General features: G+C 35.6%; 1 protein-coding gene across 1 annotated transcript; it reads left to right on the top strand.

Annotated features, from left to right (window-relative positions):
- The first annotated feature begins 25,636 nt into the window (after positions 1-25,636).
- On the top strand, positions 25,637-60,720 carry LOC145243978 (uncharacterized). The gene is made up of 4 exons (XM_080107113.1): positions 25,637-26,659; positions 44,689-44,782; positions 53,056-53,724; positions 60,098-60,720. The coding sequence occupies exons 1-4, from the start codon at positions 26,543-26,545 to the stop codon at positions 60,151-60,153; spliced, it is 936 nt and encodes a 311-aa protein (XP_079963239.1). The 5' UTR covers positions 25,637-26,542; the 3' UTR covers positions 60,154-60,720.
- Positions 60,721-72,089: the final 11,369 nt, after the last annotated feature.

The raw sequence follows: 72,089 nt of genomic DNA, 5'->3' as shown, positions 1-72,089 counted from the left end.
TACCTGCTTCCTTGACTGTATTGATATGCAGAAGTTTAAATGTAATGTAAACCAACATCTTATTAATCTTTCCTAGGCATGGTCCCAAATAGTAGCCCTTTACATCCCAGTGGTGATATACCTTATTTAGGGTGAACATGAGTAAAAAAATAAAAATGTGTTCTACAGACGAGAAGCCTCTGAAAAGAAGCTCTGTCCGTGAAAATTCCACCTGATGCTGGGCACATGATAGAAGAAAGGAAAGCTTTTTTCGATGTGGTAGAAAAACGAGTTATTGCTGTGAATGTCTTACAGGAAGGAGTCAAATACTGGACCTCTGCCAGCACTTTCCATGGAAATAACTACAGAGCACTACTAGCAACGAGAATTGTAGGGAAAAGGAAAGATCACTTCTCACCAGATTTCAAAGTTGATTTTCTACTCTTTCAATGCAAGCAAAAGTGATCAGTAGAGCTCCATCTCAGATGTGAGAGCAATATTGATGGCAACCTTCTGTCTAACAAGACAATGGCCTTCTGCATCTAGTCTGGTGCACTGTAGCATCTGTTGTGGCTATATCGTTCAAAGATGAGGTTGCCTCTCCAGATTTAGGCCTGGCCGAGTGATAAGGAGACCTAGGTTTGCCCAGTTACCAGGTCCCCCACTCAGTGTTAAAGACAAAGTCTGACAGAAAGGCAAGATAATATGGTCGGAGCCAGTGCAGATGTAGTTGCAGTGCTTCACTATCCACCTATCATGACTCCAAACTGGATTTTTTGCTGAAGTTTACTTCCTTAGCCTAGAAAATATAATTGCAAAAAGTATTTCATGTGATTTTAATAACATTTTCCGGGAAAATTTTAAATGTGATATTATAATATTTCCCTTGTACACATGAACGTGAAAACATTATCTCCTATATAATATTTTGATTGCAGAAATTCCACTTTGGACCAAAATACCGTAGGTTTTCAACAATATATGCCACATACAAATTTATTATGTCTAGATTATTAGCCACTATCTTATGTAACTTTAGAACGAAATTTTAGATACATTTAGTCGTTATAATAAAATCCTACATTTCATCATAGGAGCACCATCATCACAATCGCACCATCTTTAGATGAAGTAGTTCCTATTTTTTCCTCTAAATCTTAAGTCCTCCTACTTGTAACCCCTACAGGGCCAGAACATATGCACAGGATTGGAAGAAAGGTGCAGCCAGTTCCAATCCCTGTGGCATCACCTTTTGTCTCTGTCTAGTGGTGGGATTTGTCCCCGTCGCCGTGATTTGCTTATTTGTCTCCAATCTTGGTCTGGCTTCCACACTGTCAACAGAGCCGATTTGATAATCGATAATAAAAACCGTTATTTTAATTTATCTATTATCGGTAAAGCCATTTTTTTCATGTCATCGCTTAGCAACAATGATAGAATAACGGGCCATGAAAATTCTACTGTGGATAAGTCGATAGTGCTTTTTTCTTTTTTTTTTTTGTTTGTTTTGTTTTTTTTGTTTTTTTTTTGCATGACGTGGTCTGAAAGTTCAAACTCCGCATGTAAATTTCTTAATTTTTTTCATTAACTGCAAAGAATTTTATAAGACTTGAAAATTTACGTGTTATTTATTTATTTATTTTTGCATAACCTCACCTGTAGGTTCAAACCCCGCACGTAAATTTCTTAATGTTTTTTTTTTTCGTTAACTAGAAAGAAGTTTATATAAAATAATTTTATAAAAGGAATAGTATGTTCTGTAGAGTAGCATATATTTTGGACTAAGTTACTGCATGGAGGCATGTGAAGCTTCCTCCCGGGCGATTACACAGATTTTGATGACAATAAAAATACAGGAGTGTGAAATATTCATTGATCATCATTCAATCCCGGGCAACGTTGGGTCTCCCACTAGTCATTAATAAAGAATTGTTTTAGCTTATTTTTTAATGAATGTAATTGCTATTTCATGGAGTATGCAGTTCGTATCGAAAAAATATAGTTTTGGATAACGTCATTTTACAAAAGTTTTATTTCAAATTCTAAGGAAAAACGTTTGTAAAAAAGATGTCATCAATAATTTCTTAGTATCATTGAATAAAAAAAATGATTTGTTTTACAATCCACAGAAACACAAAAAAGTGGTAAAAAATCCAAATGTATAACAAATAAATGTTATCAAAAACAAGATAAATTACTTTTCTAACCATCTGAAAAAGATTTAATGGTTTTACTCACTTTAAAACGCTTATCCGGTTCGAAAAACATATAGTGTTGATCGTTGGGTGAGAACAAGAAAAATGGCCGCAAATAGACATCTTAAAAAAATATATAAAATACTATTAGAAACCCACCCAATATATGTCACAGTAACATATATTGAGTGGATTTCTTACGGTATTGTGTATAATTTTCTTTTTTTACGTCATTATCAAAATTTTAAATATTTAAATATCGATTCGCGGCCATTTTTATTGTTCTCACCTAACGTTCGACACTACATGTTTTTTGAAACGAATAAACGTTTTGCGAGTAAAACCACTAAAAACGTTTCCGGATAGTTAGAAGAGTAACTTATTTTGCCTTTGGTAACATTTATTTATTATATTTTTGTTTTTTGACCACTTTCTCGTACCTCTGTGGATTGTAAAACAAACTCAAAAACACTTATACTATGTTAAATATGAGACTATTTTAGAGAAAAATACATAAATTCTTACTTTTCTACTTTCAAAAATAGTTTAATTAAATAAACATTTCCTTTTTTACTACGACAAAATTAGATTAAGCGAAATTATTATAGCTTGTATGATTCGTATATTTCTGAAAGTTAACAGGCATCTACTGTTTACAAATGATTGCAGACTTTTTTTTTAAACTAACCAAATTTTGTTGGGTAATCATGCAATTTTAGTAAAAAAATATATATATATATGTAAAAAAATTTGTTTTTATTTTGATATCTTAAGATTTTAATTTACTAATTATCATTGAAATAGTTTAAGAAAACTGATAATTATTGTTCCAAAGATTTTTAAAATTTGATTTATTCAGACTTGAAATTTGAATGTATTCTTTTTTTTCCAACAGTTGTCGTTTTTTTTAACACGTAAATATGCATTTTTCCTTTTTAGAGATTAACTTTGGTCTTTTATCGTTCAAACGCAATCAAAATTTAAACGTAACCTAAAAAAATAATGTTACACTTTTTTTAAGAGGAAGAGTCTTCTGTTTTTTCGGCCATTTTTGCATGTGCCTTAGTCATGTCTAAATCTGATATCCGTTGTTTCAATAAAGTTTATGGTGCTTCAAAAGCAGCCGTAAAATTCTCACTCAAATGACGTTATACACATTTGAGTCACAAATTATTTTGGTTAAAGAATAAAAAGACTACGCAACAGACGAGAATAATTTGATTGACAATCTAATTAGCAACAACTTGTTGAAATGTCAGAGTGCAACAACGTGGTCTTAATTCAGCACAACAAGTGTCTCGGTTGGTTTCTTTGCTTGAAGGACTCTCTTGATCTTGTAAAAACCACACAGAAATGTGATTGCTAATCAAATTGTCAATCAAATTTTTTTCGTCTGTTTTGTAAGACTTTTTAAAACATCATCCTTTTGCTAGGCTTCTGTTTTTTTTTTAATAGAACCAAGAACGTGTTTTATTTTGTTGTTGTTCTTTTTGTTGTTATATCGTGACACCAGTGTTATATCGTTATCACAAGGTATTGTATCTCAATACTCGATAACGACGGTCACAATAACAAATTTAGCTTATGGTAGCAAGAAAGACAGAGTATTAAGTTAAATATTTATTGAAAGAAACGAAATGAATGAAAATGTCTCTTGTTGATAAGAAGTTTCCGAGAAGAAGAAAATAACAAAGTCCTTGTTATTAAGGTTTGTTTAAGTGATAATAATTAGAAATGTCTCTTGCTTACAGGATGTTCCGAGCTGAAGAGAATATTAAGGTCCTTGTTATTAAAGTTATTAAAGGTGTGAATAATTTGAAATGTCTCTTATTATAAAGATTTATTGTTGCCATCAGTGGGCGAATGGCTTCTGCTACTATGAGAAAGAAAGGGCGAAGACGTTCAAGTTAGCTGCTGCTGCTGTTAGAGAGAAAGAGTAATCCATACGAGTCGTTGCATCTGCCTCTGCTATCACTGCTGCTTAGCTTACGCGGAGAACTCTTTATATATTGCGCACGGACCTAGTTGTAGACACATTTTCCATGTATGAACAATAGGAAACCTTTGCTGCTAGATATGTCGTAAGGGTACGGTCAGCCTTCCGGTAAGGAATATTTCCCAGATTCCGCGTTTGTTTTATTTCTATTTAAACCTGGTGTGTTTGTGAGTGAATTTAGACTAAGTTTGTCGCTCGTAGTCCTTTTATAAATATTTTATCACATGTATTCGTATCTCATCTGTCGAAATATCCTGACTTTCTCTCTCTTAGTGTAGCTATTTCCTTCAGCAATGTGTTTGGCCCGATAATTCTTTGCTATAATGAACTGTGTATCATAGGGGAAGGATGAGTTACTAAGGCATAGCTTCTGACAACTTAATGCGTCCTTAACAGTTGTTCGAATATCGTAGTAAAGCAAAGGTCGGCGCCATTATGTATCGCCGCTGTCGTATCATTTGCTGCTCCTGATGTTTGGGTGTCTTCGCTTCTGCTGATGCAATCTGTGTTTTGCTTACATATCGTTATAGGCTCGATGGATATCTTATACTTCACAATATAAAATTGTGAAGATGACAAAAATAATAGAACAGTCTTTGGGGGTTCGTGGGGACGAGTGGGGTGATAGGCTCTGCCACGCACAACTTACTCAACAATCTTGGTCAGCTAATTACTCACTAGATCGGGAGACTATCGTGAATTGACTTCGCTTTACTTACTATATATGAAAGATACCCGCCCTTTGCGCGGGAATTTGCTAAATGCTTAGGTATCCACTTCGAGGGAATTCTAGCAGTAAGTGGATATTGTAAGACTCACACAAAATATGACCTTAACCTTTGATCTTGACTTTGAAAAATATTTTACAAATATTTTAATGGAATGTTCTCTGATGGACTCGTTGCGCTTGTGACCCTCGATGTACATATGTCTGACAACCCCGCTTAACAAGAAAATCACACCCCTTCACTGTTGAGGTCCCTAAATGTCAGAAATCTTTGTTTTCTACCGTAATAGCTTCTTCTTTCGTGCAGCTAGACTTTGAAATTCCCTTCCTGCTGCCTACTTCCTTAACTGTACTGATATGTAAAAATTTAAATGTAATGTAAATCAACATTTTGTTCATCTTTAATATGAATGGCCCCAAATAGTAGCCCCTTACGTTCAAGTAGTGATATGCCTTGTTAGGGGGGTGAGCGTGAGTAAAGAAAAAAAAAGAAAAAAAAAAAGAAAAATATCTACATCATACAGGAATCATTTCTTTTTTTCTAATATACGAATCTTTGCGTCAAGCCACTATCTTTCACTTCCTTCTGTATGTGTTATGGTGTTGGGATCAACGAAATTTTTCTGATGATTTACGAAAAAGACGAACATTAAGTTGATTTAAATAAGCGAAAGCTCTCTATTTGTCTGAATAGAGACTTCAGCGACTTCTCGTTGAATTGAAGTGTCGCACGGTCTCTTTTTTGGATGTTTGGGTTAGGGATAAGGGGTAGAGGTTAGAGTTAGAGTTAAAATGTCTAGAAGAAGAAAGTGTTTTTTTTTAATATGTGTTATCAAGTCCGTATGTACATAAAATGGTAACTGACTTTGTAAGACTAACAACCTGTCACTATATTTATAAGTTTATGACTGAGTTGTGTTGTTTGCTCAGATGCCAGTAGCTCGTTTGCCCGCCAAGAATATGTTATGAGTGACAGAAGTTCCTGTTGTTGAAAGTAAGTACGATACCTCTTATCATGGGCCCTTTTATGATTCCCTCCCTTTTACGTTGTAATCCCATAATCCCTTTTTACTCCCAACTTCCTCTTCCTGTCCCAAAGTAAAATATACTTCTCTTTATACCCGTCAGACGCGTGCTCGTGTGCTCTTTCAAATATTTGTTCCAGTTCCTTTTCGCTTTTCACTGAAATGCAGCTCGCAACAGGTTATGTGCCCTGGACAGATAATGGAAGCCGATGAAATAGACTTTTATTTGACGGAAATGAAACCAAATACGAAATTTGGGAGACAAATTTTTTATGCCATTTACGCACGCTCGGCCTAAAGGACGCCATTTTAAGTATCCACCTTAATAGAGATGGAAGCGACACTGAGAGAAATGAAGATGCTTACGCCGAACTTGTACAGTTTCTGGACGACAAAAGTTTATCCTTAATAATGAGAGAAGCTACAGATAATTGGAGAAAAGCTCTCAAAATATTACGCGAATCTACGGAAGCAAAGGAAAACCAAGGGTAATCTCCTTGTACACCCAACTCACGTCTCTCAAAAAGAAACGAGACGAAGGCGTCACAGAATACGGGATAAGAACTGAGACAATTTTAACAGCTCTGAGAAATGCCGGTCAGACAGTTGACGATGCTCTAATTATCGCCATGATATTAAAAGGACTACGAAGCTGCTACGATCCTTTTTCGATTTATGTGACACATAACAACAAAATAACATTCCTGGAATTTAAAACAGAACTCCATGGTTTCCATGAAACATTGAAACATAAAATCCAGTCGACCAGTGACGAAATGATGAAATTGACATCGTCTTTTTCAGAGAATACGATGGAGAGCCATCACCACCATGACGAACGTGAAATATCGTGCTTCACATGCGGCGGAAAAGGACATTTATCGAAAGAATGTCCCAACAACAAACACAAACAGCGAAAACAACGGTGTAGTTACTGTAAAAGTAACGCCCATAAAAGGGAATTCTGCCGTTATAAGCGAAAAGATACAATGAAAAAGGCAGCTGACACCGAAGAAAACTCCTTCGCATTCAAAACGGAGGACTACTACTATATAACCCCTAGAGGGCAGCTCAGATGCACAGGCTTGGAAGTTGAGATGCAGCTGTAGCCGATACCTGTGGCGTCACCCGTGTTTTCGTCTAGTGGTTGAATTTGTCTCCGTCGCCGTCGTCCGTTCTCCGGTTCCGCTTTTGAATCAGCTTCCAAACGGTCACCTGGGCTATCTGAGAAATATATTGTATTCAACGACGGTGTTTTCAAATAAAGAAAAAAAGTCAAAGCTTAATTGGCTTTTCTTAACATAGAATTGATTATTGCCTTCGACCTTACAAATGATAGTTACACGCTAGTCTAATCGTGCAAGCACTGGGGGCTGACAGTTTTCTTTTCTTTTTTTTTTTTTTTTTTTTTTCAAGCACTTAGTTTTCTCTATCGTCAGTATGCGGGAACGGATCAGCGACACGCGTATCGTAGACGTGTCGTCCAAGCGCGTGGCAACAAAAAATCCATCACATCCCTTCCTCACCTCGTTTTATCAATATCGGCTAGCTGTAACCCCCCCCCCCCCCATCTCTGCAAATATGCCCACAAGTGGCGGCCAACCAATCAGCGGCCGCGCCTTTGTTCGGAGGGGGGGGGGACAGTAAGGGCTTGCCGAACCCTGACCGCTTTGTCGCAGAAGAGGAAGAAAAGAAAATAATAAAAAGCGACCTTTACATTTATTGAAGCAAAAGGAAAAGGAAGGAAGAGTATTCCTCTCTCGTCTTCTCTCCACCCACCCCTCTCTCAACATGTCGGTAAGGAGATAACATCCCCTCACCAGGAATACAAGCCGTCACATCTAATTAACACAAGGTCTTTTGCCACGCATGGTCTCCTTCTATCGCTCGGCAAACGACCTCCATCGGCAGTCTATCAACACACGAGTCCATCTGTTAAATTTCGGAATTATTTTTATGACTTCATTCTGGCGTAGACACGCGTTGTAGTATCCATTCTCGGGAGGGGGGATCATTTTGATTATCCGTCAAGAAACAGACGTATTCTGTTTAAAACAGCATCAAACAATCATCATCATCATTAGAGTCCAGCCGTGCGAATTCCCCTGAATATGTGTCATTGGGTCACCCAGACTACAAGCTGTTCTTTAATCGATTAGCAAGGTCTGCCGGCATCGCCCCGTCCCTATCGGGTCACACTATACCCGGAACTTAATACCGCATACGAATCTACTAGTCGACGCAGGGGTCACTTCGCACATTATAAGAGACGCGAAGAAATGTAAGAATTTCGACCCAACATTCCGTTCTGAGAACCACTACATGGAGTTGGCAGACGGAACTAAAATCAGTGGTTTAACCTTAAAAAGAGGAAACGTTGAAGTCTGCCTTTTAGACACGAACAGAAACTCCATTACGATTACCTTAAAAAGGGCACTACTTATACTTTCATATCCACAGGATATATTTTCTGTGAAAACTGCGACCCAAAACGGAGCAACAGTTATTTTAGAATAAGATGGGAATATACTAAAACATAAAAACGGAACGAAATTCAAAATACACGCACACAACATACTATACTACCTAAAAACTATGGAGGAAGGAAATGCAGAAGACAGTTGTCATCAATACCACGATATCCACATGTGACACAAAATACTCAGCCATTGCAATTATGGTGACATAAAAAAAAACTACCCGATGTGGTCGAAGGGATGAAAATAAAAAATAAGAATTCAAACAACAAAAACTGCAACGTCTGCATCCAAGGAAAATTTCCACAGAAAAGAAATAAATCTCCCGACAAAAGAGCGACAAATATTCTGCATTTAGTACACTCAAACCTAGTCGGCCCCATAGAACCAGTAGATTTAATTGGGAACAAATACGCCATCTCATTTACTGACGACTTTTCTGACGCCGTATTTGTATATTTTATTAAAAACAAAAGTGACGTCACACTTGCCACCGTAAAATTCCTTGCAGATATTTCCTCATAAGGCAAAATAAAAATACTGAGGTCGGATAATGGTTCGGAGTAAAACGACTTCAGAAAACTACTCTGCCGTAACAACATAAAACACGAGCCCTCAGCGCCATATTCACCTCATCAAAATGGAACGATCGAAAGAAACTGGCGAACTCTATTCGAAATGGCTAGATGCCTTATCATAGAAAGCGACTTACTGAAAACACTGTGAAGCTATGCAGTTATGGCATCTGCAGTTATATGGAACAGATGCTTCAATAACTGTCTAAACCAGACGCCCTACTACTAGATGACCTGGAGAAAACCGGACTTATCAAGGATGCACATTTTCGGTTTGCCTACTCCAACATAAAAAGAAAGCTAGGCCCAAGGTGCCAGAGGGGAATCTTCGTCGGATACAACAGAAACAGCCCGGCATATCTTATCTACCACCCAGAAAATGGGAAAGTCTTTAAACACAGACTGGTAAAATTCACTAACAACACCAACGACCAACACACTCAAACACAAACCCACTCATCAAGCGATGATGACACAAATTTTCCCCTAAGAAACTTAATAAAAAATTTAAAGTCAAGGGAAAACCCTGAACGGTCCAATACCGACAAACAAACCGAGTCTATAGTAGAAGTTAGCTGTACGCGAAGATACCCGACGCATGAGCACAAAATGCCCAGCTATCTAGAAGTCCAGGATGGGAGCGTCCACGCATTAATCGATATTGACTATTGCTACAAGGCCGCACACGGCATTCCCCGCACTTACAGAGAGGCTGTGACTTCCCCAGCGACACACCACTGGATCCAAGCGAAGCGAGAAGAAATTGACTCCCTAAAGGAAAATAATGTATACCATCTAACACCCTTAGCCAAAGGCAGAACGACACTAAGCGGTAGATGGGTGTATAAAATCAAAGAAAACGCCGACGAGTCTCCTAAATACAAAGCCAGGTCTGTCGCAAAAGGTTACAACCAAACTAAGATCTGTTCTTCAGATGCTGCACTTCAGTTTCTTGTTCTCTGTCAGTGGGGGAGAAATCCTTCACGACTGAGACAATTTTTATTTTTGTTCCTTTTCTCCACGTTAAAAAACGACCCTGGTGTCTAACTCTGTCCCGTGGGGAGGCATTGTAAATAGGAAACTAAGGCAGTAGACTACACCGAGACTTTTTCTCCGACGGCCGATATCTCATCGATCCGCATGTTAATGCAAATAGCTGTCCAATACAATCTAACAGTCCACCAAATGAACGTAAAAACGGCATATCTCCATGCTCCAATTGACCATAAAATTTACATGGAACAACCGAAAGGATTCGAGACAAAAGGGGAACGGACGAGAAACTAATCTGTTTACTGAACAAATTCCAGTATGGCCTAAAACAATCAGGCCAAAAACTGGAATCAAACCCTGCACAGCTAGTTCAGCAGACACGGCTTTACCCAAAATCAGGTGAACCATTGCGTCTATATGCGACACATCGGCAAAGAAAAAATTATCATCATCTTGTGGGTCGATGATTTAATCATTGCTGCCGATAACATCAACTCACTAAACGACACCAAACAATCATTAACATCGGAATTTAAAATGAAAGACCTCGGAAAGCTGCACAATTTCCTCGGAATAGACTTCAATATAACCGAAGGTTATATCCAGATGAACCAAGAAAAATACACGACAAAAATACTGGAAAGGTTTGACATGTTCAAATGCAAACCTAGGACGACACCATGCGTGAAAAACTGGATCTAGCTGGCGAAGGATGACATGGTTGACCCTAGGAAATACCGTGAGGTCGTCGGGAGTCTAATTTACCTGATGATCTGCACCCGACCAGATCTATGCTATATTGTCGGGAAATTGTCGCAATATTTGTCCAAGCCACGAGAAAAGCATTGAATGGCAGCTAAACACGTATAAAGACACGTAAAGAGTACGACGCGACACCAACTGCACTACGCGAAAACAAATCACTCAATCCATCTAATCGCATACAGACACCGATTGGGCATCTGATCAACGAGACAGACGCAGTACCTACGGATATTGCTTTAGCCTAACCCAGGATGAGCCACCTATTTCCTGGAAGTCGAAAAGGCAATCTACGGTCGCTCTATCCACGTGCGAGGCTGAGTACTTAGCGCTGGTAAAAGCCACCCATGAGGGGCTATACCTTGTGCAACTATTCAAGGAAATGGATCCACACCGAGAACATGTCCCCATCAAAATATTCGAAGACAGTCAAAGCGCTATAACTCTTTCTAAGGACCCCATTCATCGGCAGAGATGTAAACACATCGACATTAAGTACTATTTTATCAGAGAAGCTCTGAATAATAATAAAATACAAATAATTTACAGCAGACATGATCGCCGACATCATGACAAAACCTCCAACCCGGATGAAGCTGGACAAGTTTAAAAAGTTTTTATTCGAACCCTAAACTGACATTAATCTGTTCTCACATATCTTTGTTTTTGTAAAGAGAAAAATAAATAAATAAAATAATAATATGCTGAGAGTAAGTGGGGGCGTTGAAAGTAAGTACGATAACTCTTATCATAGACCCTTTTATGATTACCCCCCCCCTTTTACGTTGTAATCCCATAATCCCTTTTACTCCCCGCTTCCTCTTCCTGTCCCAAAATAAAATATACTTCTCTTCGTACCCGTCACACGCGTGTCCGTGTCCTCCTCCAACTCTTTGTTCCAGTTTCTTTTCTCTTTTCATTGAAGTGCAACTCGCAACACCTGTGGCGAGTTGGAGGTTTTCACTGCACCTCTTTGACGACAATACTCGCTTTTATAGATAATGCGAACAGGTGCCCGACTCCCACAGCAGACTCTTTTTGATTGGTTTAAGTCCGATATAGGCAACCAATCAAGATTGAGTAATTTAACTCAATCAGTATTAAGTATTTAAACCGAGTAAACGTTGATTATCTTACAGATCGTTTCTCTGCTGCTGCTGCTGCTGCTGCTGCTGCTGCTGCTGCTGCTGCTGGAACAGTTCCACACTTTTATCATTTTCACTAGTGAGTAGGCGGAAAGGAAATTTTGTTTTCTTTCCACATCAATGATTTCTATGCAACTGCGCAAAACAAATGAAATAAAACTTAACAACCGGAGCCTGATTTGCTACCAAGAATACTGAATAATGGGGTTCAGTCATCGTACCGGGATCGATCAACAACCTCGTATCGATCTGCTCAGTGAAATTAAATGAATAGAAACTTTGGCTAACTAGCAACGACGCACACACGGCATCTAATAATACGAGGTTAATGAATGATAGTAAGAATTTATTAAAGGGGCGAACTTGCGTTAGTCGAGTGCGGTGGGGAAGAGTGAAAACGCATGAATTTAGAACATGAAAATACATAGAGGACGAGAAACGAAGGGGGGGGGGTAATTATTTGTGTTAAATTCCAAAAAGAAAAAAGTAAAAATAATACATGGATTTATTTTAGATGAGGATTGATAATTTGGATTATTTGGATAATTCGTACTACTGTTCTCATTTTTTTATATATCATTTTCACAACGTTTCAGTCGGTGTAACCTCTCAGATCAGTTAAAAATTCCGTACAGATTCGCAAGTCGGTAGTTATCTCCTTCGCACAGCAGGAATATGTGACACAAGGTCAGAAAGTGGTGTATGAAAAGTCAGTGTCCAAAAAGAAGAACACTTTGGTCCTCAAAATGCCCGGGCAGCTACACCGGCATTCCCCGGTTGGTGTATCTCAGGCGATTAGTCATAAACTAACTTCTTTACAAAGAATGTGATGGCAAAGTCTATAGGAATGTACCGCTTGGTTAACAGAGTAAAATCCACATAAAAAAATGTCATAAACTCTGGTTGGCTGTAAGGCCAAGAGAATTTCGCCATGAAGTTTTCCGAATTCGTCAAAACACGCCTGAAAAAAGGTCGCAGAATATCATCCAAGATGAGAGCATTAGTCAGAATAATCCCAATGATATATATAAATGGAATGTTATTTCAAACATGCATCATCGACCGATCAACAGACGGGCAGGACGTGTATATATATATATATATATATTTAAAAAACCGTATTTCTGTTTGTTTGTTTGTCCATGTACGTAATATGTAGAACTACCATAGAACTGCCGACTATCAACGCGATGGTCTTGGGTTCAATCCTCAGCTTGGGAAAGGTGCTAGTCTAGCCGCATTGATAAGTTGTGATACAACGAAACAGTACTGTATGTGGATGACTATATATACATATATATATATATATATATATGTGTATTTTTTTAACAATCAACTTTAATACCTTTTAAATGGTATTATATTGATTATTGTACCAATATTAACCTCGGTTTAGCTCGATGAGAATTCAGAGCAATATAATTTATACAATCAGAAAAAACAACACCTTTTTTTTAGTAGTACACAATTTTTGTTTTTATTATTTTTTTATGACATGTTATTATATATTTTTTCTTAGTCTGACAGCTGTTTCGAAGGGTAAAAGGACAAACGGTTGTTTTAATTATAACATACCGAATTTTCATTATTTACCGTTCTCTTCGGAGACAATTAAAATCAATTAATTACATCCCCATGTGAGTTTTAAAAACAATTTTTTGACTGTAATTAATTGATTTTAATTGTCTCCGAAGAGAACGGTAAATAATGAAGATTCGGTATGTTATAATTAAAACAACCGTTTGTTCTTTTACCCTTCGAAACAGCTGTCAGACTAAGAAAAAATATATAATAACGTCATAAAAAAATAATAAAAACAAAAATTGTGTACTACTAAAAAAAGGTGTTTTTTTCTGATTGTATAAATTATATATATATATATATATATATATATATATATATATATATATATATATATATGCATATATATATGTCAAATATGACGGTTAAATGATCAGACACGTGCAATATTTTTTTTTTTTAATATAAACATTTATTCATATCATTTAATTGGAATTCATTATTGAGATGAGTATAATTTATTAATTTTATTCATTGCGGACTATTATCCTCATCTTTTTAGCTTTTTTTTCACGACGTTTCGGGCAACTATTCCTCTGGCATTCGTCAGGTGGTAACTGTGACGGATAGGAACTCCGAACCGCCTGACTGCATCCACAGCAATTATTGCCTTCCGTAGTTGTCATATTGCGTGTCGCTAAGAAGGTTATTTCTGCTGAGGTGATTGACTACTTCTCTATTTATTGTGGATTCCAGCAACTTACTCATGACACACAGGAGACTTATTGGTCTGTACTGAGAGGGAGATGACTTATCACCTGAATTCTTAAATACAGGGCAAACTGATGACGTTTTCCAGGGTGTTGGAAAGCACTTCTTAAGGCAACGCTTAAACAGTTGTGAAAGTATGGGGGCAAGTTCTGGTTGTAATTTTTTTAACACTATAATTGGAATATGTCAGGACCAGTTGCCTTACTGGAGTCAAGGTTCTTGATTAGCTTGGCGTCCTCACGCACAGATATTTGTATGTTGCATAGTGTGTTGTCTGTTATAGGAGGGAATATGGGGAGTTGATGGCCTTCATCACACAGGGTAGAATTTGCCGCAAAGTTTTTGGCAAATAGTTTGGCCTTGTCGGATGCTGTCGAGATGACCTCTGGTCCATTGATAATGGTTGGGATAGAGCGCACGTTTCTGTTCAAGATCCTATTTGCTATTTGCCAGAACTGGTGGGAACCAAGCCGCTGCTCAGCTACTTTGGACTTAACGGATTGCGCCTATAGTTCTCTTGCATTTTTTATTACTCTTTTACAGTGGTTGCTGGCGGTTCTGAAAGCAGCTTTAGTCTCAGTGCATCTATTACGTTGTTAGCTATGGAAAAAGTGATTTCTGTGTGCGATGGCAGCAGCACATTTGGGGGAGAACCATGGCTGGCTGTTAGGTTTTTGTTGGAATTTTTTGGATGGTATGAATTGGCCTATGCCTACAATTAACCATTCGGTCAGATCTGATACTATAGAGGACACATCCTTTTTAAACATGATCAGATATGAATGTACGGAAGCTATGCCAGTCCGCCATAGAGTATACAGTACGGTGGAGAGGTACGTCTGTAGATTTATTATATTTCATTTTTATCTTAACTGATACGATGCAGTGGTCGGAGGATCCCAGAGGAGATAGAACAGAACATGAGCATAGCTCAGGGGAAGTGGATAGAAAAAAGTCTAGGAGGCTTGCGAACTGACTGGTACTATTGGGCACACGGATGGGCTCACAGACAATCTGAGTGAGGTCATAGCCAATGGCAAAATCATGACAGAACCTCCCCCTCCTCATCAGTCTTATTTGAGTGGATCAGCCATTCCACATTATGGACATTGAAGTCACTGCAAATGTGAATGTTAGCCGAGGGATGAGCAGACAAGATGTGGTCAATTTTTTCTGATATACTCTTAAAGACAGTAACTCCACTGTTGTGGGGGCGATAGAGGGCAAATATAAATGCGGTGGTGTCAGCAAGTGCAACCCGGAAGCACATATAAGGTAGATTAGGGTCTTCTCTGGAGATATCCCTGCCACATGGGAAGCCATCTTTAATGTAGGCACATATTCCATGCCCATGGCGATCTTGGGGGTCAGATTTAGATGTTATGTTAGAGTATCCTTTAATCATGAACTCATCTAGGGAGGTGGTCGGCCCTATTCCAGTTTCGCTTAGAAAGAATATGTCAGGTTTCGTCTCCTGTAATTGGGTTTCAACCTCTGGAAGGTTAGAATGTAGACCCCTGATGTTGGAGAAGGAGATATGGTAGTAGGGGTCTACGTAGGAGGATGGGGTTCTAGGTTTATTCGTGTTTTCTTTTTTGAGATATTTCATGTTGAGGATTTTGGGGTTTGTGGAACAGGTCAGCATACTTGGTTAGAGCAGAACAAAGAGGGAAAGTAAGAGAGGAAAAACAGGAAATTTTTTTTTTTTGTAGCACATGATAAGGTAAAGCCGTAACAATTACCCACTAGTATGGCATTGAGAGGCCCCACCAGAGACTACTGCATGGTTTAGAATCCATTCACCAAATGGCAATACAGCAGCCCCAATACTTTGCACCTGCTGATAGGACAGCCTCCTTAGTGGTTATTCCAAGGTTCGGGTCTCTGACTATCAGGCAGTTAACGTCAGCCCAGATGAAAACGCTTACCTCCAGCACCCTTACTAGTGACATGGCCGCAAGGATAGACATAGAGACAGAAAATTTCCGACATCTCAGACTACTGTTCACAAAGTACTACCAACCTGGGAAGCAGCTGTTTCTTCACCCTTTGTCAGAAACATCACTCATTAGAAATGAGGACTGAGGGACAAAAAAGGAGAAGCGAGAGTTACGGGAGCTGCCGATAACACACCCACTGCATTATCTACGGGAATGGGGACAAAAATGGATGGTCACATTCAATGCTGCAAAGACTAAACTGGTTTCCTTCAATAATTACAAGAAACCTTCTCTGCCACCAATAGCAATGGCCAGTGACTCCCTGTCTGAGAGTACATCTTTCAAACTGCTTGGCCTAATGTTCACGGGGAACATGAGTTGGAACAATTACATTGAAAACATTGCCAGGGCCGCTGCGAAGAAGGTAGGCTCTCTCTACCATGCTAGAAAACTACTGACACCTGAAAGTATCCTGTACCTCTATAAGGCCACCATTCGCCCATGTATGGAGTATTACTGTCACATTTGGGCTGGTGCATCTGCTGCTAGTCTCTCGCTCCTAGACAAGGTTCAAAAGAGAGTCGCCAATCTGATAGGCCCTGAACTGTCATCTAAGCTTCAGCCTCTGTCCCATCGACGAAACGTTGCATCTCTCTGCTGTTCTATCTACAAGTATTTTAATGGTGAATGCTCTGACGAACTGCAAACACTTGTGCCCCCACGACGTAGACACCCTCGACAAACCCGACAGGCAGCTAAATCCCCCTTCCCCACGCAGTAGAGATCTCTAGATGTAAAAGATTTTTCTACTCCAGTAGTTTCTTCCCCAGAACCGCTAGACTCTGGAATTCCATTCCAGGTCCCTGCTTCCCTAACTGTACTGACGTGCAGAAGTTCAAGTGTAACGTGAACCGACATCTTGCTGCCCAAATCCCAGCATAGTGCCGCAGTAGTTGCTGCTCCTGATAGTAGCCCCCTACACCAAAGTGGCAATGTGCCTTGTTTGGGGTGAAAATGTAATTAAAAAAAAAAAAAAGTTAGATATCCCTCTTTTGCATATGTTATTAATGTTATCATTTTTATTATTTTTCATAAGTATTACCCAAGGTTAATTTAAATCCTGCTTTGGAAAGAAAAAGCCATGTTTTTTATCCTTTCAGTAAAATTTGGACAAAATTATTTTACTTTCCAGGTTAAATTTTTAATTTGCTTCATTTTTATTTACTTTACTTTTATTGTTTTTGATCGTGCTACCAGATCAGGCTGTCTTAAGATATTGGTTTCCTGGGATAAAATACACTTAACATTGATTTTTTTTATTCCCTTTTGCGAAACTTAATTATGCCAAAACCAAAAAACCAACAGCCCACCTTTCCCCCCTTTTTCTTTTCCCTTTCTCCCCACCCCCACTTCCCCACTGGTTTCTTTACTTAAAATGTATCAAACATTTATATTACAACTCTGTTCCCTCTCTCGTTGCAAAACTTATGCAGGACACGGAACAAAAACAACAAAATACACTACAAGACAACCAAGCCAAACACAACAAACTAGTGATTGAAACTAAAAAGAGTGATGAATAAAAACCCTCTACAAAATAACCAAACCAAACTCCATGAATAAATATTTGATTATATAAAGAACTTGAAGCATAAAAACCTTGTTTTCCAAAATTACTAATCAACCAAACAACCAAATTTACTGTTTTTGTTCCCCTTTATTTCTTCCATATATTATTACTAAGAAGACAGATTTTTATGAAAAAAAATCAAATCCTGTTCAAAATATTCGTATCGGAGCCAATTGCCACATAAACTGCAAGACTATCCCCCATATAATATATTAGCGGGGGTACCCGGCGTTTCTCGGGTGTTTAGGGGATTGGGACAAAGTAAAGAATAAGCGAAGTAATAACCCTGTTTAAATATAAAAAAACGATGTTAAACTTCTTTAAAAAATCGGACCCCCCCACCAAAAAAAACAACAACGAACAAACATAACACTTCTTTAAAAAAGAAATCGGAAAAACAAAAAGCAAAGATAAGGGAAGAAAATGATGAACGTGTTCGGAATAACAAAAGAAAAAAAAAAAAACACAGCGAAAAGCTAAAAAAAAAAATAGCATAAATAACCCTTCGATTCGGTTAGGTCCATGGTGCGTTTCACCCAGTAGAAAGCATAGAACGGAAAGACATGGTAAAATTCCATTCCAGTTTTTTAAGTAACTATGAAGTAAGGAAAACTCAAACCGGTGTTCCTTCGTAACTGTCCCTTGTGAACAATCCCGGAAACGGTGTAAGTGGTGGCGGGGGAAGGAGGAATTAATTAGAGAGAACAGATTTTACTACTTCCATTGATTTTAACCGATTGTGGCAGTTAACTCTCAGCAGAAAAAATATAGGAATCTACGATTATGGAGGAAGTGGAGAGGTAATATGCCTATAACACACCTTAGATATTGTGCTGCAGTTTGTGCATATTATATTCGCATGGAATGTCTTGATATTAATCCTATTAAGGTCAAAATCATAGGGGGGAAAATGAGTTCATTTTATATATATATATATATATATATATATATATATATATATATATATATATATATATATATAGGGAGGAAGGGAGGATCATAAGGAAAGAGAAAGAAACAAGGCCCTTCTATAAACAACAAATAATATGTACTTATTTATGTTACCTACAATTCTTATTTTTGGAGTAGTATACCTTCTGGCGAAGTTATTTTTGTTCGTTATTTAGCTGACAGAGATAGGAGACAGGAGACATCTTTCTTCATGAGTGCATGGAAGCTCTCTGACTGCACTGCAATTCTCCAAAGGACTGGCTGTAATCTTTCAAAGGTCGAGTCGAAATTATTATGCACTAAACCTTGGCGTCTGATTGGTCATCGCATTGTAACAAAGCCACGAACATGAATGCAGCAACAGCGGCATCTCATATATGCAAATGACCAAGCCGTTGTGCGAGGTGACGTACAGGGAAGGAAGAGAAGGGAAAGTAAAGGCGGAGAGTTTTGAAATCACGTGGCGGCGATAACAACTTGGAAGCACGTGTCGATGCGAGAGAAACGTTTTAAACAAGACGCAATCCGAACTTGTGCCAAAAAAAAAAAAATGGTTGGACGACCATGTGTCGTGATGAGAGCTACAGACACAACAGCTGGTTGTAACTGCGAACTGGAAGACGTGTTATTGACCCGATAAAAATTCAGGGATGTGCTTATATTGTCGCTGGCTTAGAAAATTACCTGTCCGAGGTTTGGTGATAAAACGACCGTTAATAAATGCCTTTTGTTTCAACTGAAAAAAAAAAAACTCCAGTCGAATTTCTGTCCTTTGTTTCTTTGCAAGACTTTCGTACATAACGTCGGGTTAAGATGTAACTACTACGTTACAGTGTGGCCAAACCGAATATGATGTTTGAAACGCCGCTTTTTAGGTTGCTTGCGTAGGTAATAAATTTATGTTCTTGAATAAACGCTGGGAAGATGAGAAATTCAAAAAGCGAAAAATGAGATTGGCACGTGTGCTTGTGGGTGAGTGGGCTTAATATTATCATATAAACAGTTAATCATCATACGGGGTCGAGAGTATGAACGCACACACAAAAAGTTCAGATCTGTACGCTTTAACCAACTCGACCAACGGGGTTAATGGTTGAACAAAAGATATTTGTACTTGTAGCAGAAAAGAAAGGTGGCTAGAAGGGATTTGTATAAATCGAGAGAATGAAAATCAGAACGAAGAAAATGGTGTCTCTTAATTGATAAAATAAGTTCCCAGTCTGTTATTACACATTCTTTATAATGATAGAGAGAGAGAGAGAGAGAGAGAGAGAGAGAGAGAGAGAGAGAGAGAGAGAGAAAGAGAGAAACAGTTAAAACGTAAAAAATGAAAAGAACAGAAACGTAATATATATATATATATATATATATATATATATATATATATATATATATATATATATATATACTAGAGGAAGTACTAGTCGTTGACTGGGTTCAAAAACAGTATGATAGGTTATGAAAAGGAGGGGGTTGTAAAGAGATAGATTTTGATACTCCAAAATTTTACCCTAAGCAAAATATGATGAAAGTAAAGATAATTTTCGTGAAAATATATTTTTTATATCAACTTTGTTTCCATTCGTAGCCAAGAGTGACAAACAAAATGATGTTTCCTTACAAAGAGAAAATGTTATATATATAATAATATAAATATACAAGAAATAAATGTTACCATAGTCAATAAAAGTTACTTTTATGGCAGAAAAGTTAATTGGTTTGTATTTTTAAGTAGTTTGTAAAAAAAAATTTTTTTTTAATTCACGAACAGGTTTAAAAAAAAATCAAAATGGCAGCGACTTTGAAATGGAGAGCCCCGTTTTCAATTTGAAGGAGGGGTACCTGAGCATTCTGTGTTAACAATTTAAGAGAGTTCTGTCAACGTAAGGAATATTTATAAACATATTTTAATGTTTTCCGTTATTTTGTGCTTGAGGAATATTCAATTATGGCATGTGTAGTTTATATAAAAATTCATTTAAGTTGTTATCGCTTCAAATTTCGTTTTAATTTCGGTTCGCTGAAATTATTTTAAGTAAAGAGCATTAAAAGCTATTTGAAAACAAAACAAAACATGAATTGAACTTTTATTGGCTGTGGTAACATTTATTTCTTGTATATTTATTTTTTCGGGTAGTCGTTTGTTGGCTTTTCTGCTAAACACTCTTACTAAATAATATCAACGAAATATCGAAAAACAAAGAAAAAAAACAGTTTTGAAAAATAATGAAGCTTTACTTACTTTAGTAACAAAATCGGAAATAGCAAAATGGGATATTAAAAAAGTAAACACGTAATTACTTTAGTTTTTTTAGCAAAGAATCGATATAAATATATAAATAAGAAGAAAATGGCGCCTTTTTCAAGCAGAACAGCTTCGTTCCAGTTTTGCAATATTGAACGGTGTAGTATTGCGCCGTCGGATTCAGGGTTGTACTATTGTAATGTAAAGAACACGCAGAAATGGTTGTAAGTCAACTGAATTCCTTCTAGTACACTGACAAAAAAAGCTTAGACAGATATATAAATAAAAATAAAAAGGTCATGCAAATGTTTTTAAAAAGACACGTAATAACGTGAGCAGGATTTTTCCCTTCTTTTGACACGATAACAAGTCACGTTCTTATTTTTTATTTTTTATCTATTTATCTATTTTCGAAAGAGTGCCACGTGCAAGTAGAAAAGGAAAAAACAGAGTTATGCAAAATTTGTGTCGAGAATTGTCTAAAGTTCCGACTTTTTTTTTTTTTTTTGACTTTCACTTTAATAAGAACGTGAATTTATGAGGTGATTTTATTCGACACAATATGATTCGACTCAAAAAAATAAATAAAAGCTAACGTGAATTAAGATTAAAGTTAAGGTGTTATTGTAGACCCCCACCCCTTTTAAAAAACCTTGTTAAACTTTGTGACATATTTACATTCTATGGAGGTCAGGCGCAAACGAACACCAACTAATTTTATTATACCATATTTCTTCAAACTGAAACATAATTATCAAAGTATACTTACGCAAATAGATATGAAAAATCTTTGTTAAAGTTTGTGCCATATTTCCATAGAGTACAGGCGCGAATGCAGACCCCACAATTTTATTATACCATCCCTATTTAAGTTGAAACATACTTATTAAAGTATTCTTATGTACATCTATATCAAAAACCTTTGTAAACGCTTTTTTTATTCTTTATTTCCATATTTTGGGAACCAGGCGCAAACGCAGACCCCATAATTTTTATGAATCACCGTTCTGCCAGATCAAACATACCCATTCCTGATCTTCGATACATGTTCTATCATTATATGTAATCAGTTTTTTTTAAAATAGTCAACCATATAGGAGCATATTCGTGACCAAACACACACACACACACACACACGTTCAGCTTTATATAATAATAATAATAATAATAATATATATATATATATATATATATATATATATATATATATATATATATATATAAACTAAATTGAACCTATCGCAGACTTAGCACTTGCATAAGCCGACTTCTAAAAAATGTACAATTACAAAACAGAATTCAACCAAGGACGAAAAAAAAAGAAAAAACTCTTAACTGCAATTGTTAAATCGAAAACAGGGATCCTCAGCTATATACCATGTAGCTGTTTCGGATATATATATATATATATATATATATATATATATATATATATATATATATATATATATATATATATATATATATATATATATATATATAGTGGCATGGGTTGTAAGAGAGTATATATACATTAGAAAAAAATTGTGTGCATCATCCGTAGGTGGAGAACCATCATCATACCAGGTTTGGTCAGGATCAGTCCACTGGTGTGAGCTGTAGGAGAATTGCACTCACACACACACACACACACACACACACACACACACACACACACACACAAACGAACGCTGATCCTGGCTCTTGAGGTAGTTGCTCGTCTAGCCGCACTGATGAGCTGTGAAACAGCGAAACAGTACTGTATGTGGATGATTATATATATATATATATATATATATATATATATATATATATATATATATATATATATATATATATATATATATATATGAATATGAATGATCATGATTGCTACTTCTTGACAGAAGTTTGCCATCTTTTTAGATAAGTGTTGTGCGACTGTAGGTGAATTTTTAATGCAGCTTTAGTCCTACGTAAAAGTACAAAAAACTTTCCTTCTTGTAAAGGTGTTCGTATGATAATGTTGTGAATCCTTCAATGCGTATAAGGCCACTTTTAGATTTGCAGATTAGACCAAAAATATGACAACTTATCGTTGCCGGATGTGCTGTAAAAGCCTTTTCAAAAGACTGTCGTTCCTGCCGTTGATTGTGTGGTTTCAGATGATTTACAAAACCAGCTTTTGACAAAAGGTGTCTGCACTTTAGTTCCTGTTATAATTTACCAACATTATATTTTCATCTTGCTTTCTTAAAACACGTACAGCAATATATACACGCCGCTCTTCAAAAATCTTACAGCTTTCTCTGATGGGTTTTCTCCACAGTGATCGATCTTTCGCTTGGGTTTTCCAGTTATGTACATACATCTCAAGTATTTTCAAGTTGTTTTTCAGAGAATCCTTAAACCTTTTTCTTGATTTATGTTGCAATCTTTTACCCCTATCTATTTCGCGATAAAACAGTAATGATAACGCATGCTTTGTAAACACTTAGCTTTGGTTTTGATGTGATTCCCCGATCTGACTACATATTTCTCCAGTTTACCAAAAGCAGAACTGGCTTTGGCTATTCTGTGATTTATCTCTGCACCAAGCGTACAGTCCTTATTCAGCAAAATTCTATGTATATACTAATGGTTCATCCGTATCATTTTGATTCTTCAGACTACTGTTCTCACCTTGAGTGCTATTTTCACAACGTTTCGTTCGATGTAACTTCCGACCTTCTTCAGGTCAAACACGGGAATCTTTCTCTCAAACTCAGGAAATCTACACAGAATTTCAAACGGAACTCTCCACGAGATTAGTATGTTCTCGTTCTCGTCACATGTTCTCGTTCCATATGTTTTCGTTCCGTCATATGTTTTCGTTCCACGAGATTAGTATGTTCTCGTTCCGTCAGCCATGATAGGGTAGAAGTCCTAAGTAATTTACAATTGTAGTTTTTAGTGTCACCTCTGTATTGAAGATTGAAACTTGAATCTCCAAAAGAGTGTAACTTACGACTGAATTTTTATCACGTACCTTATCTACTCTGCTACGGGTCAGCAATAATACGAATATTCAATCCTCATCTCAAAAATTCAGAAACGTGATGGACCAAGATTTACTAAGGCCAAAAATCATTAGATGATAAGGTCTATTGAGATTTTCAGTTGGATGATTGGACAGTACTATGAAAGCATTGAGAATTATGTTTTATTAATGCACAGAACGAGTTGGCATTGGGCTTGAAAACGATCATGTTAGTTGATAAACATTCCTGCGGTAATGTGTTCTACGACTGGCTAGTTCTTAGAGAGAAACTCTCTTTATGAATGTTCTATTTGATTTTGGATATGCAAGAAGAAAGGGGAGTTCTTTGCAATGTTGGTAGTAAGACGAGTTCTTGCCGAGAATGTTTCACAATTTAGAGGGTATTGAAGCTTACTCGAGCACTTACCGATAGAATAGGGAGAGACTAACAATGTCTTTTCTGTAGGAAAGGGGCTGTAGGGAAAAGGAGACATCACTCATCCACTAGATTGTGAAGTCGATTTCGTACTTTGTCAAGGCAAGAAAAGTGCCCTGAATTACACCTATTCATGTGTAGCAGCAGTGTAGGCCGTATCTGACTATTGTCCATGAAAAGGGTTGCATAGTGAATCTTACTTTCGGCAGCCTTGTAACTCTCACTTTTCTTATTTTATTCTTTAGTCCTCATATTCCATGAGTGATGCTTCTGACAAAGAGGAAAGAACTGCTGTTTTCTGGGTCAGAATCTATTCCCTCTAACACTTATCGTTGGCAAGTTTTTGACTTTGAAGTAGTACTTTTAGTTCCTTACATCAAATGGCTCATGCCTTGTCTGGAGCAATTTCCATAAAAAAAAATTATGGAGCGATAAAATTATCCAACCATTTTTTAAAAAATAATTTTAACAACGTATTTGATGGAAGTCTTCCATTTCATGTCTGAGGTGAAAGTCAATCCTACGAGCTTGTCAAAGCAAGGGTCTTCCTTAAGGCGAGAGACATTTATTTCAGCTGAGGGAAAACGAGGATTTGATCGTTATTGGTTAAAGGACGGAAGCTTGTTTTGGAGGTGTTAAAGTTACTTTTTTTCGACCATTGCACCACTTGCTCAAAATCGGAAGAAAGATTATTCATAAGATTTTGATCAACAATGCTCTTCAAAGTGCTGCCGTAGACAATGGCATCGTCAGTATAGATGTCAACAAATGATCTCAAAATATGATTTGAAAGATTTTGGATGAAAATCAGGAAGAAGATTTGATCCAGAATGGATTCTTGGGGGTATGCTAACATTGATTTTATAACTTTAGCCCATTGGTTAAGTGGGTAATGATACGGTCTGACTACCTTGGTGTGTCAAATTCGAATCCAGCCGATTCCAGAGTATCATTTTCACTTAGTGATATTGCCACTCTTATCTTGTTCCCTCTTGCATAGGGTGTTGATAGCTGAAAAGTAAATAGAATAGGAAAAAAGAGGGGGAAACCTGTTTAAAAGGAGGGGAAGATTTCGTTCGAGAACGTGGGAGAAATTATTCGTGTATGGCTTTCTAAATTAAAAACCGCATAAAACGAAGCAGAAATAGATAAAGAGTGTGATGAGGAAGAAATGTTACGGATAAAAAAAAGAAGGGGAGGGATTTACAGAAATGGAAGTTGACAACAGAACAGCGGTGAGAGGGGGAGAATTAATTGATTTATTCGGAAACACGGTGAAAAAATAGTTCAAACGTAAAACAGTAAAAAAAAACAAAACGTGATGGACATTTTGAAAGTCAATAATAATCAGTTGTTTGGGTAAAAGGCTGAAAAATCGTTGAGAGAGGAAGAACAAACGAGTGTATGTGTAAAAGTTGGTAAGTTCAGTTAATATGGAAAATGCGGAGGCTTGGACAGCTTTTTTATCAGGGATATGAAGGAATGGCTTGGGGAAAATCCGTGGAAAAGAAGAGATAAAGTGAAAGAAGAAGAAGAAGAAGAAGAAGAAGAAGAAGAAGAAGAAGGCGAGTCTTTGGAAGAGAAACCTCATCGGTTTTAAAAAGGAAACCTTAAAAAAAAAAAAGAAAAAAAAACAGCACGTGGTAAATTATCACGTTTAAAACATGATTGCCAGAAAAAAAAAATGGAAAAGAAGATACGTGTTGAACCGTTGAATATGACGAAAGAGAAGAAAAAGAGTTAAGAAAATGGAAGAAAACAAAACAAAAAAACAGTCATATAGAGGGAACGAAAAAGATGGTGAGAAAAAGACTAGTAACGTTTAAATAAAATAAAAAAATAAAAAAACGATAACGAATTTTCTTAAAACGCATCCAATCGATGCTTGACGACGGACATAGCGTCTTAAAGATATTATTTCAAAACATAAGCGTGACAAACTGACTAATGGACATAGCTTCTTATAAAGATGCTTGGGCGCATTTTTAAAGAATTACAAAAAAAATTTAAAAATAAAAAATAAAAAAAAGGAAATATCCAAAAGAAACCGGAAATTAGGTCCAAGATTTATTTGGACTTGAAAATGAACAAATGGAAAAATAGACACTGAAAAAAAAAAAAAATCAAAAGTTGGATTATTTTTCATTTTGGATTGATTTTATTGCATTTGTAAAGGATAACGTTCAACCGTTGTAATATGTCGTCATCATCAGTTTACATTAGCAAATCAAAATACATGACCACCGAAAGAGGCGCGAACAACCAACTATCAAAAAATTACCAACTCAGGTCGAAGAAAAAACTTCATAGAAAGGTAAGACTGAGTGAAACTTTGGGGAAAGAAGCCATATCGGTTTAGAGCAGTTTTAAAAAAATGACTTTGTTTTACAATCCGCAGAGATTTGAAAAAATGTTAAAAAATTAAAAAAACATAGCAAAAAAAAAATGTTCTATCTGGAAAAGGTTTCAGTGGTTTACTCACTTTAAAACTTTAATTTGTTCGAAAAAACATACAGTGTTTCGAGTTACGTGAGAACAAAAAAAATGGCCGCGATCGGCTCCTAAAATTTAAGGTTTTGAATATGAGTTAAAACTAAAAAAATTATACAAAATACTGTTAGAAACCCACCCAATATATGTCACGGTAACAAACATATGTTGAGTGGGCTTCTAACAGCATTTTTTTTAGTTTTAACTCATTTTCAAAACTTTTTAGGAGGCGATTCGTGACTATTTTTTTTTCTCACGTAACTCGAAACACTGTGTTTTTTTCTAACCGATTAAACGTTTTAAAGTGAGTAAAACCATTAAAAAAAAATTCCAGATAGGTAGAAGAGTAACTTATCTTGCCTTTGGCAACATTTATTTGTTATGTATTTGAATTTTTTACCACTTTTTCGAATCTCTGTGGATTGTAAAAGAAACACAAACAATTTCTTAGAAAAACAAAAACAAACAAACAAAAAAACCACGGTAAATCTGTACATTAACACCTTCCTCTACCCCCCCCTCCAGTGAATAAAATACAAATCGGTTCTTCTTTGTTATTGTAGCGAAATCCGACAGTCGAAAAATTGAGTTTTTATTAAAAACAAAACAAAACAATGATAATTACTACTACTACTACTACTACTTATTATTATTATTATTATTATTATTATCATTATTATTGTAGTAGTAGTAGTCTCAACCTTTGGATGTTTTTAGTTGGATTTTCTTTCTTAAACATCAGGTCAATTCCTTTGACTTTAGACATTCAAGCTGTATTAACACTATCGCCGTACGCCGTTCCCAACAGGCAAGCCTTTTGCAAAATTGTAAAAGAAATTGTCTTGTCAATCTGATTAAGCCATTTATGGTGGCTTTTTTGTCATGTTCCCAAGCTTTTCAATCACAATGGGATTCACCTTGACTGTCATATAATACTATTGTTTCATAACATTCTTAACTTTATGACGTTTTTTTTGTTTTGTTTTTTGCTTCTTTTTTTTTTTTTTTTTTTTTTTAACTTTCAAGTTATACCGTAACACTTTCGGTGTTCTCAACAGGCAAGCCTTTTGTAAGATTTTGTAAGATTGTAAAATAAATTGTTTTGTCAATCTGATTAAGCCATTTGTGTTGGCTTTTTGCTATGGTCCCAAGCGTTTCAATCACAATAATCACCTTGACTTCTTTACATTTCCAGAGTCTAATTCCCATTTTAGATCTTAGTATTTATTGTTTTATTCTTGTTCTTTCTCTCGCACTCTGGTATCGAAAGGATAGGCTACGTCAATGATTGAGCAAGTTCTCTTGTTTTTATTTAGTAAAATTATATCAGGTCTGGAGTGTTCAAGGACTTTATCAGTCTGTATGCCCATATCCCAAAGAAGTTTGACATTGTCGTTTTCCTGCATCACTTCTGGTTTATGCTCATACCACTTCTCATTGTGGTCTAATGCATAGAGTTTGCATATATTCCAGAATAGGACCTGAGCGACTTTGTCGTGTCTCCATTTTTTATATTGGTGTTTGAACTAGCATAGAACATTCTGATAAAATATGCGCTAACGTTTCTTCCTTTTCATTACACATTCAGCACATCAGTGATTCTGCAGTTATGTCGATGTAGTGTTTGATGGACCTAATGCGAGTGGCTTGTTCCTGGGCTGCCATTAATGTGCTCTTAGTAGATCTTTTAAGATATCCTCTGACCAATCAATTCCAGCTGTCGTTATCTCTAAATTCAGTATTCTTAAAGAATGCACTGTGTAGTTTGTTTCCAAATAATCCCCCCCTCTCTCTCTCTCTCTCTCTCTCTCTCTCTCTCTCTCTCTCTCTCTCTCTCTCTCTCTCTCTTGTAATCGCTGACTCTTCTTCACCCCAGGTCTTAATATCTTTTTTCTTCTCACTTCATGTAGAATAATTTCATGGCTTTCAAAAATATATTTAGTTAGGCTTTCTTCTCCTATATTTTTTAATATCTTCAACACTAAGTAAGCCTCGACAACCTTTCTTTCTAGGTAGATATAATTGATCTACATCCCCTTTCTTAGAAAAGGCCTCATAAATTGTAAGCATTTTACGTGTTTTTGTGTCCAAACATTTCAATTCATCCACCTTCAGGCAAGTATTCCAGCACTATATCGAATGATAGCTACTGTTCTGGCGTTGATGGCATATGTTGTATTCCGACTGTGAAGATGTGATTTAAGAATAACCCTTAATCTTCTGATGTACTCGACTGTTATCTGATTTTTCATTTCTGTGTTCTTAATCTTGTCCGCTTTCAATATCCCTAAATACTTGTAACCTCTACCGGTGTCAACATTCTTTAATCAGATCTGTTGTTCGAAGTACAAGGCCATCTGAGTGAACTAGCTTGCCTTTTTTCATCACAAGAATAGCACATTTGGAGATGCCAAATTCCATCCTTATAGCATTACTAAACAATCTGATCGTGTTCATCAAGGTATCAAGTTGATTCTCATTCTTTCCAAAAACTATATTATTATTATTTTATTTTATTTTATTTATTTATTTAGTTAGTTAGTTGTCAATTTCAACAATAAGCAATTTTATCTACCTAATTGTCATGTCACAATTAGTTAAATATTTCTGGAATATTACATAAAACGCGTATTTTCATGATTCAACAAAAAAATGATTTCACCATCTTTGTTTTGTCACGTGTGACGTAAACACCAGGGAAATAATGCACAGTTTGAATTGGCCTAAATTTTTGGTGGTTTTCAAAAACGAATTTCGTACCCGCTAATATAAGCGCTCTTCAGTTATTATATAAGCTAAAATTGATAATTTTTCAAAAGCAATTTTCTTGAATAATTAAATTTCTACCTTATTGTTTTTCGTATCTTTTTTAATATTTTCATTATTGCAACATGACAACTCAGTAGATACCATTGTTTTCATTTGAAATTCAATATTTCAATTTTCGAATTTCAGGTGCTTATTCAGACTTGAAATGAAAATTTTAAATAAAGAAAATACAGAAAAGTCTTTTATGATGTACATACCCATCACGGAATGAAGATGGCTTATTCCAAAAATCACGTAATTCGATCAAATATTATTATTATTTTATTTTATTATTTTTTTTAAGAAAATCAAATTTTTGACTTGCTCAATGCAATAGAAACCAGTCGCCATATTTGATTGAATTCAAAATTCATGCCTGATTACCCCCCCCCCACTTCAACATCTCCAGAAGCAAGGGCTCATCAGTGGCTGCTAAAAATAATTAATCGGTAAAAATCGTAAAATTTAATTTTCTTTAAAAAAAAAAAAATCTACTTGATCGAGTTTCGTGATTTCTGGAATATAACGTCTTCATGCCGTGAAAAGTAGATACACCATAAGGGTTTTTCTTTATTTTTGTTTTTCTTAAATAAGTGTGGGTTTAAATAAGCATCAAAATCTACCTTTATTTGGGGAAGGGGGATTATCTGTGAACATATTGAAAAACTTGTAGGAAAAAAAAAAAGTAAAAGAAATAGATATATGTAAGAATTTAGGATGGAGGATCCAAATTAACCAAATTATTTTACCAGGAGCTCTCACCTTAAGTTCGAAAATGAGTGATAAGGTCGTAAAGGCAAATGTTATCACTGAAAAAGTAGAATTCATCTTCACTCCGCTTAAAGGATTTATTATCCATGACAGCAAAAAGAAAGTTGGGTTTTTTTTTTGTTTTTGTTTTTACATAGGGATCACCACTTATCAAGGCCAAGAGGTCACTCGAGGATAAGGGTTAAAGAGTGTACAGTAGAAATTGGAAAATATAGTAACCGTTAGTAATGGAGATTCGGTAAATTTGTTAACTTATATGGAACGGCTCATCAAAAACGTGTTTACGTTAGACTTGAAGACAACCATATTGTAGTCAGCTGGAAAGCGGGAAAACGGCAGAAAATTCCACATGCGTGCAGTTCTAAGAAAGAAACTTTGTTCATGGAATCTACGTTTAGGTTTAGGCACAGATAAAGAGTGGGGGGGAATTATTGATAGTATTTTCAGCTAGACGAGTGTTTCTTGTGAAAGTTGTTTGGCGAGGGGGGACCATAGACTGAAGCTCAGTCGAACACTTTCCATGAAAATAACGATACAACAGAGACAAACTCGTAACATCAATTCTGTGAGATAGAGATTGCAGGGAAGAGAAAAGGACATCTTCTACGAGGCTACGAAGTCTATTTTGAACTCTATCAAGGCAGGACAAGTCCTTTCTAGCAGCTCCTGCCTAGATGTGGCAACAGTATTCCATCCTTGGACGTACCTGGCTCTTATATAGATAGAGAATTGCATCAGCAGTGAGATATCTACTGGATCGATAGAAGGATCCCACCATTTTTCCAGCGGCCTTGGCAACAGATTTGATGTACGTGTTCCATTTGCTTGCCCTAAAATGTTAGAATGGCCCAGAAATTGAGGATCATTTTCCATTAAATTTATACCAGCTAGGCTTCAGCCTCTCTCCCACTGACGACTGTTTTACAAGTATTTTAATAGTATATGCTCCAACGAACTACAAGCCCTTGTACCCCCTCAACGTAAAGACCCCCAATAAACCCCACAAACAGTAAAATCCCACCCCTACACAGTAGAGATTCCCAGATACCAGAAAGCCTTCTACTCTAATAGCTTCTTCCCCAGAACTGGAAATTCTGTTTCAGATTCCTGATTCCCCAACTGTACTGACATGCAGAAGTTCAAATGTAATGTAAACAGACATCTTGCTGCTCAACTCTCTTCATAGTATCCATGCAATTATGTCTTAGATAATCGTCCCCTCACTACATCAAAGTGGCACCGAGCCTTGTTTGGGGTAAAACATCAATAAAAAAAACAAAATACCAAAACTGATCCTCTACTTTAGATTCTAAAAAATTATGTGTGTGTTTTTTTTATTTTTTGGTTTTTCTTCCACCAAGTTTTTCAGAATGTTCACCCGTAATTGCCTAAAAACGTAGAATCTCATATTTTGGTGAAAGGAATAGTGGAGGATGTTAATCTACAATTATACCAAAGATACATGAGGGATTACTAAATTTAGCACACATAATTATTGAAAAAAAAAAATTAATTATGTATTTTCATGCACTGCGGATGGGGGTCATTTTGCTATTCATACCTTCTTTGTAAAAAGGACATTGACTTTATAACCGATGTAAATTAAACCCTTAATCTCTACATGAAGGCAGTGAGCACAACATTCTACATTCTTAAAATAAGGATTTAAATTGTATTGACTATGAAATGAGTGTCTATAATAAAGTTTTTCTTTTTTTGCTTTTTGATAGTCCTGTAAAAGTGCAGAATAGTTAACACTCCAGAACCCAGAACCAAAAAAAAAAACACATAATTTAAATAAAATGCAGAAAAATGAAATTCTCTCTACCGAACCTGCCTAGTTATATAGCATGTGGAAACGATTTGTAAGTTTTTTTTACTTTTTAAACAAATTTTTCAAATCATTTCTACATGTTAAAACTAGGTGGATTATATACAGAATTTCATTCTAATGCGTTTTATATAAATTATGTGATTTTTTTTGTTTGTGTGTTTTGCTTACATGTTCTCAAGTGTTAACTATTCTGTACTTTTACCAACAATCGTGCTTTAAATGTGGTATTCGGCAATAATCTGCAGTTTATTTTTTAAATTGCCAAAACAAACAATACGTTTGCTATTCCAAAACTCTGCCTAAGATTGGTGAGCTTTTACAAGAAACGTATTTTTTTTATTTTTCTTCTCTTAAAATTCATTGTCCATCCCCCCCCCCAACCTAGAGGCCATCTTTTATACTAGCCAGGTTCACCTTGACAACCATTTCGACAACCTAGGAACTGATTTCACCTCCAGACCCTTCTTTGACATGAAGGTCTTCTCAGAAAAATCAAATGATATGTTATTACTGGATGACTATTTGATATAATCAGCTCTTGTTTAGTTAAAAGAAGGATTCAGAGAGTTCTCGATATTTGTACAACCAAACAACACCACATCAATAAAGGTGTGCCATAGGGGTCAATGATTGAACCTATATCATTCCTGATCTTTATAAACGACTGCTCTAATGCAATCGTGTCTGAAATGGGTGTATTTGTAATCCTGTTTGGGAACCAACACACTGTAGTTTTCAGTCGCAAAGCAGACAAAGAATAGAAAAAGAGCTTCAAGTCGATTTTTTTTTTTTTTTGTAACAACGACATTTATTTCCTCATTGTTATGGCCATTACGTCACTCACATGATCTCATACGTCATCCACCCTCTCATGTGATCTCATACGTCATCCACCCTCTCATGTGATCTCGGACGTCATCCACCCTCTCACGTGATCTTGAACGTTATCCACCATCTCATGTGATCTCGGACGTCATCCAATTTCTCATGTGATCTCGAACATTATCTCATTCCGTGCTCCACGTCTCTATTGTGATTTCAAACACTGTTTCCGTCTCTAACGTGATCTTTTTAAAGTCTTTATTTTTCCCTACCGATGACATCATTTTGCATGCATTTGCATATGCGCATCTGCACTGTTACATATTTGCTGATTACATTATGCTTTATTCCCAGTATGAGAGCAAATCGAATTCCCAAACAAGCAAAGCAATGGCTGGATACGTGAAAAATGAGTCGTAATCTGTCATAGAATGGGGGACTTAAATGTAATGTCATGTTTCATGTTTAATGCTACCAGGACAAATCTCTTTTCCTTTAACAAGAAACTCTATCAACCACCAATCGATGTGGCCAACAGCAGCATTCCTTTGAGTAACATTTAAATTCCTCAGATTGATTTTCTCAAGCAATCTAAAATGGGATAAGAACATAGGAATTTATTCTGTGTGATTTACTGCACAAGCTAAGAACATTTGCTTGTTGTACCAGTTGAAATGTCATGTTCAGTTCGGAATCAGTCGCAGGATCAATTGGGTCGTCTCATTCAGGTTTACAATCCAAAAATTCTCCCATCAAATAAAACCACAACTCCTGTTTAAAACAAATAACAAATTTTTATTCGCTTGTAGATTACATAATGTTCATGTTCTTATTTTGAATAACAGATTTGCAAATGAAAATTATTAGCCCAACCAAATCAAAATTTAAATCCAATAGCTTAGAGCTAAAGAGCCCATCTCTCCCTCTAAGAAGCATACAAATCCAACTTACTGTCAGACTGCAGAAAATCAAAACTAACCTTTGCTGCCCATCTACTGGGATATATGTAGATATCACCAGCACCACCTCAGAATGAGCACGATATAATAGCTAGCCCTCATCCACTTGAAAAGGCCAATTTGCTGCCAATCTATGAACATAAAAGGCTTCTGTCTAGGGGGTCCCTATATTTAGACAGTAATTAAATTTGGATCACCACACAAGAGAACGTTGTATCTGGAGAAACATATTTTTTTTTACTTTTTTCTAGGACTCCATCTCTCAGCATGAACTCACTTATAGTGAGAGAGTGTGCGTATGAATCGTGTACATGTGTTTGATTAGCAGTGTGTATATGCTGTTGCTGTATTTAGTAGTGTGTGCGTCTCCTCATGTGTGTGCTGCTTGTGTGGCAGTAGGACTTGGCGCCAGCCCACAAGTCCAAAGAGACCCAGGCTTGGTTTCAGAAGGAATGCTACGACTTTGTACCCTTCTTTCACTGCCCCCCCTCCTCCACCGACTTGAACCTGCTGGACTACTTCGTTTGGTCATACGTTGAGAACATCACCAACATGACTTTCCACAACATCAAAGCTACCCTGATCACTGCCATCTGCTGAGTATTCGCCAAGCTCCCACTAGCGCTTGTGGAAGAGGCATGTTCCCAGTTCTGGACCCCTATTGAGGCGGTGATTGAAGCTGAAGGCGGCTACATTGAATAGATGTCAGCTCTACTACATAATTAAGTCACCTGAATTGAATTTTTCAATAAATGTTTTAAAATGAAGCTGTAGTATTGTTTCATTTAGGACAACAACCATGGCAGGTGCTCGTCTGAACTCCAATCTCTGATCCCCCCTCGCCAATCTTTCACGAAAAACACCCGTCTAGCTGAATCCACTGTGAAAAATTTCCCCCACTATATATCTGTGCCTAAATCAAAACGCGGATTCCATGAACAAAGCTTCTTTCTTAGAACTGCACGCCTGTGGAACTCTGTTCCGTCTGCCTGCTTCCCACCAGACTACAACTTGGATGTCTTCAAGTCCAATGTTAACAAATTCCTAATGAACCGTCCCCTTAAGTAAACACTTCATCAAATCTCCACACTAACGTAATGTACTTGCAATAACTCTTATCCCTGAGTGGCTTCCGGGCCTTGATAAGTGGTGATCACTGTGTAAAAAAAAAAAAAAAAAAAAAACTTAAAAGTCATTAAAAAAAACGGTTAAGTTAAATAAACTTATATCATTTTGACTTCCTTTTTCTATTTAGCTGAAGTCATATCGGTGTATACCTTCTGATTAATGTTGAAATAATTCGAGTTTAATTTTAAATTTTTACATTAAAAAGTAGTCTTCACTATGTTTTTTTTTTTTTACATAGTGGTCACCACTTATCAAGGCCTGGAAGCTACTCAGGGATAAAGATTATTGCGTGTACAGTAATTAATGGGATAGTATCGTAGTAATTGTTAGTATTGGAGATTTGATAAAATATCTTACTTCATCAGGAATTTGTTTATGTTGGACTTGAAGACATCCAAGTTGTAGTCAGGTGGGAAACAGGCAAACGGAAGAGAGTTCCACAGGCATGCACTTCTAAGAAAGAAGCTTTGTTCATGGAATCTACGTTTTGATTTAGGCACAGATAAAGAGTGGGGAAAATTATTGACAGTGGTTTCAGCTAGACGTCATTTTAGACTATTTAGAAAAAAAAACACATTAATTTAGGATTGTCTTCCCTTTTTTCTAGTATTAGTCTTCCAAAAATGTAAAAAAAAAAAAAAAAAAAAACCCTTCCAGCAAGATGTTCACTTCTATTAAATCAAACTGGCATTATTCTAAAACTTATGCAGCATCATCATCATCATTATAGCATTTCGTTCCATCTCAAACCCCATCCTCGGGTAGTATCCAACGCATCCCTCAGGTTCATATTGGAGCACGCCTTGCTCACGGGACAATCTGTGAGGATGTGTGCGATGGTGTGCGCATTGGTGCCACAGGGACACTGCGTATTCTGTACATAGCCCCACTTGTGCAGCTTATCTCGTGTTTTGGCAACTTTTTCTCAGGTCCAGTTGAGTGATACGCACTCATTCCAGGGAAGTTCACAACCTGCCAAAACATCTTCTTTCAGTGCTGGAAAAGCCTAGTTATTATCATCTTTGACAGACTCATTCCCCCGATGCAGGTGGAAGGACGTTGGTGTTGTTCATCCGACTCCTGCGACGGTGGCAAAGCGCTTGTGGGATAGTCGTTGCTGCAGCACCTCTTGATGTCCATATGGAGGATGGTAATTGTTGTTGCTCTTCTTGTCACGCTCTGCCTTTGATATCACCGCTCAATGATTCTTAGTAGAGCGATTCTGGACATCCTAAAGACAGATGGCCGGTTGGTCGATTTCAGGTTGCCGGTAATACTCCTGCATGCCTTGCTGAGCTCGACGTCAACATTTACAGCATGAGTGAAACAAGCCCATGTTTCTGCACAGTACTCTGTGGTTGAATAGCACAGCCCTTGGTAGTAAAAGGCTCTCGACAAACAGCACACATATAACGAAAAGCGCACACGAACTACTAAACATAGCGACAGCATATACATGCCGTTCACCCAACGTATATACAAGATTCATACATGCACTCTCCTACTAACAAAGGCAGACACAGTGATAAGCATAGCGTCTGTGTCTCGGCTTCCCAAAAGCTGTTAGTCACAGGCGCGAGCAGCCTATTACGCGTTGATAGCTTCTTGCAGATACATGCAGCAAGCCTTTCTGTGGCGTCCACATTCATTTTTCGAGAGACTGATTGTTGCACTAATGCACTACGCTCATATCAGCGGAAAACTCCAATGGTGGTGAAAAGGTGGACCTCGGAGATGTCCCAACTTATACATTAAAGACAGACAGACCTATCGGCCGACAGACAGAACCCCTAATAGAGATACGTGGACGCATCAAATCAACAAATCATGTCAATGTACGTGTGGATTAACGCTTCTTTGAGTTCGGATAATCTCTGTTGTTGTTTGTTTTGTTTTGTTTTGTATTTTTGTCTGTGTTTTTGACTATTGATTCTTCTCTCACCCACGCTTACGATTGATACAGTATCAAAACAAAAAAAAAAGCAAAAAACAAACAAACAAAAAAAAACACTCATGCAACAAACAGCATTGTTTTATTAAATGAAGTATTTTGGTGAAAGAGTCTTACGTAGGGTACGTCTCCATGTAAGAGACGAATAGTTTGATCATCGACACCCACCCAGCCCCGCTTAGGGCTTTGTGCTTTTATAATTTATGTGATTAGCCGATTGTTTGAATTGTTTAATATTTGTAAAAGCATTTTTTATCTGTATTCATTTTTTTTTTATTATCTAAATAAAATTGCTTTATTAAGGTGTTACACGTGAAATATCAACTTTTGCTATCAGAATTTTAAACATACATTAATAAATAAAACAAGCAATTATTCGAGATGAGTAATTTGTATATTTATATATTTAATTATAAAAATATATATAAATTACTCATCTCAAAGAATTCCAATAATTAAATAATATATACCATTAGGTACGAACCGGACGACGGAAGATCAGATAACAAAAAACTTGGATTTATAAGACCAAAAAAAATCAATCATAGAACCGTTGAATCTCTACGATTCCAAGTGAAGATAGCGGTTTCAATCCTACCCAAAGACGACCAGAGAATTAGTTGACCAAAATGTGGCGAGACGACGACAACAACTATGGAAGGCAGTAATTACTGAGGATACAGTTAAAAGTTTCAACATTTCTATCTCGTCGCAGTTAATCACCTGACAAAGGCCAGAGGAATAGTTGACCGAAACGTCGTGAAACAACAACTGTAAATATGAGAATAACAGTCCGCAAATCTATATATATATAAAAGTGAAAGTGTCTGTATGTGTCTGTGTATATGTGTGTCTGTGTGTCTATGTACATTTCCCTACGCAATAATTCTGTCAATTTTTAGTCTACAGACTCGAAATTTGATGTACAGGGTACTGAGATTTGGGAAAATCGAAGTGATCGGTTTTTGGCCAGAAATTTGGTGATTAAGGGGTCAAAGTTCAACGATTTGACCTTTGAGAACTCTACCACACTCCTCCGACAATTTTGGGTCTACGCTCTTGAAATTTTAGATATAGGTTCCTTGGACATGGATCTAACTTAATAACTTGATTTGAGCCCAAAGCAATAAATTTTAAGGGGTCATAATAGGGGTCAAAGTTAAAAAAAATTGACCTCTGCGGTCTCTTCCAAATTACTCAGACAATTTCTGGTCTAAATATTTGAAATTTTACATAAAGGGTATTCAGAGATAGGGCAAGCTTTTTCATCAGTTAGGGTCGAAAATTTTTAGTTACCAATATATAAATGTATGTATGTATGTCTATTTGCATGTCTGCCTTAAACTTTCGGCAGAGGCGACGGATTTTACCAAGATCAGTATCGTTTTAAAGTTCGATCTTTCATACGACAAATACTGAAAAATTGGCTAAAAACATTAATATCTTCCCCTTCAACTAGGCACTTTTCTACGGGGGGGGTCACTTTTTTCGCCGATATTTTTTTAAGTTATCCTCTCCTTTAGATTGTCTAGCCTTAATTTTTTAAAATGTCGCTTCCGGTTTGGCGGTGGTCGTAACAGCATAAACGTTAGGCTTTACCCCGTTCTTTTCCTCCTTTGCGGTACGGATTCGAGCCTGCCTTCCTACTACCACTTTTTTTTTTTTTGCTCAACATACACATCCAAACACCCGGGCAACGCCGGGCGCCCATGCTAGTAAATAAATAAATAAATAAATAAATAAGAATAAGCAATTATTTAATCAAAACTTGACCAGCTTGAATCAATAACCCTTTTCAAGCAATCAAATAAAAACAAGGTCCCGTATTTATAGAAATCGGTTAGAAGCAGCAGTATGTTGATTCTACGTATCGACTTTCGATTGGGTAGAAGCTCAAATTAGCAAGGGTTTTTTGTTGTTGTTGTTGTTGTTGTTTTGTTTTTTGTTTTTGTTTTTGTTTTTTTTTTTCAGCCAAATGAAAAAGCGAAAACATTCACTGTCGGGAATTCACACGTATTATAAAAGTCCAGCTTTTTGTTTTTTTTTATGCGTTTTATTTATTTATTTATTTATTTTTCATACACAGCATACGTGCACAAAACACATTCCATCTTAATCCTTTGGGAGTAAAAAGCTCTCGGCAAGCAGTAAACATATAACGAGAAGCACACACGAACTACTAAACATAGCGACAGCATATACATGCTTCTCATCCAATGTATGTATACGATTCATACATGCACTCTCTCACTAAAAAAGACAGTAATATGTACACACACCATTACGTGCCTATTTCATTTACACACACTATAACAAGTAACCTTGCACGACGACAGCCAAAATTAACATGTATACTTACAGACAAAACAATTCTTCTTTCAACTGGAACGTTCTTGGTAATCTTTGACGCTTTATTTTGCTTTATGTTAACAAGTTTGTGTTGATAGACTTTGCCATTTTCCATAATGTTCTATCTCTGACACTGATGACCCTAAGTAGGGTCCCTCGACAACAAACACGCATCACAATGCTTATCTCTATTAACACACATGTAAACCCACTCAGTGCCAACCGAAATTAATATGTGTACTCAATTTCTTTTCCCAGATAAAGTATTTTCTTTTACTCGGAACGTTCCTCAGACTCTTTGAACTGTCATTCATTGCTGACGCTTTATTCTGCATTGTAGTTACAAGTTTCCTATAATAAAATAAATATTTTGCATAAATTGACTTTGTCATTCACCCATTTGATAACGTCCTCTCGTCAACATTGGTGATCCCAACGTGCGGTCTCTTCAACAAATCTTTAAACTTGGTGACGAGAAATTCAGTAAATGAATTGCTTACGTCTTCTCTTTTGCAAAATCTTTTTATATCTACCCTGTACTTGGTGCGGCATTAAGCCTGGAAGAGTTGAGCCGACTTACTATAAAGGAGGAAGTTTCTAAAGAATATAAAGTCGCATGTATATATCATTCAAGGATGAAGACATTAGTTTTTTTTTTGTTTTTTGTTTTTTGTTTGTTTGTTTGTTTGTTTATTTTTGCAAGGTGGCATCACTGTCCTCCCACATGCAATGTCTGGTATTCCCAAATGGTCACCCATCTGGTACTGACCAGGCTCAACATTGCTTAACTTGTGAATCGGTGTATCAATGTGATTATGCCATGATTTTTATCTTGTGGAATATAATAAAACTCATAATGCGTAAATGAATCGTAATCTGACGGTAATATATCGTGAAAAAGGGGGGGGGGGTAATGACGATTTAACATAGTGAGGGTTGTGGGTCAATAGGAAAATGCCTTCAGAATTTTTGTTACTCTTTGCGTTTGTTCTTCCACGTTTCAACACTCTTTGTAGTTAAAGTGATCGTTCTTGATGATTGCGAAAGAGTAATCTGTAGGGAGATAGAAATGTGATGCAAACAAACACCAAACATTACTAGCACATATAAGCTGCTCTCTTTCTTTCTCCGTCCGTTTAGCTTACTCTTTCTCTTTGATTTCTTCCTTTTCGTATCAAGGCAAATGGCATGCAGTCAAATCAATAGACTTTTGCTACGTCCGCTCCCTGAATAAAGGGAAACAAAAGTGCATTTCACATAAAGGTGAGATTTTTCAACCAATGAAAAATGAGGTGTTTAAAACGATAAAATTACCAAACCTGTGTGAAATACAAATGTCTCATAAAACCAGCAATCTCGACAACCAAAAACAAAAAATAAAAATAAAGAGTTCAGCCAGAAACACGACAGTGCATGATACGACACTACAATTCCCTTTTGAAGCCAGGGAGGCAACTGAATACTGACACGCATATTTTAACACACTGATAAAGCCTGCACATTCGCAATGTCTCCTGAAATCACATACTATATTTACACTGGAGAAAAGATAATGGAATACCAAACCTTATGTATGACATAAAAAGAAAATGGAATCTTAGGAACATCTCCATCACTCCAGTAATTATAGGAGAAACCAGACTCATAAAAAATAATTTAAAAAACTACTTGGCAAATATACCCGGTGAACCAAGTGCAAGATATATATATATATATATATATATATATATATAATTAAACTTAAAAGGGCGATTAGAATCTTTTAAAAATCTCTTGGTTGGAATGTATGAGACAGTGAGTAAATGTCTGGCGTCCATTAGGATGCCCCATTCCCAGCTAAAATAAAATAATAAAATAATTGAAAAAAATTTTTTTGGAGAATTGTTACATAGAAATCAAGATTCAGTTTTCGAAATTGCTTTCACCACAAAACAACAAATGAATTATTGTTTTTTTTTTTTTTTTTTTTAATTATTTTATTACCGTATACATCAATTTATAGCGTGGATCATGGCTCGGATAGGATATAGATGATAATCGCGTCTTTGGAAATGTACTAAGAAAATCCACGCTTTGGAAGGAATTAAAATATTGGAGGCTGTAACCACTATGTTAGCATCCCTATCATTTCCTACGCTAAACCTATCCCCCTTTTTTTTTTTTTTGTTTCAGCAAATTTTGGTTGAAAATACAGTAGACTGTGCTACATGTCCGAAATATTTTGCGATATTCAACAATCAAGCAATGACTTAATACATGATTCCTATCTATCTATCTATCTATCTATCTATCTATCTATCTATCTATCTATCTATCTATAAAAAGGTCGTCAAATAAAAGGAAAACAAAGACCATCTATAAATATAACAAATGATGTATTTATTCAAGTGTTCTCCACTGTTGGGTGTAGGTTGCCAGAAGTTTAAATAGTGAAGTAAGGAATAGAAAAGTAACAAATGTTAGCAGCCGAAAGTATTTTCTTGCATGGTATATCATACATAACATATATGCTATGACGCCATTGTGAACAAACAAACAAACAAGCAAACAAACAAACAAACAGACAGGAATACAGATTTATTATAATAGATACTGATTTTTTTTTTTTCGGTGATAACTTTCGGTCTTAATACGAGAAAACCTACTACGTTTTTGCTGATCATGATTGGATTAATTCTTTGCCTGGAAAAGCTCCTTTGGCTGGATTTATGTTGCCATTTATTTTTTTATTTAAATTTTTTTTTTTTTTTCTTAGGACAAATATATTTTTCTATTACAAGAATGGCTCTACACTCAACATTATTGTGATGATTGCTAATCAGTGTTCAATTATTAGTTCGTGTATTGTATTTAACAGGTTATAGTGAGCCTTAATTGTTTCGGGGTTATTTGATCTGGAATGTTGCTGATGCTGGAGTTAAGGTTTTATTTTGTAGTAATAACATAAATTTGGAGATTGAGTAGTGAAACCAACAAAGAAAAAGGTACAAAAAAAAGCAAATATACAAAAAAAAAAATTTAAATAATTAAAATAAGTTACTTTTTTATCTATCACCGGCTCATTTTTTGTATGTGTTTTTAAGTAGTTTTAAATAGTTTTTATTTCATCTCAAATATTCACTTTTTACGAGTTATTAACCAACAAGATGATCGCCGACATGAGAAACAATAAAGAAGAATATCAGCGGCCATCTTGTTGGCTAATAACTAGTAAAACGTGAATATTTACAATGAAATAAGGAGCATTTAAAACAACTGTAAAAACAAAAATTAAGACAGATATTTTTAAAAAATATGGCTATGGTAACATTTTTTGTATTTTTTTTTTTTTTCTTTTGTGGCTTAACTGCATACTCCCCATAAATTCATATTAATGAACATGATATAACATTTTTGATTAGCTTGATTCAGATGGTGGCATTGTTTTCTCCAATTTTTTCTTTTGATAGAATCAGGTACTTACAGGAGGAACCACGTGGCGATTGCCAGCATCCTTGTTATCGAACCGGCTGGATTAAAACTTGGCAAAGCCAGGTTGTCAGTCCGCGTTGTTATCGACTTTAGCATGGCTGCCCGATTTTGTAATGAAGTGACATGATCATTATGAGTGGCTGTTTATGTTCTTCTATTTGAATTGAATGTAAAATTGAGGGTTTGCACATCTAGTTAGTTCCGTTTCTGGTTTCCATTGCTCTGTTTAGGGTTTTAATACATTGCACAGTTCGTAGTGTTGTTTTCTAACGATATCCTTTATCTTTTATCTTGTCGCTGTTCTAACACTTCACGGATACGATTAGAGTTAGAAAACGTTTGAGTCATGCTTGTTTTCAATTATTCAGCAGACATAACTTCGCGAAATTATCATCTCTTCCCATTTGTTTGACCTTTTCCAGCTTGTTTGGCATAATGGTCAGAGTGTTCCCTAATGGGTCGGGTGATTAGGGTTCAATCCCTGATGAGAGATTAAAATTGTACTCGATGCGTCAACACTCAGCATTACAATGAGAAGATCAAAGGTAAGTGGAGCATTGGAGTAGTAACTAATGGCTAATGAAAAAAAAAGAACCTGTCACCTTTGAGCGTTTTACTTGAGTAGTGGTTCTTTCGACAGCTTGAATCTATCTCTTGATAAAACCGTTCACTAATCGTGTTGACGACGTCACATGAATTAAGGGTTCTTCTTTTTTTATTTGGGAGTCACTACTTATCAAGGCCCGGGGGCCACTCGAGGATAAGAGTTAATGAATATAAGGTGGTAGTGTAGTAATCGTTAATAGTGTAAATTGGGTAGCATTTGATTATTTGTAGGGACAGTTCAACAAGAACTTATTTACATTAGATTTGAAGGCTACCATGTTGTATTCAATCAGGAAGCAGGCCAGCGGAACAGTGTTCCAAAGGCGGGCAGTTCTGGGAAAGAAGCTTTGTTCATGGAATCTGTGATATAGGCACAGATAGAGAGTGGGGGGACCATATAGTGGTTGTAGCTAGTCGATGTTTTTTGTGAAAGTTTGGCAAGGGAGGAACCATAGATTGGAGTTCAGTCGAGCACCTGCCATGAAAATAGTGATAGAGCAGAGACAGGCTCGTGACGTCCCTTCTATGGGAAAGAGGCTGGAGGAGGAAAAACAGGGCATCACCTACTAGGTTTTGAAGCCGATTTTGAACTCTATCAAGGTAGGATAAGGCTTGCCGAGCAACTCCTGCCCGGATCTTTTAAAACATATTGCGCATTATTTAAGATTATCACAATCAATCTGACAAGATTTGTAATGGGGAAAGCCATCTGGTTGGCTGTAAAATAAATAGATTCAAATATTCTCGGCGTCTACATTCAAATACGAAAATCAAAAAAGTCGGTGAAATGATTAACACATTTCGGTAATAAGGGCAGCTGAAGAGCTCTTTGGCCTTGATAGGTATTCACTTAGAGATGATGTCTCAATAAAAGCATTCATCCCTACATCCCTATCACATCAGTGAGTTGGCATCAAGAAGGACATCCAATCTATAAAATTTTTTCCTCAACTAAAGAAAGCAACTTACAAAAAAAAGTTGCTATATTTCAGCTTATCTAGTTAAAATAATTACATGGTCAGAGATAAATTAGTTTAGAAGTTATTAAAAGCTATCCTACACAAGCTAGCACATTAAATGGATGTTAAACAACGACAACGAGGATCATGGTGGTGGTGGTGGTTGTTTTTCTATTTTGTTTATTTTGTTTTCAGTCACTGGTTCAACAAGCAAAACAGGAGAGGGAGGATAAAGATGCTGGTAATCATCTGACCCTAAATGAAAGATTTAACATGTTTGAAGAGACAGGTAAGTAAGAAGAGATTTGAAATGGTTTTGCGTCATTAGAGATCTTCCTTAACTTGGAAGAACCTAAAGCTTAAAGTTACAAATCAATATATATATATAGTAATTTATAAAAATATATATGGGAATTATGCTACACAAAATATTCCGCGATAATGAAACACAGAATATTCTGTGTAGCTTAATTGCCATACATATTTTCATAACTTACTACCTAGCTCTACCTATGTATCGAGCACTGTTAAAGTAAATACTGAAAATTCACGCATAGAATTATATCTTCGTATATCAATTTATGTGATTAAATGAAGTAATCATATGTATATATATATATATATATATATATATATATATATATATATATATACGACTAAAGTGTCCTATTTTTATTCCGTCCAAATGGATCAGAGAGGATTGCAAATTACATTGTTATGGTGACTGAAGTAATGTATTCATGACCTTTTCATCTCTCTGTTACAGATATTGATATAGTTTCTATATACATTTGTCTATTTATACTGAATTTATGTCTGCACAACAAGCACGATGCCTATATATATATATATATATATATATATATATATATATATATATTATGTATGTATATATCTATATATATATCTATATATATATATATATATATATTATGTATGCATATATATATATATATATATATATATATATATATATATATATATATATATATATATATATATATATACTGTACTTTGGGGTAATTTCGCCAAGTCCAGGGTAATTGCGCCAACTAGCTAAAAGTGCTCTTTTGGCAACCACGCATATAAAGAGCGCTTATTTTTAATTGCCGCAATAACCCCCGGATTTGGTGCAATTACACCAAACCCAAAGTAAGGTATATATATATATATATATATACTAGTATATATATATATATATATATATATATATATATATATATATACTAGTAAAAGTACCCGTCGTTGACTGGGTTCAAAAACAGCCTACAGAAAATGGATGGACTCTGATTTATGAAAGTATGATAGGTTATGAAAAGGAAGGGTTGTAAAGAGATAGCTTCGAATTTGGGGGTATCAAAACCAAAGCAAAATATCATGAAAGTAAAAATAAAATAGATAAACCCCATAATTTATTATACCATACCTGTTCACACTGAAACACTTATCACAATATTCTGTGGATCTATATTAAAAAACCTTGTTAAACTTTGTGACATATTTCCATTCTATGGAGGTCAGGCGCGAACGAACACCCCATAATTATAGTATACCATATTTCTTCAAACTGAAACATTATTATCAAAGTATACTTATGCAGATAGATATGAAAAGTCTTTATTAAAGTTTGTGCCTATTTCCATTCTATGGAGGCCATGCGCGAACGCACACTCCACAATTTTATTATACGATCCCTATTTAAGTTGAAACATACTTATCAAAATATTCTTATGTATATCTATATCAAAAACATTTGTAAACGTTTTTTTATTAATTTTTAAATTTTTTATTTCCATACTTTGTGGAAACGCAGACCCCACAATTTTAATGAACCACCGTTCTGCCAAATCAAACATACCCATTCCTGTGTCTCGATACATCTTCTATCATTATATGTAAAATAGTCAACCATATAGGAACCTATTTGTGACCAGACACACACACACACACACATACACACGCAGACATTCAGCTTTATGACTTTAAACTATATCCAATGGTGAGTCCCCAGCTTGCGGGCTTTGGGGAGTGTGGAGCAACTCCTTAATTGCCATTGCTCCCAGGTCCACTCTGACCCAGAGTGGTAGTACCTGTTAGGGTCCCAACTATGGGTTAAATAGAAACCAACTTGAAAAAAAAACAAATATATTCTATCAAAAACTTTTCTTCAAAATCACTAGATTCGGCATTAAATAACCTGAAAAGGTTTGATATGCGGTAAAACAAAAACCAACCAACATAAAGTATATATATAATCTTTCGTATAATGCTGTTTCAATTACTGCCAGTACCAGTAAATTCATGATTTCGCTATAATATTCATTTGCTAATATCTTTCCTCTGATGAGAAGAATGCATTTCTTTGAAACTTTGCAGATTAAGGAAATTTCAATACATCTTATTTGAGTATCCTGTCGAAGAATAAATTCATGTAGAATATATTCTATGATTAAATTTGTATTTGTAAAATGTTTTTGACTTGTGATGGGGGTATATATTTAAATGCTGCCCACATCAGCATTATGTGGCACAAGGCCAGAAAGTGGGAACCCTGCAGGCTCCCCTAAAGAAGGGGCACTCCTGCAATTTTAAAAATTGCCTGAGTAACCCCGTCGGCATTCCCCGGTCGGGGCGCTTCAGGCAGCAAGCAATAAACTTGCCCCACCGGAAAGCCCGGTGGCAAGGCCTGGGAGGGTGGACCTCCTAGGTATTACCCAGGTGGCGTACCTCAGTCCAACAGGTGCTGGGCCGGTTCCCTGCCACTCATCTGTTGGGCTGAGTGTCAAGTGACGAATCCTTGACGTGTACTACCCTGTCTCCCTGCAGCCGAAGCCGCGAGGAGACACATCCCATCACAATAAACTTGTGATGGGGGTATAAGACGAATGGATTTGCCAATCATTTTTATAACCAACGGCTGTGCTAAACAACCAATGAAAACGTCCCAAAATTATTATAAAAGTTGTCAAATTTTGGATTCAATCAGTTCGCCGTTTACTACATCAAGGACAGAATTTAATTCTTGGCCGTCATCTTGGTTAATGATCTGAACTACGCCGCCATCTTTGTTCAACACAATATCTCAGAACTTAAGAGGTTAACTACGCCATGGACCACATTTGATTTTTGGTCGCCATCTTGCTTACTGATCTGAACTACGCCGCCATCTTTGTTCAACACAATATCTCAAAACTTAACAGTATTCTTATATATATATATATATATATATATATATATATATATATATATATATATATATATATATATATACAGAGCAATCAAAATCAAATAAATAATTTTTAACAGACAATTTTTAGAAGGCTATTAATAGTGCAGAAATAGATTAAAGGAGTACTGAAAATAGGATGAATGGAGTTGAAAGTGAAAATAATTTTATTTGATTTGTTTAAACTGACTTATTTTTTTCCTTTTTTTTTTCTCTATAATTCTTATTTATTTTCAGTGCAACATTGCTTATTAGAGATGCGTTCGTGTAAAGACTATATATCGCAATTTTTCGGAAAATATTCCCCTCCTCAGGTGTTACTATTTTGCTCAACTCAAATTTTGTATAGTACAAGTGTAAAAGCTATAAAATCAGATAGTCTGGTCCACAGTGGACACAGGTTTCAGGATGGACTTTTTAATTAATAATCTGTTGATTTACTTTAAATGTCATATTATTTACTAGCAGGTCGCCAGCGTTGCCCAGTCGTAAGATACGCTTAAATATGCTATTTTAATTCATGCAGATTACATATTTATTTTTATAGAGGCAATTCTCTATCAATTATTATAGTGAACCTAATATATAGTAGTAAGAAGAAAAATATATATACATATATATATTGGAAAATTTAAAATGGCGCCCGACTCTCTGTTGAACACGGTAAGTTTAGGAAAATGAGTTAAAAATAAAAAAATATACAAAATACTGTTAAAAACTCACCGTATATATGTCAGCCTATGTCATGGTAACATATATTGAGCGAGTTTCTAACAATATTTTGTATAGTTTTTTTTTTAACTCATTTTCCCAAACTTATCGTGTTCAGCAGAAAGTTTGGCGCCATTTTAAATTTTCCAATACATCGGTAAACATTGTATGTTTTTCGAGCTGAATAAACATTTTACATTAAATAAATACACTAAAAACTTATCAAGTTAGGTAGAAAAGTAACTTATCTTGCCTTTGATAACATTTATTTGTTATATATTTGTTTTTTGACAACTATTTCGAATCTATATGTACAGTAAAATAAACCCAAAAACTCAAAACACACAGAAACATCACAAGCAAATATAAATGAAAGGAGAGTAGATCTGTTGTCTCTCTAATGGCATTCAACAGTAATTTGTGATACCTTCGCCTGATTAATCATTCTATTAACATGTGCTGTCCGCTGGGAAAATATAAATGAATGTATAATGAGGTGAGACTTTTCTCATTATTTATTTACTATCTCGGGCAATAGGAAAAAAAAATGATATTCAATCAGCATAAATTGAGCTTAAGCTTTTGAAATGATGCCGGAGAGAAATATAATAATATAAGAATGATACGATAAATGTGAGTCTCAAAGACGGGTTGATATCTAATAATGTCAGAGGAAGATTAAATTTAGATAGGGTGATGTGCGCTAAATAGGACATTTTGCTGCTACGGCTATGTTGAAAGAATGGATGAGAGTTATTGGGTTAGTAGGTGTGGAACAGTTGAGATAGCAGGGTCTGTTGACAGAGAAAAGCGAAAGAAAGCATGAAAGAATGTGATAATGATGGACTTGAGATAGAAAGATAAAAATGAAGACTTGGCCAATTTCTAAAAGCCATCCAACAAATGACAGTAAACGGTAAAGCAGATGATAAACTGATTATGATGATGTGACCTGGTCTTTCATTTTTTTGTTTTTAATCTTATTTACTTCCAATATTCCCAAGTATTTGTAGCCCCTCTCACTCTCAATAATTTTTATTAGATCTTAGATATTAGAGAGATCAAAGCCACAAAACCATCTGAGTGGAGTTTATTTCTTTTTATAAGAAAAGCATATTTAGTGGATATCGTCATTAAATAATCTGACATTATTTCTTAGGGTGTCAAGTTGGTGTTCATTCTTTTCACAAACTTTAAGGTTGTCCATAAATAGTAAGTAGTTGAGTGTAGGAAGTCCTTTCCCGAGTTCATATCCTGGCTTAACATTTTGTAAATGATGATAAAAAGCAGAAGAGAAAGATTATCACTCTGTCGTTTTACTCTAGAAGGCACTTCCTTCTCAATATTTATTTTATTCATTCTGCATCTTTGTAATGCTTTATTTCGTTTTCCTAAATAGACGTCATTGCTTTATTTATTCATTTATTTATTTATTTATTTTCAGACTATTATCCTCATCTTCATAGTTGTTGTTTCACAACGTTTCGGCCAACTATTCCTCTGGCCTTCAATGGGATAGGAATGCTGAGTCTCTTAACTGTATCCTCAGTAATTACTGCTTTCTATAGTTGTTATCTCACCACTAATCATCTGGCCGGCTTTGGGTAGGATTGAAACTGCTATCTTCAGACAATGCTCACCTGAAATCATAGAGATTCAGTATGGCGAAACAACCTGAAAACCATTCTGTTTTCAGAGTTAGTTGTTGCTTCTACCCTCAGCCCTTCTTCAACTGCATCACCTGGATTGGTGTCCATAACCTCTTCTAAGTCTCCCCTTCTCAATTTCTATTTTTAGTGTTTCAATTTCAATGGCAGATAATCATTCATATGTTCTAATCACGTGGGCTGTCCTGCAAGTTTTTTCTCAGTTCAAATAGTTCTGGTTCATTCACTGTGTATATCTTCCCTTAGAAGTATTACTCTTTAAATTACATTTCCTTACAATTCTATTATTAGTTCTAGCTTTAATGTTAATGTTTTGAGGGTTTTGCTGGATGATGGCCTGAGAAGGTTCATTCCTACCCCAACCGGACGAGAGACCTTCACTCAACACTGAAGACCCATTTACATTTAATAATAAAGGGAATGATTTGAGCAAGGTTTTCATTCTATAATTTTTCTTTTTTGAGATACTATCTCTAGGAGAGTTACTAGCCAAAGCTGAAGACCCAATCCCGGCTATGAGACCTAGTTAAACTCCCCCAGGTGTTATCTGGTAATTACAACTGTGGTTGATTTACATCAGAGGTTTGCTTCCTTTAGAGAGGTTGTAGTCACTACAACTTATGTGATCCCTCTACTCACACTCCCTATACCATTTGACCTTTGGTTGGGACTTAGTTTGCAGAGCATATTTCACACACTGATGAGTCATGCATGCCTCAGCTAAGGTAAGTTACTCTGGAGATTTCTGCAGAGATTACTTTACCTTTTGGTTCCACAGGAACACTCACCATTCACTAAACCTGTTGGTGTAGCAGTACTCGTATTTTCCACGTTGTGTGCTTTTAACACATGTTCAGCCACCAGGCATTGAGTACATTCATTATTATTATTCATTCACTTGGAGTTTTCGCACAGGCTATCATCAAAGAATCCTCTTTGAGAACAACTTGGTATTTCCTGAAGTCTGAGTGACCTTAAGTTTCCCCAGATTTCCAGTACTCTCCACCTCTTTTGATACCATTATTTACATATTAATATGAAAGCGTGTGTGTTATTTTGTATCATGCTTACATCTTTTTTCTTTCGAGTGGCCGTCGTTTAATTGTTATGACCTTCCATTTCTGTAATAGATAATTTTACCAAGAATTCTTTATAAGTTTTGGTTTCGGTTTCGATTATAGCTGAAGGAACTCAAGTTATATATATGGCAATTACTTCATCTTTACAGACTCCACTTTTTTTTTTTGCTCACTCTGCTCATGGCATGTGTCTTTTTGTGGTTAATGTGAGCTACTTTTGAGAGGAGCACATGATTACAATCCTCACATTTCCAACTGCTCAATTCAATGGGCAAAACTGACACATTGCCTTTCCGAAGGTTTCTCTTCAGTTCAGCATGATCGATTCTTTCCCTCGCAAAAAATTTCAAATCCCCCTCTAACTAGCCTCCTCCATTCAGGCCGGCATTTTGCCAGGGTCTCCCAGTTCTGAACAGGAATCTTGAAAGCTTTAAGATCGTCTTTTATGCAATCCTTGAAGTTTTTCTTTGGTCGATGTTGAGAACATTTCCCAGTCTTAAACTCGCCGTAAAACAGCTACTTAGGCAGCCTCACATCCTCCATTCATACAAAATGACCTACCCAGCGCAACCGATTCCTCTTCACCATTGCTTCGATGTTCAAACACTCAGCCTTCCTGAGAATATCCATATATATATATATATATATATATATATATATATATATACGTAAATTGAATAAAATCACAACCTACATGAATAGAAATTCACTTATTTTGGCGTTAAGCTCTTACAGCTGTTTCGTGAAAGGATGGAAAATTACCTCTCGTCCATAGAACTGCAAATCTTCCATCCAGTCACTCCTCAGAGACGCTTACAACTATTCCTAACTAGTTTTTCAATCCGTTGTGAACACGTTTATTTTTTCCACTGAAAACTCTTTTGAAAATTCATTGAGCTGAGATTATAATAGAGTTGGTATTATAGACAATTATATTCTAAACTTGCAACAGAAAGGAATTGTCGATAAAATAAAATAATATATATATATATATATATATATATATATATATAGAGAGAGAGAGAGAGAGAGAGAGAGAGAGAGAGAGATAGATAGATAGATAGATAGATAGATTATGCCGTATATGTACATATATATGTGTGTGTCAACATTTAACTTCAGTGATCCAGCGGGAACCTGTGTGTCAATGTGATTATGCCGTACGTGCTGAAGTTAAGCAACGTTGAACCTGGTCAGTACTAAATGGGTAACCATTTGGGACTTCCAAGTGCTGTATGTGCTCTCCGCTTATCTAAGCATTGTTTTCAGGCATCCTGGACTTCTCCCTGCCACTGGACACAAACAGTGCCGATTCAGGAGAGGTGTGGTTGGAGATTGTGCTAACCTTGCCTCACAATTAAATGTGCAGAGGGTATCCATTGTCATTCGAGACTGAATGGAGGCATCGAATATATGTATACATATATTTTTTTTTTCTTCATAAGTTTTGATTTCTGTTTCGATTCAAGCTGATGCACCCAAGATATATATTTTTTTTATTTTTGAAATCACAACTTTATTATATATAAGAATTGGTAGAAAATTGACTCTATAATAATATATACGAAATCTGCATGAATTAAAATATCATATTTAAGCGTATTTTACGACCAGGCTATGCTGGGCGTCCCAGCTAGCTTAGATAAATACTTTTGCAGTTTTAACAAAAGAGCTACAATAGTATTGAGGCCTCTTCAATTATGTCAAGCATCCACAGAATGCCAACATCAATATATTACATATGAAATTATTATTATTATTATTATTATTGATGATGATGATGATGATGATGATGATGATGATGATGATGATGATGATGATGATGATGATCTTAAAAAGATCTTTTTTTTTCTTCTTCTTTTTCTTCTTCTTCTTGTAGCTGGTCTAAAAAGGCTTTGTCCAAATGTGGAACAAGAATATTCTGCTTACCAGCCAATGACGGATTTAATTTATACGAGATGGGAGCGAACACGACCCCTGGAAGTCATTGGACTCCAGCAAAATCCAACACTATTATTGGACAAAGAAAGCAATAATAATAACCAACCAAAATCCAAAGTTGGGCTCTCGATTGAATCATTGATGAACTTTTGTAGCGATGATGAACTTCTGAAAAGGCCTACCAGTAATGTGTACACAATATCTCCTCTGCTTCTAAGAAAAGACATTGCTGCGATTGTTACAGATAATGTTGTGCTCGATGGCATCTCAACTCTCACAAAAAATACTGGCAAAAACTGTAACACCACAACATTGCTCACCGACAAAGAAGAGTCGTCGAAACGAAGGAACCGGACAGTAGCTAGGAAAGGTGCTAATATCACAAAAGCAAAAAGCAATGAGAAACTTTTTCCGTCTGATCCTTGGTGTTCCCTGAATCCCGGTTTAAGTGTTTGGGAAAAGGGTAGCCAGTTTCCAGCATCTTTTGATCTCTGCCCGACTGTGGATTTCTCAACTCCAGGAATGTGGACAACGAATATATTTTTGGACAAACGAAAAATATGGAATAGAAACGAGACAGTAATTAAAAACCTCAAAACAACAAAAGGTAAAAGAAATTTGGGGGGGGGGGCTTTTAAACTTTCCATTTTAAGAAGGAAATTCTCATAGAAATCAGAAAATGCATTATAAAAGAGAAATAAATATTAGGTTTTCTTCAACTCCACGTAATGTACTTGCAATAACCCTTATCCCTGAGTGGCTTCCGGGCCTTGATAAGTGGTGATCACTATGTAAAAAAAAAAAAAACTCCAGGAATGCTTGCTGCAGGCCTAAAATCAAACATCAGAAAAAAAAAAAAAACATAGTCAATACAGAATTTTCTAAAAAAAAATTTTTTTTTATAAACTTTTTTGTGAATATTCTGTATGGATACTTTATTTTGTCTGATAGGCCTGCAGCAAGCATGGGAGGGGCAAAAGAAAGCCGAATATTGTAATAGAAGACACTACTCACGCAAATCTGTTTAGCATTTCAGGCACAGGAATCAGGGTAAAAAAAAAAAAAAGTAAAAAAACTTGTGTCAATAGCTTGATTTTTTTTATGTTGCATTAATTTGCATTTGATGGAGAATAGCTGCTTTAAGAAGAACAAATTGAGGAGGATAGAAAGTTGAGTATTTGACAGCTGATAGAAAATATTGAAGTTGAGATTTATTGTTGCAAATTACAATTGATTTGAGGGTGCATCTTCCTCAGTGAGTTAAACGTGCCTCCAGATACCAACCTGTAAATTTCTACATACAGCGCCTAGCCTTCCCAAATGTTCACCCATCTGGTATTAGCCAGGCTCATCGTTGCTTAACTTCGATCATCTGGCAAAACTGGTGTGTCAACAAAGACAGGTTCGCAAAGTCTCTTCTGTGGGAGAGAGGCTGCAAGGAAAAGAAAAGGGCATCCCCCACTAAGCCACGAAGTCTATTTTGTACTCTGTCAAGGCAGGATAGGCTGTTTTTAGCAGCTCCTGCCCAGATGTGGCAGCAGTACTCCATTCTTGGACGTACTTGGCTTTTATACAGATAGAGAATTGCATCAGTAGTGAGATATCTTCTGGAGCGGTAGAAGGATCCCACCATTTTCCCAGCGTCCTTGGCAACAGACCTGATGTTCTTGTTTCATTTCAGATCAGGAGTACAGGTCAAACCCAGAAGCTTGTCCAAACATGGAGCCTCCCCAAGACGAGAGCCATCCATTTCAATTAATGCCAGATGGGGATCAGAGCATTTATGATGTAGAGATAGGAGCTTGGTCTTAGATGCATTAAAAGTAATCAGCCACCTCCTCCTCCTCTGTACCACGCACTCAAGATCAGAGGAGAGAGAATCAGAGAGAACTTTGTCATTTACGGCCTTTGATGTGTTGCCATCATCATCGTGTTATCAGCATAGATGTCAACGAATGATTTAAGTATGTGTTTTGGGAGATCATTGATGTAGATCAGGAAGAGAGTTGGGCCCAGGATGGACCCCTGAGGGACTCCAGCATTAATACTGTGGGCCTCTGATTTCTGCGCATCAACCACTACTCTTATGAACCTATTGGAGAGAAATGATTTAATGTTTGAGTAAACATTTCCAGTGATACCATATCTGGAAATCTTGTGAAGTAGGCCCTTATGCCATACCTTATCAAAGGCCTTTGATATGTCAAAAGCAATTGCCCTGGAAAGGAAGCCTTTGTCAAGAGATTCACTAGTCCTATGAGATATAACCGTTAGCACATCTGCTGTAGATCTTGCAAAGTGGAAACCATATTGCATGTCACTAAGAAGGTTGTATCTGTTGAGGTGGTTGACTACTTCTTTATTTAATATGGATTCCAGCAACTTACTCATGACACACAGGAGACTTATTGGTCTGTATTGAGAGGGAGATGACTTTTCACCTGAATTCTTAAATACAGGGCATACTGATGAGATATTCCAGGGTATTGGAAAGCACTTCTCCTTAAGGCAATGCTTAAACAGTTTTGTAAGTATGAGGGCGAGTTCTGGTTGGAGCTTTTTCAGCACTATTACTGGAATGCTGTCAAAGCCAGTTGCTTTACTGGAATCAAGGTTCTTGATTAGCTTGGCGACCTCATGCACAGATATTTGTATGTTGCATAGCGTGTTGTCTGTTATAGGAGGAAATACGGGGAGTTGATGGCCTTTGTCGCATAGGGTAGAGTTAGCTGCAAAGTTCTTGGCAAATAGTCTGGCCTTGTCTGACGCTGACGAGATAACCTTAGGTCCATTGATTGGGATAGAACGCACGCTTCTGTTCAAGATCCTGTTTGCTATTTGCTGGAACTGGTGAGAACCAAGCCGCTGCTCAGCTACTTTGGATTTAACGGACTGAGCATATAGCTCTCTTGTATTTTTTATTACTCTTTTACAGTTGTTGCTGGCAGTCCTGAAAGCAGCTTTAGTCTCAGTACATCTATTACGTTGGTAGCTATGAAAAAAGTGATTTCTGTGCGCGATGGCAGCAGCACATTCAGGGGAGAACCATGGCTGGCTGTTAGGCTTTTGTTGGAATGTTTTGGATGGTATGAATCGGTCTATGCCTACAATTAACCATTCGGTCAGGTCTGATACTATAGAGGACACATCCTTTTTAAACATGGAATTCAGAGGTAGGTCAGATATGAATGTATGGAAGCTATCCCAGTCAGCCATAGAGTATCGATATACGGTATGGTGGAGAGGTATGTCTGAAGACTTATTATATTTTATTTTTATCTTAACTGCTACAACAGAGTGGTCAGAGGATCCCAGAGGAGATAGAACGGAAAATGAACATGGCTCAGGGGAAGTTGTGAGGAAAAGGTCTAGAAGGCTTGCATACTGACCAGTAGTATCGGGCACACAGGTGGGTTCGTGAACAATCTGAGTGAGGTCATAGGCAGTGGAAAAATCATGACAGAACCTCCTCTTGTCATCGGTTTTATTTCAGTGGGTCAGCCATTCCACATTATGGACACTGAACTCACCACAAATGTGAATGTTAGCCGAAGGATGAGCAGACAGGATGTGGTCAATTTTCTCAGATATGCTCTTAAAGATAGTAACCCCACTGTTGTGGGGGCGATAGAGGGCAAATATAAATGCAGTGGTGTAAGCTAGTGCAACCCAGAAGCACATATAAGGTAAATTAGGGTCTTCTCTGGAGATATCCCTACCACATGGAATGCCATCTTTGATGTAGGCACATATTCCATGCCCATGGCGATCTTGGGGGTCAGATTTAGATGTTAAGTTAGAGTATCCTTTAATTATGAATTCGTCTAGGGAAGTGGGATGCCCTATGCCTGTTTCATTTAGAAAGAATATGTCCGGTTTTGTCTCCTGTAATTGTGTTTCAACCTCTGGAAAGTTGGAACATAGACCCCTGATGTTGGAGACCTGGTAGTAGGGGTCTACGTTTGAGGATGGGGTTCTAGGTTTATTCATATTTCTTTTTTGGAGATTTGTCATGATGAGGTTTTGGGGTTTGTGGAGCAGGTCGGTAGACTTGGTTGGAGCAGGACAGAGGGGGAAAGTAAGAGAGAAAAAGACAAGCACATGATAAGGTAAAGCTGTAACAATTACCCACTAGTATGGCATCGAGAGACCCTACCAGAAACTACTGTATGGTCCAGAATCCATTCACCAAATGGCAATACAGCAGCCCTGGTACTTTGCACCTGCTGATAGGACAGCCTCCTTAGTGGTTAATCCAAGGTTCAAGTCCCTGACTATCAGGCAGGTAACGTCAGCCCAGATGAAACGTTTACCTCCAGCACCCTTACTAGTGACATGACGACAAGGATAGACATAGAAACAGAAATTTTCCGACATCTCAGGCTACTGTTTACAAAGTACTACCGACATGGAAAGCAGCTTTTTCTTCACCCTTTGTCAGAAAAATCACTCCTTGGAAATGAGGACTGAAGGACAAAAAAGGAGAAACGAGAGTTACTGGAGCTGCCGATAACATATCCTCATGCATTATCTACTCTCCATTGAAAAAAAAAAAATGGAAAAAAAAAAAAGGTGAGAAGGACTTATTAATATCTACTTAATATAAGTCCTTTGCCCCATTCCCAGTTTAGGATATTACTTGAAGATAGTCTCCCCTCCCATATTAATGCATGCATACTTTTGCCTTTATCTATTTAGCTCCACCCCATAACAAATATGCTACAATGGAACTTTTATCAAATTGGAAAGTCTGGTTAGTTTTAACTCGTTTAAAAATCTAGTAATACCTTTAGGGTTATGTATTAGCTTTAGACTCTTAATGGCAAATAAAACTTTTTGTGAATATTCTATATCGAATACGTTTATTTTTATGTTCTTGTTGCATATATAAAATAAAGTGAAAGTTTCCCCTATTTCATTGAACATTATAGCTTTGGAATCAAAATCTGCATTTCCTAATCTGCTTCAGCAGCTACTCAAGCCATTTCTGAATGCATGTCTTAAGAAAATATGCATTAATTTCTTCAAAACCATCATTTGCCTCTTGCACAAAGTATTGTTGCCACATCCTGGCTGATGCATCTATTACTAGTCTCTTCCTCTTAGATACAGTTAGAAAAAGAGTCTCCAGTCTAAGAGAATCCGCACTATCAGCCAAATGTCAACCTCTGTCCCATCGCCGTGTATGTTCTATAAATATTTTGATGGTATGTTTTATAAGTATTTTGATGGAATGTGCTCTGACAAATTCGTTGCACTTGTGTCCCCTCGACATAAATACTCCTGATTAACTCAACAGGTAGCAAACTTATCTATACTGTAGAAATCCCTAGATGCCAGAAAGTCTTTCATTCTAATAATTTCTTTTTTCGGACTGTTAGACTTTAGAATTCCCTCCCAATTTCCTGCTTTCTTTATTGTATTAAATGCAAAAATTTAAATGCAATTAAAACAAAAATCTCATTGCTCAAATCCTTACGTAGTGTCCTTGTATTAATGGTCCCAAATAGTAGCCATATGTTTCGTTTGGGGGTGGAGGGGATTAAAAGTTTAATAAAACACATATTCAGGGTATACACATGTCTCAATGAATGTGTTGTAAAGTCTTCTTTTGATAGTACTAATTATCCGCATATGTTATTTGCACATGTGTAATTATTCCCACAGATTGTCACAATTTCAGAAATATAAAAAGTATGAGCTGTGATTTATAAATGTCATGTAAAGGGTGGCCCATTTAAAAGTAGCCCGATCTTAATCTTTTTCTTAACGACCAACTGACACCACAAGACAAAATGCAACCCCTTTTCCAACAAGATGACGCTACATGCCACAAGTTTCACAGATTACTGACATGAATTCATGACATGTTTACGGAAGAGAGAACAATAAGCAAAGTGTTATGGCCACCACGTTCCCTGGGCATCATGTGATTTTAATCTTTGGGGGACTTTAAAACAAAAAGTTTATCTGCAAATAATCCTCACAATCCAGGCCAACTAAAGAAGAACATTACCAACGTTATCAGGAGAATCATTAGAGAAGATCTACCGGCAGTATCTGCAAACGTTGTTAAATGTGCCTAGAAATGAATAGATGTCAACGGGGAGCACTTCCAGCATCTTTTATAACACTACAGGTAGTTTAAACAATGCTACATGTAATTTAAACAATGCTACAGGTAATTTAGACAATAAAAGAATGTCCCTCCTCTCTACTACATTTTTCTGGGCTACTTTTAAGTGGGCCATCTTGTGTATTGCTCTTTTTATCATAGTATTTCTAATATTTCTGTTTAGCATCTTTTATAACACTACAGGTAATTTAAATAATACTACAGGTAATTTAAATAACACTACAGGTAATTTAAACAATAAAAGAATGTGCCTCCTCTCTACTACATTTTTATGGGCTACTTTTGAATGGGCCACCCTGTATAAAAGGAACTTTGTGTGTGTGTGTGTGTGTGTGTGTGTGTGTGTGTGTGTGTGTGTGTGTGTGTGTGTGTGTGTGTGTTTGAATGAGTGAGATCCTTCCATGTAGACTCCAAAACGTTTTTTTTTAATTTAAGAATGTACTTGATGTGTCTGGGGATGTTCTTACGTAGGATTTGTATCGGAATGCTTCCAATAGGTATCAAAATTTGATAATCGAAACAATCGGATTAAAGAAATATCGATTTTGATCAAACTTCAGACAATGTTCATCTGGAACCGTAGAGATTCAACGTCTCTATCAACTGCGCCACGGGCCCCGAAGGGCGATCAAGGTTGGATTCTTTGATCTTATAAATCCACGTTTATTTATTATCTGATCTTCCATAGTTGGGTCTGTACCGATTGGTATATATATATATATTATTCCTTAATTGGAATTCATTTTTTGAGATGAGCATTATATGTTAATTTTTATTTTTATTTCGGACTATTAGTCTCATCTTTATTAGTTGTTGTTTTTGGATCTTGTTTTTTTTTTTCCAGATGAACATTGTCTGAAGATAGCGGTTTCAATCCCACCCAAAGCGTGCCAGAGGTAATTGGTCAAAAATGTGGTGAGACGACAACAACTACGGATGGCAGTGATGGCTGAGAATACAGTTAGGAGATTCGAAGTTCCTATCCGTCGCGGTTACCACCTGATGAAGGCCAGAGGAAGTTGGCCGAAACGTTGTGAACCAATAAAAAAAAAGATCCAAAAACAACAACTAATAAAGATGAGACTAATGGTCCGAAATGAAAATAAAAATTAACATATTTTCATTTGTATCATTTTTTTCCTATTTATTTATTCGTATCATTTTACTGTGCCATTTTTTACCTGTGCCAGTTTTAACTAAATTCGTAATTAGGATCAATATATTTTAGTCTTACTGGTAATTTAAAGTCAATAAATATTTGTCGTTTTATTATCAGTACCAGCAATCGAAAATTAAGTTTTAAAAAAATAAATTAATTAAAAGAATCGTTTCTGGGATTGAAAATCAGGCTAAAATTTTTCCGATTCCGATACTGATTCCAATTCCAATACTCCAAAACTTCCGCTTTTTCTGATTCTGATTAATCGTCCCAATACTAAGTAAATACCTTAGTCAACGATTTACGGCTGTTTGTTTGTTTCGCATTTCAGGCTTGCCGCTTAGAAAAATGAATTTATCAATTCTTTCTCCAACTTTTATCCGAGATTCTAAAAATCAAAAGTTTACAAAATCTATTGTTCTGAAGATTATTCCAGACGAGATGGATTCGTCTGAATTGAGTCTCAAAAAAAGCGCCGAAATTCAAAGCAATCAGACATCGAGAATCTGTCTATGGTAAGTGGAAGATTTGATGAATTTACAAAAAATTAGATTTATGAATGCTAATATTATAATGTAATAATATTACTGACCAGCTTCCTTAGAATACAATTTTTATATAATCTTGTTGCATATAAAAAATGAAGTGAAAATTTCCCCTATTTCATTGACCGTTATAGCTTTAGAATCAAAATCTGCATATTTTAATCTGTTTCAGCAGCTACTTAAGCCATTTCTGAATGCATGTTTTAGTATGCGTTCATTTCATTCTTTTTCAATTAAAACAAGTTTTTTCGGCTTAACTACTTCCCTACTACAGTCTTCCACACAAAATATTAAATGTCTTTTACTCTCATACTAACATCTACTTCCACTGTCACTCATTGGGAATTGTTTTTAATGGGTTAACTATTTTGACTTAACACTGTTAATATTTCATTTTTAAGCTCTTTCTATTGTCTGTTATCGACTATACATTTTCAATCTAAATACTTCATATATTATTTCGTCCAGACATTCCGGGTGTTTTATTCCAAATAGCTTTTTCAAGATTTTCAGTTGACATAATAAATGAATAGCATGTTGCCTGTTAGAAACACAGACTGGTCTTCAGAGTTAGCACAACACTAGTCACTTATAATGTTCATGCTTTTAAATGTTGGAATACCTCACGTTGTTTAAATTGATGGAAGATATGGACGCCAGGGATTAAAATATTGAATTTTAAATACTATTTTATTTTATTAATCTGTTATTTAATTATTAATAACTAGCTGTACCCGGCCACACGCTGCCGTGGCTCAGTCTGGTTAATGAAAGTAATAGATTGATTTGTATCGTTTGCACACACACACACACACACACACACACACACACACACACACACATGACTGTAATAAATTTTAAATATGATTCTAAAAAATAGCACGGTAACATAAGTGTATAAGCAAAATATTTATTAATAATATTTAAGATGTATTTAATGAAAAATAAGAAAAATTGCAGCCTTATGTACGCACACATGCACACATGCATGCATGTACACACGCATGCATGCATGCACACATGAACACACATATGCACACACGCACACATGCACACACATATGCACACACGCAAACAAACAATACTGCAATAACTTTCAAATACCATTCTGTAAAATAACTCGGTAATATAAGTGCATAAGCACAATAGTTAGTAATGACATCTGTGAAGTATTTAATGAAAAATAAAATTTTAATCTATCGTACACATGCACACATGCACGCACACATACATGCAAACAAACAAACACAACTGTAAGAAATTGTAAATACCATTGTAAAAACAGCATGGTAGCCTAAGCATGTTAGAACAATGTTTATTATTTACATATGCGACTTATTGAATGAAAAATTTTAGCATTTAAAACATGTCTGTTAGTGACGCCATGTTTTAATGTTAGAAATTGTTCGTTTATTTAGTAGAAATGAATTCCAGTATTTGAGATTTTCAGTGCTAAGCCAATCAGAAAGGACGGGTTTGGGAAAAGGAGACATTATTTATGAATCAGAAAAGGGAAAGCTTGTTATGTGTGTTTATAATCCAGTTACTATGAGTGTAACCAAATTATATTTAGAAAGTGTAGATTTCCTCCTGGTTTTAACTGATGGTGGAAGGATGGAAAAATAGGAACTTCTTCTCAAGATGTTGTGGTTATGATGGTGTTGCTTCTAGAATGCAATGTAGCATTTTATTATAACGACTAAATGTGTCTAAAATGGCATTCTAAAGTTACATAAGACAGTGGCTAATAGTCTAGACATATTAAATTTGTATGTGGTATCTGTTGTTGCAAACCTACGGTACTTTAATCCACAGGGAAATTTCTGCAGTCATTTTATTATATAGGAGATTATCGAATGTTAAATATCACTTTATAAATAATAATGAACATGTTAGTGTGTAATTATCAAAGTTATGTTGAGGCGGAAAAAACAGACATCCATGAATTTCTAATTAATCAAATGAAAATTACAATATAAATTATGATTTGCAGAAGCTTAAATTATAGTTTAAAATGAAAGAAATTTCTGTGCAAGGTAGAAGGAAGCTTAAATGATAACTTAAATCCAATAATTATCTAAGAATTAATTATTGGGAGCTTAAAGAATACTTTTAAAAATATTTATTATTATTATTATTATTATTATTATTATTATTATTATTATTATTATTATTATATATCTGATGGAAATCAAATGTAGAATCTTCTTCTTAAGAAACCAATGCTTTAACAATTCTCACAAAAAGTACTGTTCCAAGTTCCGCATAAAATAGTCCAAATAATATGCTTACAAAAATACTGTTTGATCAACTAACCAAGATAACTACATTTGTCAGCATGTTTTCTTTTGAATTTTTTAAAGCTGTTTTTTTTTTTATTATAAAGCGATTAATTCTTAATTCTATTTTGTTCATCTAAATTATTTAGAGTGAAATGGGTTTCTTTCAAATAATTTCCGTTTTTTTAGCATAGATAAAAAATAACATGAAAATATTAAATTGAAAGTGTGTTATTTTTTAAGAAGAAAATCGGTCGACATACAAGATTAAAGGTCGACTATTTATTCTTTCCCTATCTCTTTGAATTGTAACAAATGGAAATGCTTAAAATATCGGTGAATATCGAAAAATTGTATCTTATTAAATATTTTCTTGGTGTCCATAGGCAGAGTGGAGGTACAAAAGATTAAAGGAGTAAAAACTCTGCTGTTTTGTCTAAATATGTATAAACAAATATTGAACAGGATTAAATATAAAAACTGATTGAAAATATTTAGGGGGGATTTTAAAGAACACCGATTGATATCTAGCATAAAATCACTGACAAAATCGATTTTAATATCTGCCTTTTGTTAAGAAAATTATTGACGTCGTAAAGTCCATGGGTAGAAAATCGCCTTCACTTTATAAACAAGATTATTGTACTGATCGTATTCCACATTCCCCACTGATGGAATAAATGAATTGGCTATTAAAAATACTGACTGATCTTCAGAGTTAACACGACAATAGTCACAATATTTATACTTTTAATTATTGATTTCTTTTTTTTTTTTAATTGTGGAATACCACACATATTTTAATGAGAAAAGTTTTTCTTTCAGGCATAATTTGCATACAGTGTCTCTTCCTTTATGAACTGATGCCTTCTTAACAGTTTATTACATTATATTTAGGTGCTTTTTACCTGCATCGTTAACATGAATATATAGATAATAGTGCTATTTTATACGTATAATTAAACCAATACAAATAAGATCTACACGTTGTTTGTTTGAATCCACTTCGATAGACCATTCCATTCCACTATTACAATAAAAACAAAGGAAGGACTTGTTGCTCCTCATGCTTCCAAAAACTATTATTAGCGATAATAATTTGGACACTGGTTAAATTCTCTGCTTCTAAATTAGTTCTTTTATATATAAAATTCTGACTTAGGTACCTCAAAATTAAATCAGTTCCCAGTTAAACCACGACTAATATTTTGAACAAGTTTGGTGACAATTGGTCAAGCAATGTGGATGTTAGGCTGTACAAAACATAGTAACAAATTAAACTGAAAACATAACCGCCATCTTGGCAGAAGTAAAGAGGGCTTTAGAGTCCAAAGACTCAACTCCAATTTCTAAAATGTTAAAAGGTTTAACTATCGACTTCTCAAGCAATAAGCAATTTGCTCTAAGCCTACAGTACTTATTGTGGTGCAACAGCAACTCACTTTAATATTATTTTATGTCAAACACTTTGTGTAGCAGTATGTAATAGATAACTGTGTATTTATTTTAGTATATTAAATGTATTACCGCTCTGTATGGCCAGTGTATAGGTTGATGTGTAATTAATTCAAAATGACTTCTCTTCTGGGGGTTTTTTTCAGTCCATATTATGAACCATTGATCGTATACAGTTAGTTTAACATAATTCACGACTTATAGTGAGAATTTTCCCTTCGTTTTTATAAACAAAACAAAAACTATTTTCTCTACTATAAATATTGATTGATTATTTTTTTTTTTCAGACATTTTCTTTCGATGTGGTTTATGGGAGATAAAGATAAACGATGTTGTATATTCAACGATGTCGCTTGACGAACAAAAGTGACAGATGACGTGATCAAAGGACATATCTCTTGCTGTGTGCAGTGAAACGACATCCACAAATAAATAAAGGACATTACGCATCATTAATCAAGTGACCAAGTACATGTGTTTTCGAATCGCATGCTCAATTAGTAGGTCATGGTGTTTTGGTTTAGGCCAGATTCTGTGTAAAAAAAAAAAAATTAAAACAAAAAAAAAGGAAAAGAAAAAAAGGAAAAGAAAGAAAGATAAAAGTGGACATCTTACTGTAAAGAAGAAAGAAAAAAAAACGAGAGATGGAAAGTCCAACTTCTAAGGACATTCTCAATGCATTTATTCATTCATGCAAAACTATGTTTCCGCCTTTTTATGGACTTGGAAGTGATAAATTAAATTGTTGGAAATGTCCAGATTATTTAAAACTGTGTTACATTGCCGCTCGCTATCTCTTTGCAAAGTTCGCTACGTGATATACTTGCAATATTAATTAAAAAATAATAATTTTATACAAAAGTTTGTTGTAAGTCCGAAGCAACAAAAATATTTCTCGTTTATTCACAAAGATAAACATTAGTATTTTTGTAATTTCCGTACAAATTTATTAATCGTTTAAATGTGATCATAAAGAAAGAAAAAGATATAATAATTCAGTTTGCTTTTCAGTTACAATTTAGAAATAGATCGCAACTTGTTGAAAATAAAGTCGGTCCCGCAAAAGAACGGAACATTTGAACACAAATGCTAAATATTTGTCCAGGAAATAAAACAATATTGCGAAACCGAACTATCTGTTACATTAAAATCCAAATGTTCATTGAATTAAAAAAACAATAACAAATAAATTAGTTGATTAATAAAATGTCATTTTTAAAATTAGTTACCCTTGCAGCTGATATCCTGTATACGAGGTGCCTTTAATAAGTTCCCAGACTTTTTTTTTGTACAGACATTTAAAATTGTCGTAGATTCTTGAAAATTCACTAAGTTATTGCTATACATCTTATGAGATGACTGACCAATTTTTATGATTTCAGGTTCAAATGAACAGTTTTTTTTTTGTTTTTTTTTTACACAGAGATCACCACTTATCAAGGCCCGGAAGCCACTCAGGGATAAGGGTTATTGCAAGTACATTATGTTAGTGAGGAGATTTGATGAAGTGTTTACTTAAGGGGGCGGTTCATTAGGAATTTGTTAACATTAGACTTGAAGACATCCAAGTTGTAGTCCGGAGGGAAGCAGGCAGACGGAACAGAGTTCCACAGGCGTGCAGTTCTAAGAAAGAAGCTTTGTTCATGAAATCCGCGTTTTGATTTAGGCACAGATATAGAGTGGGGGAAATTTTTCACAGTGGATTCAGCTAGACGGGTGTTTTTCGTGAAAGATTGGCGAGGGGGGACCAGGGATTGGAGTTCAGACGAGCACCTGCCATGAAAATAACGATAAAACAAGGATAGGCTTGCAACGTCTCTTCTGTGGGAGAGGGGTTGCAGGGTAGAGAAAAGGGCATCCCCCACTAAACCACATCAAGATTGCAATACACCCTACTAAGGCCTGATTGTCACAGCTGGTGAATTTCAAAAATGCAATGTGGACGTGAGGACACTTTAGAAGGACGATATGTAATAAAATTCTGTTTTAAACTTGGAAAAAATGCCACAGAAACGTCTGGAGTATTTCAGACTGCTTTTGATCTATCTTGTATGAATTGAGCATCAGTTTTTGAGTGGCATAAGAGATTCAAGGAAGGCAAAAAGTTTGTGAGAGGTGTAAGAGGAGTAAGGAAGTCAGAATTGATTGGCTAAATGAAGAATTTCATGGATAAGGATCGTCGTGTGTCCATAGAGACAATAAGTGCACAGTTTGATGTCAGTGTGGGAACTATACACAATTATATGCAAGGAACTGAAGATGTAGAAGATTTGCACAAAGTTTGTCTCAAGGGTGCTCAGAGAAGATCAGAAAGAAAGACGTCATAACAGCTGGTCGAGCTGATCAATTCAGATCCTGCAGTTCTTGATGCTCTAGTGACTTGCGATAAAAGCTGGATCTACTACTATGACCCAGAGACTAAGAGACAGTTTTCATTGGAAGCATGCTGACTCTCCCAGACCCAAGAAGACCAGACAGAGCAAATCCATCCAGAAACTTATGATAGTCCCTTTTTTTTTTGACAGCACTTTCTTTTTCTCTCTTACTTTTCCTCTCTGCCCTGCTCTAACCAAGTCTGTCGACCTGTTCCACAAATCCCAAAACTCCATCATGAAAAGTCTCCAGGAAAAATACACGATTAAACCCAGAATTTCAACTTTCAACGTAGACCCCCCCCCCTACCATGTTTCCTTCTTCAACATCAGGGGTCTACGTTCCAACCTTCCAGTGGTTGAAATCCAATTACGGGAGACTAAACCAGACCTATTATGCCTAAGTGAAATTGATATTGGACCAATTATTTCCCTAGATGAGTTCGTAATTAAAAGATACTCTAACTTAACATCCAAATCTGACCTTCAGGATCGCCATAGGCATGGAATATGTGCCTACATTAAAGATGGCTTTTCATGTGGTAGGGACATCTATCGCCCCCACAACAGCAGAGTTATTATCTTTAAGAGCATATCTGAGAAAATTGATTACATCCTGTCTACTCATCCTTCGGCTAAAATTCACATCTGTGGAAACTTCAATGTTCATAATGTGGAATGGTTAACCCACTCAAGCAAGACAGATGATGAGGGGAGGTTCTGTCACGCTTTCTCTATTGCTTATGACCTCACTCAGATTGTTCATGAGCCCACCTGTATACCTGACACTGACGGTCAGTATGCAAGTCTTCTAGACCTTTTTCTCACAACTTGCCCTGAGCTATGTTGATCTTCCGTTCTGTCTCCACTGGGATCTTCTGACCACTCGGTTGTATCAATTAAGATAAAACGAAATGTAATAAATCCTCTGACATACCTCTCCATCATACAGTATATCGACACTCTATGGCTGACTGGGATAGCTTCCATACATTTATATTAGATCTATCTCTGCGTTCCATGTTTAAAAAGAATATGTCCTTTATAGTATCAGACCTGACAGAATGGCTAATTGTAGATATAGACTGCTTCATACTCTCCAAAAAATTCCAGCAAAAACCTAACAACCAGCCATGGTTTTTCCAGAATGTGCTGCTGCAATTGTGCACAGAAATCACTTTTTCCATTGCTTCCAACATAATCTTTCAGGACTGCCATCAACCACTGTAAAGGAGTAATAAAGAACATGAGAAAGTTGCATGCTGAGTCTGTCAAGTTCAAAGTAGCTGAGCAGCGGCTTGGTTCCCACCAGTTTTGGCAAATAGCAAACAGGATCCTGAATAGAAGTGTTTGCTCTATCCCAATCATCATCAATGGACCTGAGGTAATCTCGTCAGCATCAGACAAAGCCAAACTCTTTGCCAAGAACTTTGCAGCTAACTCTACCATATGCGAACAAGGCTGTCAATCCTCCAATCCTCCTGTATTTCCTCCAAAGCACGCTGTGTGACATACAAATATCTGTGCATGATGCTATCAAGCTAATAAAAAACTTTGATTCCAGTAAAGCAATTGGCCTTGATGGCATTCCAATTATAGTGCTGAAAAAGTTTCAACCAGAACTAGCTCTCATACTTACAAAGCTGTTTAAGTGTTGTCTAAAGGAGAATTGCTTCCCAACACCCTGGAAAACTTCATCAGTATGACCCGTAGTTCGTCATCTCCCTCTCAATACAGACAAATAAGTCTCCTGTGTGTCATGAGTAAGTTGCTGAAATCTGTGTTAAATAGGGAAGTAGTCAACCACCTTAGCAAAAATAACCGTCTTAGTGACATGTTGTTTGTGGTGTCTGATGAAAAGGATACCTTATCATAAAATTAACCGTGTTTGAAGTACAATTGAACCATGATACTTGATTTTTGCATTTTAGACTTTAATAATAATTTTATAAAATGAACATTAGGTTCTCTACAGCGCAATGTAGACTATAATGTATTGTGAACTAAGTCCATTCAGGGAGGCATGTGAAGCGTCCTTCCAGTGCACCATGATGGATCTCCAACTAGACTAGGCAATCAATCGATTTGATTGAAAAATGGGTGATTTCACTGAAAAATAGGAGTGTGAAACATTCGTTTATCATCAGTCAATCCCGGGCAACATCAAGCCTCTCTGATAGTTTAGAGAACATAATTAAGAGTTGTAATAGACAAATACGTAATGATAAGACTAATAAGACACACATTATCCACCACATCACGTTTTCAAATCCTGTATGGGAGGTGAGGGAATTTGCTTCACAGATGTTTAACCTGTTGCCAAATTCATTCCTTTTTCTTCTTCTTTATGAATTTTTAAGCAATCTCTTTGATTCATGTATTTACAGCCAGAAATTAAGATATTTTGTTCTTTAGTCTTTTTTTTAGACTTTGTGCAATGTCTTGCAAAAGACAATGTCAGTGTTTTTTTATACCCTTCCCCCTCCACTTGGAAAAACATTTATTATTTTTCTTGAAAGTTCAAATTTTACCATTGGTATAATTCATTTTGACACACAGGTTTACATTAGATCAACAAAGTTAAGCAACGTAGAAACCTGGCCAGTGCTAAAATGGGTGACCTTTTGGTAAGATCAGGTGCTGTATGTCCTTTGAAGTCTGGAGAGGGGTGGGCATCATCAGGCTATTATTGCCCAAGACATGCTGCATAAAATAATGTAGAGCCCCTTCCCATGACTCTGGAGGGTTTTGCTTGACTTAGCCAACACTGACAAGAATGACTAGTCAGAGAGCATAATTTTGAAGCAAAAAATGAATTCATTTATTTATTGCGGACTATTATCCTCATCTTTTTAGTTGCTGTTTCACAACGTTTCAGCCAACTATTACTTTGGCCTTCGTCAGGTGGTAACCGCGATAGGATAGGAACTCTGAATCTCCTAACTACATTCTCAGCAATAATTGCATTTGGGGCCTGTGGCGTAGTGGATAGAGACGTTCAATCTCTACAGTTCCAGGTGAGCATTGTCTGAAGATAGTGGTTTCAATCCTATTCAAAGCTGGCCAGAGGCTTAGTTGGCCAAAACGTGGTGAAACGAAAAACAACTATGGAAGGCAATAATTGCTGAAAATGCTGTTAGGAGATTCGCAATTCCTATCCTATCACGGTTACCATGTGACAAAGGCCAGAGGAATAGTTGACCGAAACTTTGTGAAACAGCAACTAAAAGATGAGAATAAAAGTCTGCAATAAATAAATAAATGAATAAATAAATGAACAAATAAATAAATGAATAAATGAATAAATAAATGAACAAATAAATAAATAAATAAATGAATGAATGAATAAATAAATGAATAAATAAATGAATAAATGAATGAACGAATGAATAAATGAATAAATAAATGAATAAATGAATGAACGAATGAATAAATGAATAAATAAATGAATAAATAAATAAATAAACAAATAAATGAATAAATAAATAAATTAATACATGAATAAATAAATGAATAAATAAATGAATGAATGAATAAATGAATAAATAAATGAATAAATAAATGAATAAACAAATAAATAAATAAATGAATAAATAAATAAATGAATGAATTAATAAATGAATAAATAAATAAATAAATGAATAAATGAATAAATAAATAAAAAAATAAATGAAGGAATGAATAAATGAATAAATAAATGAATAAATAAATAAACAAATAAATAAATGAAAAAATAAATAAATAAATAAATAAATAAATGAATGAATAAATAAATGAATAAATAAATAAATAAACAAATAAATGAATAAATAAATGAATAAATAAATAAATACATGAATAAATAAATGAATAAATAAATAAATGAATGAATGAATAAATGAATGAATAAATGAATAAATAAATAAATAAATGAATAAATAAATGAACAAATAAATAAATAAATTAATAAATAAATAAATAAATGAATAAATAAATGAATAAATAAATGAATAAATAAATAAACAAATAAATAAATGAATGAATAAATAAACAAATAAATAAATGAATAAATAAATAAACAAATAAATAAATGAATAAATAAATGAACAAATAAATAAATAAATGAATAAATAAATGAACAAATAAATAAATGAATGAATAAATAAATAAATGAATAAATAAATGAATAAATAAATGAATAAATAAATAAACAAATAAATAAATGAATGAATAAATAAACAAATAAATAAATGAATAAATAAATAAACAAATAAATAAATGAATAAATAAATGAATAAATAAATAAATAAATGAATAAATAAATGAATAAATAAATAAATGAATGAATAAATAAATAAATGAATAAATAATACTCATCTCAATAAAACATTTCAATTAATTAAATAATGTAATAATATTTTGAAACATAGTGCTGCTATTAAACATAGAGGATGTGTCATGGAGTCAGTAGTAATTGGAATTTTCCAGTCACTTAACATCTTCCGCTCTCATTGGTTTGGTTTTGCTACCAATAAAGGATAATCGTTCGCACAAGCATTTGGTAGATTTTTACTTTGCTGCTGCATCTTATCTCAGATCTTGAACAGAGCCAGAAAATGAGTCGACAGAATGTGTGATGTTCAAGGTCAATACGTGATTGATGTCAGCTCCACCTTGATTCATAGTTGTCATGATGACAGAGAGATATTTGAAACCCTCAACATCTTCAAGAACATCGCCATTAAGGATGATGGATGCTTTGTCTGTTTGGGGAGAAGACGGTAGAAACTGTTTTTGTCTTTGAGGCATTTATTTATCATTTGATTGCTCAGCACCAAGTCACCTCAGGATAATAACTTTATGCCAAAAGAAATAGAAACATTTTGCCTTCGTATATTTCATTTCGATTCAGTTTTGTGCATGATTCAGTAATTTAAAAATAAACATCAAAGTCGACATCTTGTCATGTCGAGGTATCTGTTTGCAGTGTAATGATATATGGAAGTGAAAACTTGAGAGAAAGAGGGATAAACAAAAACCTGGCCA

The sequence above is a fragment of the Euprymna scolopes genome, chromosome 22, assembly GCF_053919585.1.
Source record: "Euprymna scolopes isolate OS-2025 chromosome 22, ASM5391958v1, whole genome shotgun sequence".
Lineage (NCBI taxonomy): Eukaryota > Metazoa > Mollusca > Cephalopoda > Sepiida > Sepiolidae > Euprymna > Euprymna scolopes.
Note: the sequence above shows the minus strand (reverse complement) of the source record. Positions and strands in the feature narration are given on the sequence as shown.

Bases quoted from the DNA above. Each gene is read 5' to 3' on its own strand.
- LOC145243978 (XM_080107113.1), top strand. From the start codon at position 26,543: ATGTCGTCATCATCAGTTTACATTAGCAAATCAAAATACATGACCACC. The intron at 26,660-44,688 runs GTAAGACTGAGT...TTTTGTTTTCAG, and splicing joins AGAAAAAACTTCATAGAAAG to TCACTGGTTCAACAAGCAAA. The intron at 53,725-60,097 runs GTAAAAGAAATT...TTTTTTTTCCAG, and splicing joins AAACCTCAAAACAACAAAAG to ATGAACATTGTCTGAAGATA.